The sequence below is a fragment of the Gymnodraco acuticeps genome, unplaced genomic scaffold (genome assembly GCF_902827175.1).
Source record: "Gymnodraco acuticeps unplaced genomic scaffold, fGymAcu1.1, whole genome shotgun sequence".
In the NCBI taxonomy this organism is placed as follows: domain Eukaryota; kingdom Metazoa; phylum Chordata; class Actinopteri; order Perciformes; family Bathydraconidae; genus Gymnodraco; species Gymnodraco acuticeps.
Window position 1 is genome coordinate 462 of NW_022991678.1, and position 56,206 is coordinate 56,667.

At 44.4% G+C, this 56,206-nt stretch overlaps 1 protein-coding gene and 1 long non-coding RNA gene across 2 annotated transcripts; one reads left to right on the forward strand and one right to left on the reverse strand.

Annotated features, from left to right (window-relative positions):
- Positions 1 to 1,532: 1,532 nt before the first annotated feature.
- On the reverse strand, positions 1,533 to 9,677 carry LOC117534518. The gene is made up of 2 exons (XR_004567244.1): positions 9,166 to 9,677; positions 1,533 to 2,407 (listed from the first exon to the last, which is right to left on the reverse strand). It is a non-coding gene; the product is annotated as an uncharacterized LOC117534518 (long non-coding RNA).
- LOC117534517 (collagen alpha-1(I) chain-like) lies at positions 4,987 to 26,098 on the forward strand. Its single transcript, XM_034198728.1, has 49 exons — positions 4,987 to 5,240; positions 7,359 to 7,550; positions 8,048 to 8,070; positions 8,371 to 8,406; positions 9,682 to 9,774; positions 11,991 to 12,059; positions 12,168 to 12,212; positions 13,037 to 13,090; positions 13,177 to 13,230; positions 13,437 to 13,490; positions 13,592 to 13,645; positions 13,731 to 13,784; positions 14,444 to 14,488; positions 14,598 to 14,651; positions 14,773 to 14,817; positions 14,951 to 15,004; positions 15,709 to 15,807; positions 15,907 to 15,951; positions 16,045 to 16,143; positions 16,239 to 16,292; positions 16,380 to 16,487; positions 16,791 to 16,844; positions 16,938 to 17,036; positions 17,122 to 17,175; positions 17,263 to 17,361; positions 17,465 to 17,518; positions 17,610 to 17,663; positions 18,127 to 18,234; positions 18,326 to 18,370; positions 18,720 to 18,818; positions 18,909 to 19,016; positions 19,151 to 19,312; positions 19,834 to 19,887; positions 19,975 to 20,082; positions 20,172 to 20,225; positions 20,556 to 20,609; positions 20,694 to 20,855; positions 21,379 to 21,486; positions 21,894 to 22,001; positions 22,089 to 22,142; positions 22,684 to 22,791; positions 22,877 to 22,930; positions 23,019 to 23,126; positions 23,218 to 23,271; positions 23,364 to 23,471; positions 23,558 to 23,837; positions 23,933 to 24,123; positions 24,251 to 24,493; positions 24,691 to 26,098. Exons 1-49 carry the CDS (start codon positions 5,159 to 5,161, stop codon positions 24,835 to 24,837), a joined length of 4,344 nt encoding a protein of 1,447 aa, XP_034054619.1. The 5' UTR covers positions 4,987 to 5,158; the 3' UTR covers positions 24,838 to 26,098.
- The last annotated feature ends 30,108 nt before the right edge of the window (positions 26,099 to 56,206 follow it).

Here is a 56,206-nt window from a genome sequence, read left to right on the forward strand (position 1 = left end):
GGGACGCTACGCTAGGAAATATTCCTCGACTCAATGAATGTAATCTGCAGAAAGGCTGCATGATGTCTGACGCCGGGGTCAGAGGTCAGGCTTCACACTACCATGACCTGAATTATGATTGAAGTGTTAAGATAACACTCTTTAATGTGTGCAAACAACTCTTAGCAGAAGCTGAAGTACATACAATAATCCTGTTTCTATTGATAGCTTTTAATCTGGAATACGTCGTAGTCCTAAAAAAGTGTTTACCAATCAGAAATGGGCCTCAATTGAACTTGTTTGTGCTAGACTAGGATTACCTGAAGCATATCAAAGGTTTCTGTGTGTGCGTGTGTGTGTGTGTGTGTGTGTGTGTGTGTGTGTGTGTGTGTGTGGTTACACTGAAGTTGGTAAGCAACAATATCAGATTCTTACACAAAATATTTTGATGTCTCATTTATTTAAATACATGCATTTATTATCCCTATCTTGACAGGGACCATCTGTCCTGCCTCTGTTCCTCTCTCAGCAGTGCCACACTTCACACGTTGTCTTATGTCATTCACTAAATGTGTTTTCAGAATCAGGATCGGATCAGAATATCTTTATTAGTCCCACAGAAAGAAAATAAACCTCTGATCTCTTCTTTCCTGCAGGAATGTCACTCAGACTGTATCGCTGTACGGCTTTTCCAACGGGCTCGAGATCATTCTGAAATGTATGCAGACGGGGTCAAACACACGGCAGCCTGTAGGAACTGATCTGAACCGAAACCATGCCAACGACAAACCTTCACTTTCCAAACCGACTGAATCCACTTACAGCTAACTCTCGACAGCTCCGGGGATGTTCCCCCTTTGAAACACTCCCTCAGCCGAGCACCCCCTGTCCGACCCCCAACATTTTTGATCGAAAAAGCCAATATAAATAATTACAATATCGTGCCGTTCCCTCAGTGTGTGATTTATGAACTCCTTCATGCACGAATTACAAACTAAGGATATTTTCAGTTTTTCAACTGAAGTAATATCTGTTTAATAAACTAATGAACAAAATGATATATTGTGAAAAACTATAAAATACAATACACACATTTCCCCTTGGTGGTTCTAGGATATTTTATACAACATTGTGTTTTCTATTTAACTTATTGTACTAAGATTATTTTTGTAATCATGCATGGGTTTTTATGAACCTTTTGTTTAAATCTCACGTACCCCCTGCAGTACCCCAACGTACCCCTAGGGGTCCGCGCACCCCCATTTGAGAACCACTGATCTACGCTAAGAAAAGGATCAACATGTGTTGTCCAGAATAAACACAAGGAATGTTTTTGTTGCGTGCAAAATCTATTTGAACGCATTTTGTGTTGGCCCAAAAAAAGCATTTCAGTCAAACATACTTTATCATATTCTTAGAAAGCTTGTTTTGAACATGCAATAAACAGATTTATAATATATAATCCCCATTTAAAGTGATATATTCAGACAGTTCACCCACAAGGAAACACATGGGCCCATAGGACCGTTTCAAACAGCATGATGGAATCTGAGCTGACAGAAAATGGTTTAATACACAGTTAAGCTCACACACACTTTTATATGAACATATAGATTCACCTGCTGAATTAAAAACTGTTCTAAGACATTTTTTAAGACATTTAGATGTTTGATAGAAAGTGAGAATTATGAAAGGAGTTAGGAATGTACATGTTTGGGGGGAAATAAGTCTGAATTGTTTGGAGCAAATCAGGATTATGAAAAAAAAATTGCGAATTTTTGAAAAACATAAATAAATCTGATTCTGAGAACTTTCTAAAGAAAATGATCATAAATAAAATAAACATTCACAAAGCAGATTCAGGCGTTTAGATCCTCACTTAAAGTATGAGCCCACAGAGCAGACACGTTTACAGAGAAGAGATAACATCTGATCCTTTACAGCAATATGCTCTTCTTAGGTTTCTCCTAACACCGGAATCCTTTATCCACCATTCTGAGACATTGAACAGTAATCTGATTACATGATGTCACTGTGAGGAAGTTACTGCTGTCCGTTGGAGAGAGGACCGTGTGCTGAGAGGGAATCCTGATGAGTTTGTTAGGGAGTGGTCGTAAACAGCAAAATGCATGAAAGAGGAAAAGTGTTGAAACAACGGGAACAAAAAACTATTGGTGTCTATTTTTGTTCCGTAGCTTTGGGTCCGTAAGTGTACGTCTTTGCATTGTCTCGTCTTATACAAGAATATTGAACAAGAAAATCTAAATGTGTGTATCCGTGTGTGTGTGTGTGTGTGTGTGTGTGTGTGTGTGTGTGTGACGTCTCTGGAGGTCGACCCGGGGAATGATGAGGTGGCGCTTTCCTCCCTTTCTTCTTCCACTCTGCCTCGCTTTCTTCTGAAAGACAGATTTGCATTCCATCCTGTTCCCTGTAAAAAAAAGGAACAGGCAGACACATGGATAATGGGAAGGTGTGTGCGCGCGTGTGTGTGTGTGTGTGTGTGCGCGCGTGTGTGTGTGTGTGTGTGTGAGTGAGAGAGAGAGGGAGGGAGGAGGAGGAGCAGTGAATTAGAGGCTTGCTTGGCAGTCCTCAGACTGTGCAACGTGTCTGCTGCGCTGCTTCAGGATCAGATGTTAGCGCTGCAGCTCCTCTCTATAATGTCTGCTTTCTGTTTAATTACAGCTCACCTGCAGCCGGGCCGGCGCTGCACAGCTTCTGCAGCGAGGGGGGGGGGGGGGGGGCGGTAGAATCGCCCGTATGAACCTTTATTTGGGGGGAAATGCAGCCGCTTTAAAAAGGGCTTTTATTATTTAGAGCCAATAACAATCATAATGTCTGCGAACCCCGCAATTGTGCAGGTATTTCAAAACAGAGGCGGGCTCAACAGCTCGTTTAAAAAAGAGCAAACATCTGGTTCATGTGTACGAATTAGTGAAGCCTTTTTTACAATCAGCTGCTTCACCCTTTCATCCATCTATCTGTGGGTAATTTCAGTTTGTGGAAGAATAGAGTAAGCATTAAAGATTAAACTCAAGTTGTCCAAGTACATATCCTTGTGGAACGCCATATCTACCTACCTACCTATACCTACCTACCTACCTATCTATCTATCCATCTATCTATCTATCCATCCATCTATCTATCTATCCATCCATCTATCTATCTATCTATCTATCTATCCATCTATCAATCTATCTATCTATCTGTCTATCTATCCATCTATCTATCCATCCATCCATCTATCCATCTATCTATCCATCTATCTATCTATATATCCAAGGCCAAACATTCAGCTTCTGATCTCCAGGATAATCTTATAAACAGGCATCAGTCTTTTAAAAGGCAACACAATTGAGCTTTTAAGACTACAATGAGATGTAAACTGAAACCTGCCCAATAAAAAAAAAAAAGGTTGTATTTATTTGAGATGAGATGTTCGATGCTACATTAGCTACTACTAGAATAACACAACCAGATCTCTCACCCGTGTTGCATTGTGGGTGATGTAGGACAGTGATTTAAGGGTTCTGCTGATCATTAGTTTGAGCTGTTATGAGGGCTGCAGCCCCCCCTCTGCTGTGGATGTGAAAGCTGATACAGGAGAACTCAACAAACATGAAATGAGATAACAGTTTTCAGCATTCTCAAAAAGTAAGGTTTGCAGTTCATGTATGAATAGAGCAGTCCTGCCCAGTCGAGGCCTCCTTCTTCCCGTCTCCATGCAGCAATTTCATGTTAACAATTGTCTCAATATGCCGTCAATGTAAAGTCGTAAAGGAGACGTAATATATCCCAAACTGAAAATGCACAAACATCTTGTTGCCTCTCTAGTTTTAGCTTTTTGCTCAAAGACAATCCTACATAGAAAATGAATGTAAAATCACGAGAGCCGTGCAAACAAATAACTATTCCTGTTGTTGATTGTTCAGTTACTCAAATGTGTATTCTCTTTATCCTGTGAACTCTTACCTGTCCTATCCGTGCTTCCCTTTCCCCACAGGGGTTAATAAAGGTTTATGTTATCTTATGACCACAAGTGAATTAGTTCCAGAAACAACAGCTAAGTTAACCCTACAACGAAACCAAACACCTCTGACCCTGCAGACACGCTCATGTTCACCGTCTGAAAACAATAAGAACACATACATCCTGAAGACTGATTTAACACCAACTGCCACACACTAGCCTGAGCTGCTGTGACCTTAAACTGGAGCCATTCTCCTCCAAGAAGTCTACTGAAACTCAACAACAATCAACATCCTGAAACCAGAACCAGAAATGAAAGTCAGGATTCGACCCATTTCTGCAGGATGAGCTGAAGTACTGCAATACCTGCATGAACTACATTTAAAAATAAAATAAATGGATCGAACCGTCCTGTTCTGAGACGCTTATCCATTCTCCCTGAAGAAGTCTACTAAAATCCAACTTAAATAAAATCAGAAAGTGGACCAGAACCAGAAAGACGAGTGGAATACCTTTCACCTGCAACCTGATGTAAAACAAACTACAAGACCCAGAGTCAGGAAGAAGACCCAGAGTCAGGAAGAAGACCCAGAGTCAGGAAGAAGACCCAGAGTCAGGAAGAAGACCCAGAGTCAGGAAGAAGACCAGAAATCACAGTCAGGATTAAACAGGTGTCTGCTGGAAGAGCACATTATGTGAAGCACTTGGACCTAAAAACCCCCAAAACTGGACTAAAACTTTATTTGAAAACTAAAGAAGTCTCCAAGTCGTCTGAATCAAAGGTAATCAGGAAGCAGAGCAGCAGCAGAAATCAGAGTCAGGATTGAAGCAGTGTGCAGGAGCAGATCCTCGGTGCTCTTCAGGGTCAGGTTTCTGCAGCTCAGCCCCCCTCCGGTCGGCTCTGGAGTTATGGAAGGAGGGCCATTCTGTGTTTTCTGTTTTTTCTGCTTTGAAGGAGGGGTCCGCTCTTCCCTGTTGGGGTGATGAGGGTGCAGTTCCCGGCACCTCCCCTCCTGAAGCCTCCCATATAAAAGCCCTGGTGGAAAGTGAGTGTAGGCAGTAGGGAGTTTTCTGTTGGGGTCGAGGGACAGTGAACAGACGACGGACCCTGCCCAAACACCAGTGTATGAGTGGAGTGTAGCAGGACAAAAAAACATCCCCAACTTTTTTTCCTCTTTCCTCGAAGAGTCTACATGTCTGGTGGCATCTAGACATGTTCAGCTTTGTGGATATGCGGCTGGCGCTGCTTCTGAGCGCCACGGTGCTCCTGGTGCGAGCACAGGGCGAGGACGACCGTAAGTCAGCACTCTAACGGAGAAACCTTTGCCTTTTCCTGCTGCTTTTTAAACTTTTTGTTTTGTTTTTTGGATGGTTGTGGATTTTCTCTTCGTGGGTGGACGGCTGCTGAGATCTTAGACAGAGGAGAGAGTTTGAAGAGGAGATAAGAAACTTTGATGGGATCTACTCCTAGATAGATAAATAGATAGATAGATAGATGGATAGATAGATAGATAGATAGATAGAGAGAGAGATAGATGGATAGAGAGATAGATAGATGGATAGAGAGATGGATGGATAGATAGATAGATAGATAGATAGAGAGAGAGATAGATGGATAGAGAGATAGATAGATGGATAGAGAGATGGATGGATAGATAGAGAGATAGAGAGATATAAAGATAGAAAGATAGAGAGATAGATAGATAGAAAGATAGAAAGATAGAAAGATGGATAGATAGATAGAAAGAAAGATGGATGGAGGAGTCTCTGCAGGACTTTAAACAGAACAGGGTGTACGTAATGCATTGGGCATCTTGAGAAGGCCCCTCTCTCTCTCCCTGTGTTTGTCTCAGCCTCTCTAACCCCCCCCCCCCTCTGATGCACGCATGCAGAGCGAGTTACTGCAGGTTTTCCAGTCGTTCCTCCAGGCGAAGCTTTTCTGACTGAGAACAGCAGAAATGCATGTCTTATCCAAATTGAACCCCAAAGAACAGCAGGTTTAGTTTGACTTCTTGTACGTGGCATTTTGTTAATTCAACCCCCCCTTAATGATGATGTCCCCCCACAACAAGACTCCCAAAGGAGGGTAAGAGAAAGAAAAGGTGGGATGGTTTGGGATGGTTTAGATAATATAGGGTTAGGGTTAGAGTTAGGGAGCAGCCCAGCTTCCAGGACTGGAGGACATAGGGAGAGATGTCCTCAGACCTGATTGATGTGGATTCACCGCCTGGAGCCAAGTGATGAGTTGGCCAGGTGAGAGGGGGAGGAGTCAGAGAGGGAGGGGTAGTCTCGTCTGCCGGAAACATTTGACCTCCACAACCTGAGCAATCTTCCCCCTTTGTGCCACAGTGTAGAGTCAGAGCGAATACAGCTTCTCCAGGACAAAGAAACGGTGGAGAGCTCAGAGTCACTTTTTCCAGATGTTGTCTGGAAAGATCTCAGCTGTTGAGAAGCAGATGTGGTGTCAGAGCGCCACCCAGAGGCAGCTAAAGGTCCTGCAGAAACATCTGGCCGCCACGTCCCCCACCCCTCCTCCTCTTCCTCCTCCTCTTCTTCTTCTTTCCACTCTTTTTTTTTTGTTTCCTCTAATTGCAAACACATGCAGTGTTTCCAGCAGCTGGTGCCAAGCCGCCGCTCTGAGCTCAGCACTGAGGCATGCTGGGAGGTTTCTAACCCCAGAGAGGAGGCCCAGTTTCAGTTCAGCTGAGAAACGCTCAGTGATGCAACGCAGTGACTCTGAGTCAGAGCAGAGGGGCTGAGGGTTTGAGGGTTGAAAGGGAAATGAAGTCACGTTTGCTCCGTGCTGACGTGACCTCTCCGTCACCTGTCCTCTTTCTGCTGAGTTCATCAGATCGGCTTCATGTGCTCACGACACTGCCGTCACCTTTCTCCTCTCTTCATCACGCCCGTGTCAATATATTGCATCACATGTTTAATAGCTTTTATTCAGAGCAAAATGGGGTTGAGTATTAAGTAATAGGACTCTTCCACATGTTGACTGTAGGGATGGGATTGCACCAGCTCTGATTGGTCGATGCAGATTGAACCCTGATGCCACGTAGATGATCTCATTATCACCCTTTTAATGCTAAGAGTGATCGAACGAAAACTACGCATTTCATTTGTAATATCATTCTACATTTTAGGTGGAGTGTTATTGGTTGAAAGTATGTGAAATCTGGAAAGCCACGGACTGGGATGTTACATCCGTTCAAATGCTTCTAGAGATATTTTATAAATATATTCAGATTTGAGTTAAAGACACTTTCTAGATTCTTATAGTCTTTTGTTTGGATGCCACTTTCAATCACTGCTTCCTTTTAAGACTCACTTCCACCTCGACCCTTGCTTTGCATTTCTGTCCACACATGCATGAATTTCACCTGTCCCTCTACCTGCCACCCCCCCCATAGGTACAGGTGGCAGCTGCACCTTGGACGGCCAGGTGTTTGCGGACCGAGATGTGTGGAAGCCTGAACCCTGTCAGATCTGTGTGTGCGACAGCGGCACGGTGATGTGCGACGAAGTTATCTGCGAGGACACGACCGACTGCCCCAACCCCACCATCCCCCACGACGAGTGCTGCCCCATCTGCCTCGACGACGGTACTGCACCCTCATATATACAGCCAAATACATGCATCAAACTACACCCGTCTACATCACTGCACCTCTTCTACACCTGTGCTAGTGTAGAATATCATAGAACTGCTCTATGTCAGCAGGTCCAGCTAAATTAAAATAGCAACCCTGACGGTGCATTTCCAACAAGATGTAAACAAATATAGATTGCTGTATTGATGTTGCTGTTATTGATGTGTGTGCTATGTCCATGATGTTGTTTAATGTCCCCTTCATTCACTTCTTATTCATTTTACATTTCTTATTAACAAAAAAGAAAATCCCAAAAATGTCCCGTCTTTTTTAAATCTTTCACATTTGGCTGTAACGTGCTGAAATGCATTCTTTGCTCACCTTTCACTCCAAACCTTTTCTGATCAATTCAGGACGTACTTAAGGACTCTTGTTTTCACCTCTACATCTATTGTTTTGTAAGATGTCGCTTTTCATTTCTAACCCTGTTATCCTCCGCCTCTCTGCAGGCTTCCAGGAGCCACAGGTTGAGGTAAATATTCATTTGATTCATTATATAATCCATAATAATGATGATTGACCATATCTGTTCCATGTAGCTATTGATAGTAATATTGATCATTGAGAGTTAGAACATATGATTATCAATTGAAAATGATATTTATTTAATTGAATGTAAAGATATTGTTAATTGATCTATATCAGATACAGTTATTTAATAGACTTTTATGTCTAACTAGTACCTTTTTTTGATCTGATCCCATACTCTATGAACCATGTTGATCATTGTTCTCATTATGTATACTTTTGTTTTTGTTTTGTTCTCTTATAGGGACCCAGAGGAGAGCATGGAGCCAAGGGAGACAGGGTACGTCCAACACTCCTTTAACATTCACTTTTTAATCTGTGGTGGTGCGTTCACTGTCTGAGTGGATTCCTGAGTGTTTGTGATGGGGTTAGGGCAGCTGTGCAGAGAAACGTGTAGAAACAGGATCTTCCTGAAGAAGTAGGAAAGTAACAGCACTCAGATTACTCATGTCAACAGAAGCTAGTCCAGGTAGCATCAGATCTCACTAGCATCGTTTTTATAATGGCTTTTGCAAAGCGTGCATAAACACAGGTTCGAATACAACATTAAATGGCACATATAGATCCTGAAATGTGTGTAAATCAGGGCAGGACATGTGCTTTAGTGAGAGCAGTGAGCAGGGAGGGGAGCATGCAGAGGGCAGGTTGAGACGTGCACACTGAGGAAGACGCAGGACAGTTTCACACAGAAAAGTCCAATGACCTGTAATCATCATAATGCTCCAAACATTACGGCAGGCTTTTGCAGTGGTGATGCCAATCTATTTATTTAATAATGTTTGCTATGAAAACATACTTTTAAAATATTTGTTATGTATTTATAACAGATTTGTATTTGGTCATTTATTTACATTCTGACATAAAGGGGTTTTATTGAGACCGCAAAGACATTTTATAATCTTCTAATAATAACTGAATATCATATTTATTATGAATATTTTCATATTATTTACTTTGTCAAATTAATTATGAACATTTATTTGCAGTTGTTGATCAAATATAGAAGGTTTCCTATAAAAAAGTAAATGGTGGTTCTTACCTAATTCCTGTCTGCTGAGGTCACATGCCCACTAGTCCATTCCTGATTGGTCAGTCTCACAGGGGTTTGAACTGCCCCTCCTCCAGGTGTAATGCTGCTTCCATCACTATAGACACACCTGAGATATAAAAGATTACACACAATGATGAATGAAGACTAAAAGCAGTCACATGATCGGTTTGAACCAATCAAACAGTTTAGAATTTTAGATTTGATTTGATTTATTTTGAACGTGTAAAACAATAATACAAAACAGACAGACAGACAGACAGACAGACAGACAGACAGACAGACAGACAGACAGACAGACACACACACACACAGACAGGCAGACAGACAGACACAAAGCAAGGGTCGAGAAGGAAGGGAATCTTAAAAGGAAGCAAACATTTAAAGTTACAACCAAACCAAACAAATAATAAGAATCTAAAGAAAGTGGATTTTCAGTGGATTTAAAGAAGGTGATTTATTAGGATCCTGACCCCTTCCTCTTCTCCCCCCCCCCCCCCCCTGCAGGGTTCCACTGGTGCCTCTGGTAGAGATGGTATGGATGGCCAGCCCGGCCGCCCCGGCCCCCCCGGCCCCCCAGGACCCCCCGGCCTCGGAGGAGTAAGTTGCACATCTTATATTGGCAGTTCTGTATGTGACTCGTTGGGCTCCAGAAGAGCTCCGTGGGGACTCATGTGAGAAGCTTCTGGGAGTTGTGGCGTCTGAAGAACTTCTTCCTCTGTGGTGGTCAGACAAACAGATGAAGAAAACAAAGCCATAGAAGTATTGGTTAGTTTTCTCTCCACTACACATAATCCCTATTTGGGGCATTCACACCTCAGGGCTTTGGTTTGACTTTCTTTGCTCATCCAAATGGACCAGTACCAACCCGTAAGAGGCTGTCAACACAGCTTCAGAGAGGACAGGAAGTGCCGAGAAACTGGATCCCACTTCAACAAGCGTTTCATTGATCTCTAAAAACCCATCTTTAGCTTCAGATAACTGTCTGCGTTTGGCTTTCAGACTGAGGTCAGACTGAGGTCAGACTGAGGTCAGACTGAGGTCAGACTGAGGTCAGACCTTCATTAGGGGGAAACAGAGTTGGTCTCGAATGATGCTCAAACTCTTACCACATCTATGCTAACATTCCCAAAGCTTCACAATGTAAGTTAGCATGCTAAGATCTGGTTAGCCAGCAACTGTTATACTAAACTAACATTCCCATTGACCCTCATCATAATTCAACTTACTAAACTAATATCCCCACTAATTGTGATTTGTAGCTTAGCATACTGAGCTAACATTTGCAGGCTAATGTTGGTTTATTATGTAGAATTGATCATTGGCTCATATACTAATTCACTATGCTAAGCTAACAGGGCATACAGTATTATCCCAGTGTTATTAAGCATGCTAACAGAGAGACATTAACTAGCATGCTAACACATATTGCTAATAGTATCACAGTCTAATCCAGCAAGCTTCATTACAATAAGTTTATTGTTGATGTCTATCCTATTTCTGGTTGTGTATGTAACATGCTAATATGACATACCATGCCAGTCAGATGTAGCATGCTTGTATCGAGCTAACCAATGACTCAAAGGCTTATTCACCACCCAAGACTACAGTTTCACAATTTAATTAAGCATGCTCTGATTCATTTTGTTTCTGACTTCCATCCTAACCTACCACAAAATATAAACAACAGACTTCCATTGAACACGCTAAGCTAACAGAGTCGCTAACGCCATCAGCTGCAATGTCTCATATTAAGCTCTTCAGCATCTAAGATCGAGTTTAAGATAGATGGATTTATTCTTTATTCATTGTTTGGGATTCATTAGCAAGAGATCATCTCAAAGGGTTTGGGATTCATTAGAAGGAGATAATCTCAAAGGGTTTGGGATTCATTAGAAGGAGATAATCTCAAAGGGTTTGGGATTCATTAGAAGGAGATAATCTCAAAGGGTTTGGGATTCATTAGAAGGAGATAATCTCAAAGGGTTTGGGATTCATTAGAAGGAGATAATCTCAAAGGGTTTGGGATTCATTAGAAAGAGATAATCTCAAAGGGGTTGGGATTCATTAGAAAGAGATCATCTCAAAGGGTTTGGGATTCATTAGAAGGAGATAATCTCAAAGGGTTTGGGATTCATTAGAAAGAGATCATCTCAAAGGGTTTGGGATTCATTAGAAAGAGATAATCTCAAAGGGTTTGGGATTCATTAGAAGGAGATAATCTCAAAGGGTTTGGGATTCATTAGAAAGAGATCATCTCAAAGGGTTTGGGATTCATTAGAAAGAGATAATCTCAAAGGGTTTGGGATTCATTAGAAAGAGATAATCTTAAAGGGTTTGGGATTCATTAGAAAGAGATCATCTCAAAGGGTTTGGGATTCATTAGAAAGAGATAATCTCAAAGGGTTTGGGATTCATTAGAAAGAGATAATCTTAAAGGGTTTGGGATTCATTAGAAAGAGATAATCTTAAAGGGTTTGGGATTCATTAGAAAGAGATAATCTCAAAGGGTTTGGGATGGTCCTGGCTGAACTGAAATGATGGGATATCTCAGAACACAGATGGAAACAGGAAGCTGGTTTATATGTTCAGAAAGCAGCTTTCCCTTTCAGGATATCATTCAGACTTCATCTGGGAGATTTCGGCTGGGATGCCCCAAAGTTAATTTAAAAAGAAATATTATACCCAGAGTGCATCCTTCATCATATAAAGGTCATGAACATGAATGTCTTCATGTCATTATAACCTAAGTATCATCCTGTGTGTCCCCTGAGAGCTGGATTGTAATATTTAAACCTCTTTTCCCTTTTTTCCAGAACTTCTCTCCTCAGATGTCTGGAGGCTATGACGATAAATCACCTGGCATGTCTGTGCCCGGACCCATGGTAAGACACACACCAACACACACTCACCAACACACACTCTCACACACACATATTTAACTGTTAATCAGAGTGATGCAGTGTCTGATGTTGCCTCTGTTTGGTTGACAGGGACCCATGGGATCCCGTGGACCCCCCGGAGCTCCTGGATCGAGCGTAAGTACCCTCTTCCTCTATTCAAAACCCAACAAGCTTGATCTTTGAGGATAGAGAAGTAGAGGGCACTGACAACAACTCAAACATCACCTTCCTCTCTTTGGTGCACTCACTGTTCCAGTATGGCTTAGGTTCATTTCCTAATTGGTCTAAAGGAGTTTGAAAATGCTGCAGAAAGTGTCTTGTGTTTTCAGACCGAATGCAGTTCACAAGTGCCCCACAGTAAATGGAAAGACACCGGGGATCAGTCTGAAACGCACTGAACTGAAAGCAAAACAATACATAGGTGTTATTGTTTCAGCTTGGGCCAAAATGTGCCACCTTTCCTTCATTGTTCTCCATGTTCCTCACTAAAATACGACTTGTCAGATCCAGGAAGGATCCTTCAAACTGTGCAGCCAGTCGGCTTTGAGCTTTGAGCTTCTGGGATTTACCAAAATAAATACGATATATTACAATAAATGATCAAATCTGGACTTTGCAGCAGATTCTGGGAGTTTAGTTGGAGCCAGAATTTATTCATTTTTCTATTCAATGAGTTTTCCGGACAAAGTGAGCAGACCACATGAAACACCTTTCTGGGATGAAGGACCCTGAAACGAAACCAAGCAAACGGATCTGAACCAAGCTCAAATAAAATTCAGAAAGTCAACACTTATTTAAAGTAAATTGGAATTGAACCAGGTTGGATTTAGATTGGATCACATCAGATTAATTCTTCCCAAATCTGAAAGAAGACTACAAAATAAAATGTTCACCTTATGATACTTCACATGTACAGTATTGGTGTTGTATTAATGGTGTTTATGCCCCCCCCCCTACAGGGACCTCAGGGATTCACCGGCCCCCCTGGTGAGTCTGGAGAGGCTGGATCTTCTGTAAGTATTAGCATAATGGACATTGATATTTACCCACAATTCACCTTGAGAGTCTGTCCTCATTCTCAGTGTTTCTGTCTCCGCAGGGTGCCATGGGACCCCGAGGCCCCGCCGGACCCTCTGGCAAGAACGGAGAGGATGTAAGTCCTTCTGCTCATATTCATTGATCTCAGAGAAATAATGATGAACTCTTTTACATTCAAGCCAATACTTTCATCTTAGTTTTGTAGCTTCAGGTTTTGAATGCCAGACTTTTACTTGTACCTCAATATCTTTACAATCGAGTGTTGCTAACTTCATTTTAGTCAAAAACCAGCACCAAAGACTAACTTTCTCCATCTCTTAGGGTGAGTCTGGCAAGCCCGGTCGCAACGGTGAGCGTGGACCATCCGGCCCACAGGTGAGTTACAAAGCCAACGAGCAAACCTTATATTCTAATTGATGCAATGTTGAAGAAAGCTGTGGTAATGAATGTGTCTCCTCTTTCTTCTCTTCCCTCAGGGCGCTCGTGGATTCCCAGGAACTCCAGGTCTGCCCGGCATCAAGGGACACAGAGTGAGTCCAAGCTCCGGTTCAACGAGACACGACCATAGCATCTCCGCTAGCCGAGCGCTAACTTTAAACCTCTCTCTCTCTGCAGGGATTCAGCGGTCTGGATGGAGCCAAGGGAGACGGCGGACCCGCTGGACCCAAGGTGACTGCCTCTCTCTGAAACATGACAGTACAGTACTCTTAAACCCATGCATCTGGGTATCTGTAAAGCCTACCAACACACCAACTATGTAATCACACACCTGGTCAGTATTTATAGGCAGCCTTGGGCCAGAAAACCTGGGATTCAACAAAGCCGGCACAAGCAGGCTTATAAGAATATAATATACACATACATGTCCACTCAACATGTTGAGCACTACCTTTGCAAGCCAATGAAAGCAAATGGGGCTTTTTCAAAGGGCTCGTAGAGAAAGTCATTACATGCATTCTTATTATATATTAAGAGCATTAGGGTCTTGTGCCCCCTTGAAGAGTGACACATAGGGAGCTACAGAAGTTGAGGAAACCTTGATTTGAGTCCCTTACATGAGCTCAAACTAGCATCTATATCTCCTAATGGCTTCTTTTCTTTAGACTTGTCCGGCTTCACAAATACCCATATCTTGCAAACTCCACTCTCCCAGTTTGTTCTGCAGAGTTTCTGTAATAAATATGTGGTTTTGAAGCCAAACTCAAGAACACTTGTCCTCCGTACGACTAGGAACAACTAGCATTAGCAGGAATGGAAGCAGCTATATCAGATTGGCTTTGAGTAATGACGCTACACTCCTTCCTCAACTCACCTGTTTCTGTCTTTAGGGAGAGGCTGGATCTGCTGGTGAGAACGGTACCCCCGGAGCTATGGTGAGTAAAACAAACGCCCCCTATCTGACACATGGATGCTATCTTGGATTTCTCCTCCTTTCAGATTGACGCCATTTTAAAACTAACGGACTCTTTTTCTCTGTCTCAGGGACCCCGTGGACTGCCCGGTGAGAGAGGTCGCAACGGTGCTTCTGGAGCTGCTGTGAGTGCACACACACACACACACACACTCACACACACACACAAACACAAATACAATACTGCAATCATCATGAGTTGGTCATTGAACACATCATCCAATCATCTGTGTCTGTGTTCTGCAGGGAGCTCGTGGTAACGACGGTGCTGCTGGTGCTGCTGGACCTAATGTAAGTATACCACTGACCCTGACCCTGGTTTAAAAACCCCAGGGGGATTCTCACACATCTGGTGTTAACTCAGATTTGGATCCAGATGCACCTGCTGCAGTGACCTGAACCTGTGTGTTTTGTTTCCTCCCAGGGACCCACTGGCCCATCCGGACCTCCTGGATTCCCCGGTGGCCCTGGATCTAAGGTACAACAACAACACCCATTATGATCCAATCGTCTCGAACAACCTCCATTCCTAATGTCTCATATTCAACATCTTCCTCAATCTTCCATGGCCTGTCAATCCCAAGTAACACCACACCATGCCATTTCTCCTTCTCTTCTCAACCGAGGTAGAAGCAGTCATTAGACATCTACTGATCTGACTCTGTAGTGCTTTCAAGCATTTATTTTAAACATATATGACCCTTAGTTTGATTTTTAAACAGCGGTCGGATAGGATAGCGTTTAATAAGGTTGTCCAACTTCAGGTGCGTGAAAAGTGACAGAATATCAAACATTATGGATATTAAATATAGTTATTTGTGTGCACTGTTGATGGCCAATATTATACAATACAATTCTTAATGTTGAATATTCCTAATTAAGATATGTACCCCGTGTTTGCTGGGTTACATTTCTTGCATAGCATCCGCAAAAGTTTGATGTGAAGATGAGGATAAAGAGTGGAATCGGCACAAAGCTTTAGTTTGAGTTCATTGTCCACAGATATTGTAAAGCTTACGCTCTTTAAAACACCCTCAGCTCATCATTTTAAACTCAGTCCAACCCCAACATACACTTTGTGTCTCACCTGCATGTTCATCCCTCTGAGGGTCTTTACCCATGATGCATCCCAGCCTTCTGGCATTGGTTCTGATGATCTGACGGTTGTTTGTCTATCCTCAGGGAGATGCTGGAGCTCAGGGAACTCGTGGATCCGAGGGACCCGCTGGAGCCCGTGGTGAGGGCGGTAACCCCGGACCTGCTGGCCCCGCTGGACCTTCTGTAAGTACAAACAAAAACCTGCTTTAAAACAATGTATTCATCATTTCTTCATGATCTTCCGGTCTAAATAAAACCCCTTCCCCTTCCTTTGCCTCTCAGGGAAGCCCCGGTACTGACGGAGCTGCCGGAGCTAAGGGAAACCTTGTGAGTGTCCCTGTCTGAACATTTACTTCCTAAAGGTCTGGTTCCTTGCAGTCCAGCATGAAATTAACCAGTTGTGTGTGCTTCCCCCTGCAGGGTGCTGCTGGAGTTGCAGGAGCACCTGGTTTCCCCGGACCCCGTGGACCCCCCGGAGCCCAAGGTGCTGGTGGTGCCCCCGGAGCCAAGGGAAACTCTGTGAGTGGATACATCACATGCATATTTGAGCTACATTATTTTAGTTGATGTTGAATTCGTTTTGTAATGTTTGTGTTTCTGCTCGTCTCCCTCAGGGTGAGGCTGGAGCCCCAGGATCCAAGGGAGAGGCTGGAGCCAAGGGAGAGGCTGTAAGTTGAAGTTCACCACAGTCAGCATATTGATGTATACACACACATGTATGAATATGCATCTCTAACGCTGTGTGTGTTGTGCAGGGTGTTGTTGGAGTTCATGGAGCCCCAGGACCAGGAGGAGAGGAAGGCAAGAAAGGATCCAGAGGAGAGCTCGGTGTTGCAGGAGCCCGTGGAGGCCCAGGAGAGAGAGTATGCATCTTATCTTATCTAATGTTCACTATATCATACTGTTTACTTTAATATGACTAATTATTAAGTGTAACACCAAGAGGGGAAGTCATAGCAGCGCCCTCTGCTGGTGGGAAATGACTCTAAAGAGAAGAAAGACTTGATGAAGAATTGTACAACCAATGTTAATGCAGGAACAACTTCTAGATATTTAGAATATAAACAAAGCTTGACCGACAATGCAATATGCCTCACAGTGTTTTTGTAATGCTTATGCTATTTAGATTATTTTGCAGCTGCTAACTGAGCTTTCCCTCTCCGCAGGGTGCCCCTGGCGGTCGTGGTTTCCCCGGATCTGATGGACCTGCTGGTGCCAAAGTGAGTAAAACACAAATGTTCTCCATTCTCATATTTAATTGACAAACTTGATCTGTTTCTGATCGAACTATCCCTCCCTCCCTCCCAACGTAGGGCGCCAATGGTGAGCGCGGTGGCCCTGGAGCCATTGGAGCTAAGGGTTCCTCTGGTGAGTCTGGTCGTACTGGTGAGTCCGGTCTTCCTGGAGCTAAGGTGAGTTTCCTTTACACTCTATTGTCAGAAACATCAATAAAGTCCTTGCCCATGCCATGTTTTGACCCCTGACCTCTTCCTGTAGGGTTTGACTGGTAGCCCCGGCAGCCCCGGACCCGATGGCAAGATTGGACCTGCTGTAAGTCCAGATTCACTATAGCAACACAATCTCATCAAAACACAGAGACTTTTTGTGCTTAAATTAAATTCATCTTTTTTATACCAGGGAACCACTGGACAAGATGGTCGCCCCGGACCCCCCGGCCCCGTTGGAGCTAGAGGTCAGCCCGGAGTCATGGGATTCCCCGGACCCAAGGGAGTCGCTGTGAGTCTCTTCACGTAGACCATATATTCCTGAATATTTTACTGCACTGAGCAACTGAGAAGTGGTCTACACACCCTGTAACATGTTCTACTTCTCTGTGCAGGGTGAGGGTGGAAAGTCTGGCGAGAGAGGAGTGATGGGACCTAGTGGCGCTCTTGTAAGTTGTCTAAACTGCACACTTTGAGTCCATTTTACTCTACTGTTTTCCTGTAATGCTGTGTCTGAAAGACTGCCATCTCTTTACCCAGGGTGCCCCAGGAAAGGACGGAGATCTTGGTGCTCTTGGACCATCTGGACCTGCCGTAAGTAAAACACTCACTACAAAATACACCAACAAATCTAGAGCACGCACCTCTATCGAGACTGGAATGGTCCCATTTACCGAGTTGGAAAGTTCTTATTCTGACTTTGGTGGGTTTGTTAGCTTTAGGTCTAAATATGGAAGCAAAATGGAAGCCACACCAATATTGTGCTGGATCCTATTGCTCCGACTTCTGACAGCACATATAATGGAGCACAAATTCCCTATTCTTATTCCGATCCATTCCAAAATGTGACTGGCTCTTCCTTAGCTCATGCAACACATTTCCACCAAGTTTCACGATAATCCAAGCTGGAGTTTTTCCGTAATCCGGGTGCAAACATACAAACCACTGTTTCTCAGAGGCAACCTCACAACCAAGAGTGAAAACAAGTCATACTTTGCCCGACTTCTGGTCACTTCCTGTTGGCACTAACAGTCCTCCCCTTGTTGCTTATGTTCAGGGACCTTCTGGAGAGAGAGGAGAGCAGGGAGCTGGTGGAGCTGCTGGATTCCAGGGTCTTCCCGGACCCCAGGGTGCCATTGGTGAGAGTGGAAAGCCCGGAGAGCAGGTACTGACCCAAATATGACTGATTCCGATACCTGATCATATTGAATACTGTCCAGTAAATTAATGCATGGATTGCCTCTCTCTCTGTTCAGGGTCTGTCCGGTGAGATTGGAGTATCTGGACCCGCTGGAAACAGAGTAAGTCACCAGTCATTTAGTAGAGGTCTGATACGGGCTACAAACGGTTCCTACGTACTGTTGCCATCATGCTAATAGTCTAAAGCTAGGTACCGGCACACATACATGTAAACATACCTCATATGTATGTGTGACTCAAGTATATATATATATTCATTTAATTCATTTCTTATTTTAAAGTTACTTAACTGTATATCATTCTAATTAGTCCATCTTATCCTATGTGATCTTATCTTAACTACATACAGGGAATATCCTCCTCCTCATAGATCGATCCAAATGATTTCTTTGACCACTCTTGGAACTTAAAGTAACCCAATGATCTCCCCCCCCCCCCCCCCCCCCTCAGGGTGACAGAGGTTTCCCCGGAGAGCGTGGGTCTCCTGGTGTTAACGGACCCGCTGGAGCCCGTGGATCCCCCGGATCTGGTGGAAACGATGGCGCTAAGGTAAACAACGTTAGGAATGACAGAACACTCTTGATGAAGTTCTGATTGAGTTCTTGTGTAACCCTTTTTCCCCTTCCTCCTCTTCCACAGGGAGATGCTGGATCACCAGGTAACTCCGGAGCTCAGGGTCCTCCAGGACTTCAGGGTATGCCCGGTGAGCGTGGTGCTGCTGGCCTTCCAGGACTGAAAGGAGGCAGAGTGAGTCTCCACAACCATATTCCTAGTAGTCATACATGTGATGGGACATATTTCCCCAACATATAACCATCCATAGTAGCAGTCCAGTATCCAATGCATGAACCTCACACCCCCCTTTTCCATCCTCACCCCAGGGAGACCAAGGAGGCAAGGGTGTTGATGGTGCTGGTGGAAAGGATGGCCCCCGTGGCTTGACTGGACCTATTGGACTTCCTGGACCCGCTGGATCCTCCGGAGATAAGGGAGACGCTGGAGCACCCGGACCCGGCGGACCTGCTGGATCTCGTGGAGGCCCTGTAAGTAACAAGTCCCATTGGCACCACTCTGTTAGAAGATAAATCTTCATCTGTGTTGTGAACATCCTGAGTGTCCTCCTCCAACATGAGAGTAGCATGTTAACAAAGGTATCAACTGCAGCTGTGAACATGACAGGATGTGTGATGACCTGGAAGAGCATCAGGACTGTTTGAGGCAGATGATAGCTCTGTGATTAACATGATGATTCAGCCTCTATGGAGAGAGACATCAAGCATGCTCATTTCTGACGTGGAGCTAATCTGAAGTAAACATTGAATACTGCTTTCTATTCCTCCATCTTGAGACTGTGTAACTCCCTCTCTTGGATATCTGCATGTGAAGGACACTGTTCAGGAACTAGTTGATGCTCTGTATGTGATGACTCCTTCCCTTCTGGAGAGGATCACAGACACATGGATCCTGAGGCTGAAGCTCAAGCCGGGGACCAGGGAGAGTTTCCTAAAAATCTAGCTGCTTGAATCAGTGACTGACTCTTCTTCTTCTTCTTCTTCTTCTTCAGGGTGAGCGTGGAGAGTCTGGACCCCCCGGACCCGCTGGATTCGCTGGACCTCCTGTAAGTCATCTCTTCAAGAATATCTTCACACCAACTGTTGTCCTTTAGTTTGAAGTTTCATCATTGCTGATTGTTCTCCATCCACAGGGTGCTGACGGTCAGCCTGGTGCTAAGGGAGAGTCTGGAGATAACGGTGGTAAGGGAGATGCTGGTCCCCCCGGTGTTTCTGGACCCACTGGTGGCGCCGGACCTCAGGTTAGTAAACTCATCCCGTGACTCAGTGAACATAAGAAGTTGAGGCTAAATCCTGACATGTTTACTGACAAAACGTTGTGTCCTTTCAGGGTCCCAATGGAAACTCTGGCACTAAGGGAGCCCGCGGAACCGCTGGACCCCCTGTAAGATTCATTTGACTCTTTCTTCTACTCATGAGCAGCTAGTGTAGAAGTCATCATGGTGCTTATATCCACACAGAGCTGAGAGTAATCTGGAGATATTCCCAACATGTTTAGGCAGCTGTTTGCAAACGCATGTACTGTTTTGGATGTAAACAATATACACATTTCAGAACGAGTTTTCAAAAATGACCTTTCACTTTACTTTTACAACTTATATCGCAATTGCAAAATAATCCTGCAGCTCTTTGCATCATACTTATGTGCACAGCAGTTTTTTAATTAAAATGTGCACTGATGTGATCCAGCTAACGGCCCTCTGTTTGTCTGCAGGGTGCTACTGGATTCCCCGGTGCTGCAGGTAGAGTCGGAGCCCCCGGCCCCTCTGTAAGTCTTCCCCTTCATTGCATTATATATTATTCTCACTCTCTTAGTGTACTGTAAGTAAATGTCCCCCCTTCTCTCTCACAGGGAAACTCTGGCCCTGCTGGAGCCCCCGGAGCCAGTGGCAAGGAAGGACCCAAAGGAAACCGTGGAGAGACCGGAACTGCAGGTCGCGCTGGTGAGATGGGAGCTGCTGGACCCCCAGGATCTGCCGGAGAGAAGGGTGGTCCCGGTGGTGATGGACCCTCTGTAAGTTATATTCAAACTTTCATCCATCACTAAGCTAGTGCTGACTGTAAGCCTCTTTAGGGGGAGGCACTATCGATGAAAAAGGTAAAGAATGACATGATAGACACCCTAGCTGAATAGTCAGAGGTCGCTAAAGAGGGGATTCAGGATATCTCTTTGAATCACTCCATATATCAGAAAATACTGCCATAAAAAGCTCATTATTCTGCATGTTTTTTAGGAATAAAGTGTGTATAAATGAGTGTGTGTCAGAGAGTAGGAGAGGCCTTTAAAGGTCTGGATGTTCAAATGCACACATGTTGTACTCACTACAGGTGAACAGGGTAACAACTGTAAACCTTCCCACTTCAATCCAGACATTAAGACAGTTATTTTTTATATCACAAGTTATCTGGCAGGTTGTGTTCAATAATGCAAATCGATTAAATCTACTGACTCATTTGCATAAACTCCTGGATGTTGATGTTTTTCTTTCTGTTGCCTGATGTCTAACCACTGCCTCGCTCTCTGTCCCCCCCTGCAGGGAGCTCCTGGTACTTTTGGACCTCAAGGTATCGCTGGATCTCGTGGTATTGTTGGTCTGCCCGGACAGAGAGGAGAGAGAGGTTTCCCTGGCATGAACGGACCCTCTGTGAGTTCCTAAATGACTCTACAAACTCTACAGAACCACAGCTTGCATCTGAACCAGCGCACTAAAACATCTTCAAATCAGAAAATATGACGAATCAAATATGACTCCAAATCCACTTCTAAAGGATGCAACAATAGAAAGGAACCACTGACTATGACCACAAACTATGATTTAGTCAGAACAAACTGTACACACGTGATTTTAAGGGAGTATACATTAACTTTGTTAGTAACTTCCTGTCTTGCTGCTTTAACAAATGCAGTAGTTGAATGGATTAAAGTACATTTATTCAAGTATTAAGGTATAGTTCAAATACCTCAATATTGATGAGACTCAGAGTCCAGGTGATATATCAGGAAAGTAACTGAGATGGTTTAAACTTGACTGACTGTGGCTGTCCTCTACAGGGAGAGCTTGGAAAGCCTGGACCTTCAGGACCCGGTGGAGAGCGTGGACCCTCAGGACCCATGGGCCCTGCTGGTCTGGCTGGAGCCTCTGGTGAGACCGGACGTGAGGTAAGAAGAAACACCTGTACCTGTACACCATGTTTCAGTCTGAATATTGAACGGTTTCCTTACAAGTTGACATGCTTTGTGTTTTAGGGAAGCCCCGGTAATGAGGGATCTGCTGGCCGTGATGGACCTGCTGGACCCAAGGTGAGTTCAGAAGGCTTCAAGCCCTGAAGAGTAGACTGACCAATCTTAGATAGACTTGATTCCAGATAGTACAGTGACACATTAGAGTATCATTCAATAGGGGGTTTGGATCCAGAGGGTGGCCAGTGCAAGTACACATTCGGACAAAGTACCAGTTCATCCTCATGGTTTTAGAGCAAAGCACCAGGATGGCTTTCATGCAGAAGCTGGATTTTACTGTGTGTTTCCAGTCACTTTTCCAGCAGCAAAGTCAGCATACTGAAAAGTCCTTTAGCAAACAGTATGCTACCATGATGCTAAGCTAAGCAGAGCGGTGGAAAGTAACAAAGTACATTTGCTCAAGTACTGTATTTAAGTACTATTTTGACATACATTCCTTGAGTACTTCCACTTTATGCTACATACTTAGGGTTCACATAATTGTACATTGGGGAGGCAAATATTTTACTTTTTACTTTGCTACATTCCTTTAACACTAACTAATAACGTTTTACTTCTAAAACACATGATGGTGATGACACACATTTTCTTTGGATTGTAGGGAGAGCGTGGAGAGGGAGGACCATCCGGAGCCCCCGGTGCCCCTGGACCATCTGGTGCCCCCGGACCCGTTGGACCCGCTGGAAAGAATGGAGACCGTGGAGAGGCTGTGAGTGACCGGAGTTCAGAGAATATATTGTGTTTCAGTGCAGCCCGCTGGCCTCTACATTCAACGGTTTCTCTGTGTGTTTCAGGGATCCGCTGGCCCTGCTGGTGCTTCTGGCTCTGCTGGACCTCGTGGCCCTGCGGTAAGTAACAACCCTCACAACAATAACACATGAACTGACAGCAGACAAGAGAAGGCAACATTCATCATGCCCTTCTCCCCCCTCACAGGGACCCGCTGGACTCCGTGGAGACAAGGGAGAGTCCGGAGAGGCTGGAGAGAGAGGCCTGAAGGGACACCGTGGATTCACCGGCATGCAGGGACCCATCGGACCCTCTGTATGTCCCCTCAACTCTATATCTTCATCATCAACACAATCCATACATGGACTTTGTTTTTCTTACTTATGTTTCTGTTCTTAATGCATAGGGATCCAATGGAGAGGCTGGACCCGCTGGTACTTCTGGACCCGCTGGACCTAGAGTGAGTAAACCAGACACACAAGCTTTAAACGAGCAGTTTCAAGTGTTTTCAGGGACTTTGACACTTAAGGTTTCTCTTTATTCTGTCTGCAGGGCCCAGCTGGATCTGCTGGATCTTCTGGTAAGGATGGTATGAGTGGTCTGCCCGGACCCACCGGACCTCCTGGAGTCCGTGGTCGCTCTGGAGAGATGGGACCTTCTGTAAGTCCATCCCTCTAACCATTTTACCCAATCGTGTGAAACAAAGCTTCTACCGGCATTGAAATAACCACCTCCTTCCTCTTTAGGGTCCTCCTGGACCTCCCGGACCTGCTGGAGCACCTGGTGCCCCCGGCGGCGGATTCGACCTCGGCTTCATCTCCCAGCCCCAGGAGAAGGCCCCCGATCCCTTCCGTATGTTCCGTGCTGATGACGCTAACGTTCTCCGCGATCGCGACCTGGAGGTGGACGGCACCCTGAAGAGCCTGAGCCAGCAGATCGAGCAGCTCCGCAGCCCCGACGGTACCCGCAAGAACCCCGCCAGAACCTGCCGCGACCTCAAGATGTGCCACCCCGAATGGAAGAGCGGTCAGTATTCTAGAGAAACTGAAACAAATAGGATTGCAGAATCTGTATTGCAGGGTTTTTCTGACCCTTTTCCCTCTCAACTCCTTGCTCTGCAGGACAGTACTGGATCGACCCCGACCAGGGCTGCACTCAGGACGCCATCAAGGTCTACTGCAACATGGAGACCGGAGAGACCTGCGTATCCTCAACTCAGCCTGAGGTTGCCAAGAAGAACTGGTACACAAGCAAGAACATCAAGGAGAAGAAGCACGTCTTCTTCGGAGAGGCCATGACCGAGGGCTTCCAGGTAAACATGCTAGATCCAACCAGACCCCTTCCTTATGTCCTGCTCCAATCCCATCCCTATCTGCCTATTTGTTGGTCTTTCCTCTACTACCTCCATCTCACCTCTCCACTTCTTATCCCCCACACAGTTCGAGTACGGAAGCGAGGGCTCCATGCCACAGGACGTCAACATCCAGCTGACCTTCCTGCGTCTCATGTCCACTGAAGCATCCCAGAACATCACCTACCACTGCAAGAACAGCGTCGCCTACATGGACGCCTCCGCCGGAAACCTCAAGAAGGCCATGCTCCTCCAGGGCTCCAACGAGATCGAGATCAGAGCCGAGGGCAACAGCCGCTTCACCTACAGCGTCCTGGAAGACGGATGCACGGTGAGAAACTTTATTTCATGCTCTTGTACCAATTGCACCAGTATATCAGTGAAGTAGTGCACCAGAAGACATGCATGCTAGCAGCTGCAGCTGGTGGATGTCTTTTGGCCAAAACATCAGGCCAGATGTAGAGATCCAGTGTGCAGAAACTGAATGTTGACCCTCCTAACTCCTGTCTCTCTCTTCTTCCCCTCCAGTCACACACCGGTACATGGGGCAAGACAGTCATCGACTACAAGACAACGAAAACATCTCGCCTTCCCATCATTGATATCGCTCCTATGGACGTTGGTGCTCCAGACCAAGAGTTCGGCATTGAAGTTGGACCCGTCTGTTTCTTGTAAAAAGAGACATCTGGACTTGAAATTGTTGTTGTGTGTGTGTGTGTGTTTTATTTTTTCTAGCAGTCATCTCTCTCAACCAAAAAAACCCACCAAAACATTTCTCTATTGCCATTTTTCTGACAAATCTGACCCCTCGCTCCTGATTGGCCATTGCTCCGACGATGGTCCACTCTGCCTAAAACCTGCACTTCAACAAAGATGGCGGCGTTTGCATCGCCGCGTTTGGGACCACTACTTTTCTGACTCTTGTTTTTTTTTTGTTTTTTTTTACCATCACCAACACCACGGATCCCGTAGAGAAGACATTTTGTTTCACTGGCAACAAGAAAATAATATATGCTTCTGTAAAGTGTAAAATAAATTGACTTCCCCCTCTTCATGCATCCAAAGCCTCTCTGGAGTTTCCAGAAACACACAGACTTTTCACCGCACTGTGGCGAGAGGAAAGAAAGGACAGTCCAACAGACAGAACTCAATTGCATTGTACCACGTTTCAGGTGTTGATGAATAAACGGTGAAACTGACAGCCATGTTTGCCTCTGTTGTTCTGACACCTGCCCCACCCCCTCCTCTTCATCCTGGATTCTGTAGCTGTTGTGATTTGTGTGTTGTCCCAAAGTCACATTAAAACCACCAGCAGAGAAACATGGGTTAAACCTCTTTTATTTTGAAAGAACTCCTATGGCTACCTCAGATCTGCGATGAGCAGCAGCACAGGGCCCAGTGTTAGTGGAGCTATATTTGGTGGGGGGCCGGGGGGGGTGGTTAGCAACACTTTAGCAGAAGCAGAAGTAGATCAAACTCAAGGTGCTATGCTTCCTTTGGGGGCCCCTGGTTGTCTGGTTTGTCCGCACTATTGTGTAGTGTCAGGCCTCTCCGGCGCGGGGGCCCTCTTGGTGCTAAGTTTTTATTGCTGGTGCCCAGAGAGAGACAAACTTCTTCTATCTCCAGAAACACTCAAACTCCAGCTCTGAGTTCCCAGTGGATCCATATCTTCTCACACTTTTTTATTTTGTGAACCCCCTTCCTCTTCTTTTCTCCACCCCCCTGCATCTGTTGTTTTATTGTTTTCTTGTGCAAAAGTTGAATTTTTCTCAAAAAGAATTGGATTCAAACTGAGTGAGAGAAGGCAGACACAACCATGGGGGAAAACACCACAAGGATCTGTACCTATTTTGTATATGTATAATAAATTGAGATGTTTTTAATTATTTTGAATGCTGAAATAAAGCATGTTAAGTGGTCTTACATGTGAATCCTGCCTAATTCCCTGACTCATTTTCTGCCTTCAAAAGGACTTCAATTAAAGCAGATTTGACTTTAGTAACTCACTGAGGACACCAGATTTAAGGACTCTTAAACAACAAATCCTTGATCTAGGAGCTGGATCAGGTCTTAGTCCTGGCTTTAGTGTTTGTGTTAAAAGGCTCAGACTGGGTTAGGATAAATCTGAAGTAATGCTTTTAATCTGAAAATCTCTAAAACAACATTATCTCTAAGAGTGAACGCTCAAAAACTGACGCTCCTGACAGGTCAATATGCACACTATGCGATAGAAAGGAAGTCATAGCCGTGGCCTACCTCCATGTTGTGATCAGATCGTCCCTGAGCTGCAGATGTTTAATCCAGGAGAGTAAATCCACATTGGAAAGGTTTTAAAAATCCACGATCCATCGAGAAACTAATATTCCTTCACTCATGATATTCCCAGTGTTTCCACCTCTGCAAGGACTGAAGGACTGAAGGTGGACCGGCTCGGGGGTCCAGCCCGGCACCGGCTGCACAAAGACCCTGATTGTCCACCTGGAGAGGGAGGGAAGCAGGATTCCCTCCCCGATTATTTCTGAAAGAATCTGTCTTTATTTGAGGCCTGGCAGAGGAATGCTCTCCAGTTTCACTCACAGAGGAGCCTCTGTGTGACAGGAAGTCCTGCACTCTGAGGGTGGTGATGAGGGGGGAGTGCAGCAGGTAAACAGAGGTAGAAGAAGAGATGGAGACGGACACACAGAGGGACAGGGATTGTAGAAAAGTACTCAGAAGGTAATGCATTCAAAGTAAGGAACGGTAGGAACGTGTTAGCATGAGAATAAAGAAGAGGCGTCAGTCAGCTGAGAGAGAGAGGGAGTCAGGAAGGGTCGGGGTCGGGGTCGGGGTCGGGGTCGGGGTCGGACCAGTAGCACACGGTGGCCAGTCAGATGTGCAGGGGTGTGGACTCACTCTTACTCCCACCTCTCTGTTCAGGTTACACTCTTCAACACAAATATGCTAATCCCACTGCTAACACTGCAAGCTGCTCCTGTGCTCTGCAGCAGGTAATGCATGAACTCAAAGGTTATATAATCATATCAATCCAACGTGTCATCTCCTCTATCATAGAAGTTTAAATGTTTCAGTTTGATGTAAACTACGGCTGTCCTTCCCAGGCTTCTTCACACCTTCAACACAGACTGGCTGCCTCTTGTTCTCTAGCTTTCAACAGACAGCACGTCTTCAATACGCTGGAATGTAGAATTTCATTGGCTGTTCCCCTTCCCATCTTTTGCTCCCTTCCCTTAAAGAGTCTTTGTTTGATCGAGGTGCAGGTTATCTGGCCTTCCAGCAGGAAATACATTGATTCTGTTAAATGCTATAACTCTCTATCAAATAACACAACTTTGGTTTAAGATTGTATATTTGTTCCTTTCTTACCAGAAGGTGATTAAGTGTGGAATTTCCACCACATCCTCCAACTCCATGTTTCCCCTGCAGAGCTCTCGGCCGCTTTGAGTCCAGATGACCTGCAGCCCGGTCACAGAGCCCTGACGCTCAGTACAACGCAGTGACACACACCTGCTCGAAACAACTGACAACACTCCAGGGTGAGGCAATGCTTTTAATACCCAGTAGGGGGCAGTGTTTGTCTCTACGCATAGAGTCACATGTCTGCTATATGACCAATATATTTAATGCAAATAACGTACATTAAAACAACTGTTGTGGGGACATCAAACGTTTTCATGCAACGTTTTTTAAGACAGAACTAACTATGTGTGTCCCTGTTTCTTAAAAGTGTTCACCATGTGGGGGTTTCTCAGTGTCGAGGAAGGATGCTCCAGAGCCACTATTTCACGTCATCGAGTGCCGCCGAAGGACTGTTCCAATCTCCAGCATACTTGGAATTCTACCGAGCCCGGCGTACTTCGTTTTCCGAGGCTAGGAAGTATTCTTGCCTCGCTTCTGAAGCAAGATGCTCAGAAGACATGTGCTACCAAGCAAGCGTCCTCGAGATTGAGAAACACCCCCTGTGTGCTACGTCTGGTTTTACTTCCTGTCGATGGCCGTTTCTCAATCGCGAGGATGCTGGCTTGGTAGTCGCGCACTTCCAAGTCACTTCCTTCAGAAACGAAGCCAGTATACTTCCAAGCCACGGCTTCAGAAAACGAAGAAGAATGGAACAGGCTAACAAGTGTGCCACTCTCTCTAACGGTTTCAACATAAACTGAACCAAATAAATACCTCACGATGTCGATCTAATTATGAACTTGTTTACTTTCAGGAACACATGTTCTACGCCACCACATGCTTACATTTCAATGTGTGCTGCGTCGGTTCAGCCATTCTCCGCAAGGGTTTTTGAAATTGGTCCGTGCGCAAAGCATTGTGGGGATTTTAAGGACGCGAAGTCTACCCATGTGCAGCCTCGACATTTCCCCCAAACCAAGGACGCGGCCTCGGTGGAATTCCAAGTATGCTGGAGATTGGAACAGTCCTTCGGCGGCACTCGATGACGTAGCATCCTTGAAATATTGGCTTGGAAGCCAGTTTCCTCGAGATTGAGAAACGGCCGATGTGTTTCCCTCCTGGTTGATCACCTGTGTTCCCCTGACTTCCTCCTCCCCACCTGTGTCTTAGCCTTTTGATTTGTCCTGCATGAAGTTGTTGTCCGATTCTTAATGTTTATTTGGGTTTTCATTATTGGAGTTTCACAGGTGTTACTTCATAAGAGGTCTAACTACGGAGGCAACAGAAAGGATGCAGATATAGAAACACAAATGTTCCACATGAAGAATCATCCTCAGCAACTTGACAACACATGCAGCATTTAGAAATGTGTGGCAGTGATAAACATGTCTTTTCTTCTGCCTTCTCAGCGGATCAGACATCCTGCCTTTGACGTTAAACCTTCTTCTTCCATCACTTCCACTTCCTGCTGAGCACACAGAGGAGAGTCTTCAACATGCGCTGCGCTTATATTGTGATCATTATCCCACTCCTCTGGGTCAAAGGTGGGTTATTCATTTCTGCTTCAACACTTTGAAGTTGATCATAGATGAAATGACACTCATGATGTTTGTCTCCCGGCTGCAGGAGTGTCTCCGGATGTGTTTCAGTCTCCAGCCGTGGTTCTGACGGAGGAACACGCTGAGCTGCAGACACAGCATCAACGGCTTCGACTCCATGCTGTGGTTCCTCCGGCCTCCAGGGGAAACCTCTCTGCAGCTGATCGGCTTCACCAGATACACTAACGTGGTTGAGAAGCCTTTCCAGGGTTTCTTTAACATGAGTGGGGACGGGGAGACGGAGGCTTCCTTCATGTCCTCCGCCCGAGGCATTCCTCACACAGCGGGCATTACTTCTGTGCAGCCTCTAGTCGCACCTCGACACAAACCCACAAAGTCCCCGACAAAAACATTAGTGTGACTGAAAACCTGCAGAAACCACCTGCAGGAGGTCAGATAACAGGGGGGGGAGATAATGACAGAAAGATAGACAGACGTTTAGAGGCCCTCTTCCTCTCCTGTAGTGTATTCATAGGTGTTAGTGCATGTCTTAAAAACTCTCATACAGGATGTAGAAAGAATAGAGAACACAAGAAAATAGAAAACCCCAATTTAACAGCACACACTGATACGGCTTACGGTGCGTTGAAGCTTGCCGGTGGGCGTGTCTGGTGCGCAACCAACAACCAATCACATTAATCTCCCGCACACGGTTTGATTGGCTAGAGCTTGTACTGGCATATGATATGATTGGCTGGCGCGTCCGTTGACGCTTGATAAGTTGACCTTTTCTGAACTTTCAGTGCGAGCAACGGAGGCAAAGCGTGACGTCACCTCATTCAAAGTGAACGGGCAGAAGCGTTGAAGCTTCAACGCACGCCGCCGTGTGGACGGGCCGTTACGGCGCTTTGCAAGATGACCTAGATCAGTGATTCTCTAACTTTTTTCAATCATGTTCCCCCGTTGGAATAGAAATGCAGCCAAGTCCCTGATCAGCGCAGAAACAATGGTTAGGGACAAACAGCCTCTAAAGAGGTAGAGCGCAGCGCTGCACCATCAGAGTCTGATTTATTCAAACAACATGAGAAACACTTCAATGCTACATTTCAAATGTTTACAATCCATCACTAAATTCATGGCAAACTCATTTCAACATCAAGCAATAACTCAGAGACGACATGAGTTGCATTGAACTGATCTTTTTAATAAGTTGTACTTAATGTAGTGAAACATGGGCTTGAGCTTCACTGAGAGCTTCGTCATTCTGACAGCGAGGCTACCTGCAGCTATTACACTTCACCTTTTGAGATATGTGAAACTCTGTTCCTATAAAACCCACTCTGCTCAAACTGCCTTACTTTTCCTAACATTGGTTTATTTATCTTTTTTTTTTTTCATTACATAAAATAAATCTCAAGTACCCCCTGCAGTACTCCAACATACCCCTAGGGGTCCGCGTACCCCCATTTGAGAACCACTGACTTAGATGATGACAGGAAGACAGACAGACGTTTAGAGGCCCTCTCCCTCTCCTGCAGTCTAGGTGTTAGTGTAGACTAGGTGTTAGTGCAGTCTAGGTGTTAGTGCAGTCTAGGTGTTAGTGTAGACTAGGTGTTAGTGCAGTCTAGGTGTTAGTGCAGACTAGGTGTTAGTGCAGACTAGGTGTTAGTGCAGTCTAGGTGTTAGTGCAGTCTAGGTGTTAGTGCAGTCTAGGTGTTAGTGCAGACTAGGTGTTAGTGCTGTCTAGGTGTTAGTGCAGACTAGGTGTTAGTGCTGTCTAGGTGTTAGTGCAGTCTAGGTGTTAGTGCAGTCTAGGTGTTAGTGCAGTCTAGGTGTTAGTGCAGACTAGGTGTTAGTGCAGTCTAGGTGTTAGTGCAGACTAGGTGTTAGTGCAGTCTAGGTGTTAGTGCAGACTAGGTGTTAGTGCAGTCTAGGTGTTAGTGCAGTCTAGGTGTTAGTGCAGACTAGGTGTTAGTGCAGTCTAGGTGTTAGTGCAGTCTAGGTGTTAGTGCAGTCTAGGTGTTAGTGCAGTCTAGGTGTTAGTGCAGTCTAGGTGTTAGTGCAGACTAGGTGTTAGTGCAGTCTAGGTGTATGCTGTCTATGTGTTAGTGCAGACTAGGTGTTAGTGCAGTCTAGGTGTTAGTGCAGACTAGGTGTTAGTGCAGTCTAGGTGTTAGTGCTGTCTAGGTGTTAGTGCAGTCTAGGTGTTAGTGCTGTCTAGGTGTTAGTGCAGACTAGGTGTTAGTGCAGTCTAGGTGTTAGTGCTGTCTAGGTGTTAGTGCAGTCTAGGTGTTAGTGCAGTCTAGGTGTTAGTGCAGTCTAGGTGTTAGTGCTGTCTAGGTGTTAGTGCAGACTAGGTGTTAGTGCAGTCTAAGGTGTTAGTTCCAGTCTACTGTGTTAGTGCAGACTAGGTGTTATTAGTGCGTTAGTGCAGACTAGGTGTTAGTGCAGTCTAGGTGTTAGTGCAGTCTAGGTGTTAGTGCAGTCTAGGTGTTAGTGCAGACTAGGTGTTAGTGCAGTCTAGGTGTTTAGTGCAGTCTAGGTGTTAGTGCAGACTAGGTGTTAGTGCAGTCTAGGTGTTAGTGCCAGTCTAGGTGTTAGTGCAGTCTAGGTGTTTAGTGCAGACTAGGTGTTAGTGCACTAGGTAGTATGTGCTAGTAGTGTTAGTGCAGACTAGGTGTTAGTGCAGTCTAGCGGTTAGTTGTGCTGTCTAGGTGTTAGTGCAGACTAGGGTTAGTGCGTCTAGGTGTTAGTGCAGGACTAGGTGTTAGTGCAGTCTAGGTGTTAGTGCTGTCTAGGTGTTAGTGCAGTCTAGGTGTTAGTGCAGTCTAGGTGTGTTAGTTGCGTCTAGGTGTTAGTGCAGACTAGGTGTTAGTGCAGTCTAGGTGTTAGTGCTAGGTGTTAGTGCAGTCTAGGTGTTAGTGCAGTATAGTGTTAGTGCTGGTCTAGGTGTTAGTGCAGACTAGGTGTTAGTGCAGTCTAGGTGGTAGTGCAGTCTAGGTGTTAGTGCAGTCTAGGTGTTAGTGCAGTCTAGGGTTAGTGCAGTCTAGGTGTTTAGTGCAGTCTAGGTGTTAGTGCCGTCTAGGTGTTAGTGCAGTCTAGGTGTTAGTGCAGTCTAGGTGTTAGTGAGACTAGGGTTAGTGCAATCTAGGTGGTAGTGCTAGTCAGATAGGTGTTAGTGCAGTCTAGGTGTTAGTGCAGTCTAGGTGTTAGTGCAGTCTAGGGTGTTAGTGCTGTCTAGGTGTTAGTGCCAGTCTAGGTGTAGTGCAGTACTAGGTGTTTAGTGCTGTCTAGGTGTTAGTGCAGACTAGGTGTTAGTGCGTCTAGGGTTAGTGCTGTCTAGGTGTTAGTGCAGACTAGTGTTTAGTGCAGTCTAGGTGTTAGTGCAGTCTAGGTGTAGTGCAGTCTAGGTGTTAGTGCTAGTACTAGGTGTTAGTGCAAGTCTAGGTGTTAGTGCAGTCTAGGTGTTAGTGCAGACTAGGTGTTAGTGCAGTACTAGGTGTTAGTGCAGTCTAGGTGTTAGTGCAGTACTAGGTGTTAGTGCAATCTAGGTGTAGTGGTAGTCTAGGTTTAGTGCGACTAGGTGTTAGTGCAGAGCTAGGTGTTAGTGCAGTCTAGGTGTTAGTGCAGTCTAGGGGTTGTTAGTGCAGTCTAGGTGTTAGTGCAGCCTAGGTGTTAGTGCTTGTCTAGGTGTTAGTGCAGTCTAGGTGTTAGTGCATGTCTAGGTGTTAGTGCAGACTAGGTGTTAGTGGCAGTCTAGGTGTTAGTGCTGTCTAGGTGTTAGTGCAGACTAGGTGTTAGGTGCCAGTCTATGTGTTAGTGCAGTCTGAGGTGTTAGTGCAGTCTAGGTGTAGTTAGTGCAGTCTAGGTGTTAGTGCAACTAGGTGTTAGTGCATGTCCTAGGGGTTAGTGCAGTCTAGGTGTTAGTGCAGTCTAGGTGTTAGTGCAGTCTAGGTGTTAGTCTGTCTAGGTGTTAGTGCAGTCTAGGTGTTAGTGGCAGTCTAGGTGTTAGTGCAGTCTAGGTGTTAGTGCAGTCTAGGTGTTAGTGCAGTACTAGGTGTTAGTGCAGTCTAGGTGTCTAGTGCTAGGTGTTAGTGCAGTCTAGGTGTTAGTGCTGTCTAGGTGTTAGTGCAGTCTAGGTGTTAGTGCAGTCTAGGTGTTAGTGCAGACTAGGTGTTAGTGCAGTCTAGGTGTTAGTGCAGTCTAGGTGTTAGTGCAGTCTAGGTGTTAGTGCAGATCTAGGTGTTAGTGCAGACTAGGTGTTAGTGCAGTCTAGGTGTTAGTGCAGTCTAGGTGTTAGTGCAGTCTAGGTGTTAGTGCAGACTAGGTGTTAGTGCAGTCTAGGTGTTAGTGCAGACTAGGTGTTAGTGCAGTCTAGGTGTTAGTGCAGACTAGGTGTTAGTGCAGTCTAGGTGTTAGTGCAGTCTAGGTGTTAGTGCAGACTAGGTGTTAGTGCAGTCTAGGTGTTAGTGCAGTCTAGGTGTTAGTGCAGACTAGGTGTTAGTGCAGACTAGGTGTTAGTGCAGTCTAGGTGTTAGTGCAGTCTAGGTGTTAGTGCAGATCTAGGTGTTAGTGCAGTCTAGGTGTTAGTTGCAGTCTAGGTGTTAGTGCAGCTAGGTGTTAGTGCAGTCTAGGTGTTAGTGCTAGTCTAGGTGTTAGTGCAGACTAGGTGTTAGTGCATCTAGGTGTTAGTGCAGACTAGGTGTTAGTGCAGTCTAGGTGTTAGTGCAGTCTAGGTTGTTAGTGCAGTCTAGGTGTTAGTGCAGTCTAGGTGTTAGTGGCTAGGTGTTAGTGCAGACTAGGTGTTAGTGCAGACTAGGTGTTAGTGCATCGAGGTGTTAGTGCAGTCTAGGTGTTAGTGCAGTCTAGGTGTTAGTGCAGTCTAGGTGTTAGTGCAGTCTAGGTGTTAGTGCAGTCTAGGTGTTAGTGCAGTCTAGGTGTTGTTAGGCAGACTAGGTGTTAGTGCAGCTAGGTGTTAGTGCAGTCTAGGTGTTAGTGCAGTCTAGGTGTTAGTGCAGACTAGGTGTTAGTGCAGTCTAGGTGTTAGTGCAGTCTAGGTGTTAGTGCAGCCTAGGTGTTAGTGCAGTCTAGTGTTAGTGCAGTCTAGGTGTTAGTGCAGTCTTAGGTGTCTAGTGCGTCTAGGTGTTAGTGCAGACTAGGTGTTAGTGCAGTCTAGGTGTTAGTGCAGCTCTAGGTGTTTAGTTGCAGTCTAGGTGGTAGTGCAGTACTAGGTGTTAGTGCAGTCTATGGTGTTAGTGCAGTCTAGGTGTTAGTGCAGTCTAGGTGTTAGTGCAGTACTAGGTGTTAGTGCAGACTAGGTTTTAGTGCAGTCTAGGTGTTAGTGCAGTCTAGGTGTTAGTGCAATCTAGGTGTTAGTCAGACTAGGTGTTAGTGCTAGTCTAGGTGTTAGTGCAGTCTAGGTGTTAGGCAGTCTAGGTGTTAGTGCAGTCTAGGTGTTAGTGCAGACTAGGTGTTAGTGCAGACTAGGTGTTAGTGCAGATCTAGGTGTTAGTGCAGTTTAGGTGTTAGTGCAGTCTAGGTGTTAGTGCAGTCTAGGTGTTAGTGCAGTCTAGGTGTTAGTGCAGACTAGGTGTTAGTGCAGTCTAGGTGTTAGTGTAGTCTAGGTGTTAGTGCAGACTAGGTGTTAGTGCAGTCTAGGTGTTAGTGCAGTCTAGGTGTTAGTGCAGTCTAGGTGTTAGTGCAGACTAGGTGTTAGTGCAGTCTAGGTGTTAGTGCAGTCTAGTGTTAGTGCAGTCTAGGTGTTAGTGCAGTCTAGGTGTTAGTGCAGACTAGGTGTTAGTGCAGACTAGGTGTTAGTGCAGTCTAGGTGTTAGTGCAGACTAGGTGTTAGTGCAGTCTAGGTGTTAGTGCAGTCTAGGTGTTAGTGCAGTCTAGGTGTTAGTGCAGACTAGGTGTTAGTGCAGACTAGGTGTTAGTGCAGTCTAGGTGTTAGTGCAGACTAGGTGTTAGTGCAGTCTAGGTGTTAGTGCAGTCTAGGTGTTAGTGCAGACTAGGTGTTAGTGCAGACTAGGTGTTAGTGCAATCTAGGTGTTAGTGCAGTCTAGGTGTTAGTGCAGTCTAGGTGTTAGTGCAGTCTAGGTGTTAGTGCAGACTAGGTGTTAGTGCAGACTAGGTGTTAGTGCAGTCTAGGTGTTAGTGCAGACTAGGTGTTAGTGCAGTTAGAGTGTTAGTGCAGTCTAGGTGTTAGTGCAGTCTAGGTGTTAGTGCAGTCTAGGTGTTAGTGCAGTCTAGGTGTTAGTGCAGACTAGGTGTTAGTGCAGTCTAGGTGTTAGTGTAGTCTAGGTGTTAGTGCAGACTAGGTGTTAGTGCAGTCTAGGTGTTAGTGCAGTCTAGGTGTTAGTGCAGACTAGGTGTTAGTGCAGTCTAGGTGTTAGTGCAGTCTAGGTGTTAGTGCAGTCTAGGTGTTAGTGCAGTCTAGGTGTTAGTGCTTGCAGATGCTCTTCTCTCCGGCCCACTTAACGGGATGTATTCTGAGTTGAGAAACGCAGATCGATATGTTGGCAGTCTCTCTCTCTCTGTCTGAGGAGAAGGCGCTCTTTAGCATGATCCAATCCAACTTTATTTATATAGCACATTTAAAAACAACAAAGCTGACCAAAGTGCTGTACATCAATACGTATCTAAAAGCAACATGAACACATTTAGACAAAACCAAGACAATAAAAGCACACTCATAAAAACTCTCATATGTGAGAAACAATATAAAACACAAGACAATAGAAAACCCCAATTGAAAAGCACACACTGATACGGCTTAGCCGCAGCGCAGGTGAACAGGAAACAGGAAGTGAGGGTGGAGCCACGGAGGATCAGAGAAGATGGAGCTCCTCTCTCTGGCTCTGCTCTCTGCTTCAGAGAGAGCATCTCCCCGCTCTGTCTTTACCGCTCTCCTCCAGCAGCCTCAGGGTGCTGAGGTGCGTGACGGAGCTGAGGGGGGTCTGCAGCTGGTGCTCTGAATGCAGGCCTCACAGACCCCGAAGACCCCTTTAAGTCCTCCAGGTTCTCCAGGAGCCGGCCCACGGTGCTCAGCTCCTCTCTGAACATCCAGAGGCTGGAGGCTCAGACCTTTACCTCTGTGCTGCACACACACTCTGAGGACACACACACACTCTGAGGACACACACACACACTCTGAGGACACACACACACACTCTGAGGACACACAGCACCTACACACACACACACACACACACACACACACACACACACACACACACACACACACACACTCTGAGGACACACAGCACCTACACACATACACACACACACAGACTCTGAGGACATACACACACACTCTGAGGACACACAGCACCAACACACACACACACTCTGAGGACACACAGCACCTACACACACACACACACACACACACACACACACACACTCTGATGACACACAACACCTACACACACACTCTGAGGACACACAGCACCTACAGACACTCTGAGGACACACAGCACCTACACACACTCTGAGGACAAACAGTACCTACACACACACTCTGAGGACACACAGCACCTACACACACTCTGAGGACACACATCACCTACACACACTCTGAGGACACACAGCACCTACACACACTCTGAGGACACACAGTACCTACACACACACTCTGAGGACACACAGCACCTACACACACTCTGAGGACACACATCACCTACACACACTCTGAGGACACACAGCACCTACACACACTCTGAGGACACACAGCACCTACACACACACACACACACACACACACACACACACACTCTGATGACACACAACACCTACACACACACTCTGAGGACACACAGCACCTACAGACACTCTGAGGACACACAGCACCTACACACACTCTGAGGACAAACAGTACCTACACACACACTCTGAGGACACACAGCACCTACACACACTCTGAGGACACACATCACCTACACACACTCTGAGGACACACAGCACCTACACACACTCTGAGGACACACAGTACCTACACACACACTCTGGGGACACACAGCAACTACACCCACACTCTGAGGACACACAGCACCTACACACACACTCTGGGGACACACAGCAACTACACCCACACTCTGAGGACACTAGGCACCTACACACACACTCTGAGGACACACAGCACCTACACACACTCTGAGGACACACAGCACCTACACACACACACTCTGAGGACACACAGCACCTACACACACACACACACACACACTCTGAGGACACACTGCACCTACACACACACTCTGAGGACACACAGCACCTACACACACACTCTGAGGACACACAGCACCTACACACACTCTGAGGACACACAGCACCTACACACACACTCTGAGGACACACAGCACCTACACACACACACACACACTCTGAGGACACACAGCACCTACACACACACTCTGAGGACACACAGCACCTACACACACACACACTCTGAGGACACACCGCACCTACACACACACTCTGAGGACACACAGCACCTACACACACTCTGAGGACACACAGCACCTACACACACTCTGAGGACACACAGCACCTACACACACACACTCTGAGGACACACAGCACCTACACACACACTCTGAGGACACACAGCACCTACACATACACTCTGAGGACACACAGCACCTACACACACACTCTGAGGACACACAGCACCTACACACACACTCTGAGGACACACAGCACCTACACACACTCTGAGGACACACAGCACCTACACACACTCTGAGGACACACAGCACCTACACACACTCTGAGGACACACAGCACCTACACACACACTGTTGACATCGAACTTGACGGATCAATAATTGATATTTTTTAAAAAAAGGTTATTAACACAACAGACGTTCCTTAAGTCCTACGATCATCCAAAAACCAAAGGTCGTCTAATGATCTCCAAAATATAGCCACTCAATCTTTGGGTAGGGTGCATGACTCAGTCCAGAGTTCAACTTCCTGACCCGTCGCATTGTGGAGACAAGGCCCTGAACACATTTCAGATCAAGTTCTGTATTTTATTCAGGTGTTTCTTTCAACCCAGTCTCACGGCATTTCGTGTTCACCATCACGATTTTTAATCTATTGATTCGTGTTCACCAACACGATTTGCCCCTTTTTTTCGTGTTGCACAGCACGATTTTAAAAGCAATGTATTTCTACTGCCTGCAGCACGTCTTTTTCTCCGGTCGGGTCGAGGGAGACCGGAAGCTGTGTGGTTCATAAAAACATGTTCTTACTCAATATCAAGCCACAGTTATTGCTTTTATTTGAAATCGTATAATTTCGGACTTTTGTTTCCGTCTGTGAGGAAAATAAATGGCTCAGAGCCTCAGGATACTGAAATCTGTATTTTTTAAATATTTTTTCCTTCTAATTTGTTATTCTTTTCAAAATAGCACACTGTTATTTACTCACCAATAACACACAATTATCCTTGCTTTTATTTATTGGTTTAATTCCATAATCTCGGGCTTTTTTGGCGTCCGTCAGGAACTGAATTTCAAAATAAAAATAACCGGAAACAGACGTAGGGACATTTAAGGGACATTTCGAGCGTCATTGCGATTGTCAACATTTCTGAGTTTAGGATGGCCGAAGACACTACACTACCCATAATCCCCAGCTATCGTTTAGGACTACAGTCCCGTAAGGTTACGCAGAGCGTCAATCAGCTGTGTGAAATGGAACGAAACCACGCCAGACTATCCAAAACTGGAATCGAACGCCCCCCCCAGAACTACACATGCTGGCTATTGTGTTTCGCCAAATGTTCTATGGGACGTCTCTACTGAACGTTTTCATTTTCCGCACAATTAGAAGTTGCCAGTATTAAACACATTGACGTTATCAAATGTAATACTATTATATATTATTTATTATAATTAATAAATGGGTGAAAATCGCTTGTGTCCATAATGCGCAGCATTAATACCCACATGACAGCTCATTGTTACTTTGTAATTCTACTCCACTACAATTCAGAGGTTAACCTGGTATTTTTACTCCACTGCATTTATTTGAGTTACTTTACAGATTCTGATTAATGATGTGAAATATAAACAACCCTTAAATCAGACTTTAGTTACACCTGAGTAAAATTCAGGTAAGGTGATTGTCAAGTGCCAACAATCAGGAGAGATATTTGATAGTTGGTGCTTGAGAAGACTAAACATGTATCTGCAATTGACATGAATGGAAACGAGTAATAAAGTATATTCATTACTCGTTATTCTCTACTAATAGTTAATTAAAGACTGTATATTATGGCTATTTTGCACATCCCTTTCAAGATTTTCAAAGGTTTATTGACATATCATATACACAACTACGGTGTAGTTATGCAATGAATGAAACACTTGGGTCACAGGTTCCTCAACAGCGCATTACAAGACATCTATCAATATGTGTGAACCTCCACCATTAAACTGTCATATTCTGCACATTTCTTATTCTATCTACATAAGAGTATAATCCATATGTATAATATCAGTTAAAATAAGTGCTTCAACATAGTTAACATTGCAGGAAAGCAATATATTAGACGTTAAGTACTTTGTCAGGCTTAATATTTATCTGTAGATAGATACCCCCAAAGTTTTTTTCTTATTTGAAAGAAGACCTTAATCTGTTATTTAATGTTTAAATAAAGGTTAATTCGTTTTTCTGTTTTGCACCTCCTCCTATTCATATCTTTGTACATTCTGCACTAAACTGTTTTATTGTAGAGATCACTTATAGTATCTTCTTGATTTTTTATATTCTATATTTCTATATTTATACTTTCCCCCTATGAAAGTATGTACTCTTAATATATTTTTAATCAAACACAATAATTCAATAACGTGCTTTAACCACTAGATGCACACAAGGTACACAAATGTTTTCCGGATTTCATATCATATAAACACCAAATCCCAGCATGCATTGCGGCTAAAACATCCAATAAACGAGCTTAAAACCATAGCTGAGGATCTTGGGTAATGCCTATGTCCGGTTGTCTTTATTTTGAAATTCAGTTCCTGACGGACGCCAAAAAAGCCCGAGATTATGGAATTAAACCAATAAATAAAAGCAAGGATAATTGTGTGTTATTGGTGAGTAAATAACAGTGTGTTATTTTGAAAAGAATATCAAATTAGAAGGAAAAAAATATTTAAAAAATACAGATTTCAGTATCCTGAGGCTCTGAGCCATTTATTTTCCTCACAGACGGAAACAAAAGTCCGAAATTATACGATTTCAAATAAAAGCAATAACTGTGGCTTGATATTGAGTAAGAACATGTTTTTATGAACCACACAGCTTCCGGTCTTCCTCGACCCGACCGGAGAAAAAGACGTGCTCCAGGCAGTAGAAATACATTGCTTTTAAAATCGTGCTGTGCAACACGAAAAAAAGGGGCAAATCGTGTTGGTGAACACGAATCAATAGATTAAAAATCGTGTTGGTGAACACGAAATGCCGTGAGACTGGGTTGTTTCTTTATATGTTTACTAGAAGCAGCATAAAGTAAAGTTTAAAGGTCACCTAATGTGCAAAGTCCACTTCTTCATGTATCTTCTACATCAACATGTGTCCCCTCTTCTTCATGTATCTTCTACATCAACATGTGTCCCCTCTTCTTCATGTCTCTTCTACATCAACATGTGTCCCCTCTTCTTCATGTCTCTTCTACATCAACATGTGTCCCCTCTTCTTAATGTCTCTTCTACATCAACATGTGTCCCCTCTTCTTCATGTCTCTTCTACATCAGCATGTGTCCCCTCTTCTTCGTGTCTCTTTTAAATCAACATGTGTCCCCTCTTCTTCGTGTCTCTTCTACATCAACATGTGTCCCCTCTTCTTCGTGTCTCTTCTACATCAACATGTGGCCCCTCTTCTTCGTGTCTCTTCTACATCAACATGTGTCCCCTCTTCTTCGTGTCTCTTCTACATCAACATGTGTCCCCTCTTCCTTCGTGTCTCTTCTACATCAACATGTGTCCCCTCTTCTTCGTGTCTCTTCTACATCAACATGTGTCCCCTCTTCTTCATGTCTCTTCTACATCAACATGTGTCCCCTCTTCTTCATGTCTCTTCTACATCAACATGTGTCCCCTCTTCTTCATGTCTCTTCTACATCAACATGTGTCCCCTCTTCTTCATGTCTCTTCTTCATCAACATGTGTCCCCTCTTCTTCATGTCTCTTCTACATCAACATGTGTCCCCTCTTCTTCATGTCTCTTCCACATCAACATGTGTCCCCTCTTCTCCATGTCTCTTTACATCAACATGTGTCCCCTCTTCATCATGTCTCTTCTACATCAACACGTGTCCCCTCTTCTTCATGTCTCTTCTACATCAACACGTGTCCCTCTTCTTCATGTCTCTTCTACATCAACACGTGTCCCCTCTTCTTCATGTCTCTTCTACATCAACACGTGTCCCCTCTTCTTCATGTCTCTTCTACATCAACATGTGTCCCCTCTTCTTCATGTCTCTTCTACATCAACATGTGTCCCCTCTTCTTCATGTCTCCTCTACATCAACATGTGTCCCCTCTTCTTTATGTCTCTTCTACATCAACACGTGTCCCCTCTTCTCATGTCTCTTCTACATCAACACGTGTCCCCTCTTCTTCATGTCTCTTCTACATCAACACGTGTCCCCTCTTCTTCATGTCTCTTCTACATCAACACGTGTCCCCTCTTCTTCATGTCTCCTCTACATCAACACGTGTCCCCTCTTCTCCATGTCTCTTCTTCATCAACATGTGTCCCCTCTTCTTCATGTCTCTTCTACATCAACATGTGTCCCCTCTTCTTCATGTCTCTTCTACATCAACATGTGTCCCCTCTTCTTCATGTCTCTTCTACATCAACACGTGTCCCCTCTTCTTCATGTCTCTTCTACATCAACACGTGTCCCCTCTTCTTCGTGTCTCTTCTACATCAACACGTGTCCCCTCTTCTTCGTGTCTCTTCTACATCAACACTGTCCTCCCCTCTTCTTCGTGTCTCTTCTACATCAACATGTGTCCCCTCTTCTTCGGTCTCTTCTACATCAACATGTGTCCCCTCTTCTTCGTGTCTCTTCTACATCAACATGTGTCCCCTCTTCTTCTGTCTCTTCTACATCAACATGTGTCCCCTCTTCTTCATGTCTCTTCTACATCAACATGTGTCCCCCCTTCTTCATGTCTCTTCTACATCAACATGTGTCCCCTCTTCTTCATGTCTCTTCTCATCAACATGTGTCCCCTCTTCTTCATGTCTCTTCTACATCAACATGTGTCCCCTCTTCTTCATGTCTCTTCTACATCAACATGTGTCCCCTCTTCTTCATGTCTCTTCTACATCAACATGTGTCCCCTCTTCTTCATGTCTCTTCTACATCAACATGTGTCCCCCTCTTCTTCATGTCTCTTCTACAATCAACATGTGTCCCCTCTTCTTCATGTCTCTTCTACATCAACATGTGTCCCCTCTTCTTCATGTCTCTTCTACATCAACATGTGTCCCCTCTTCTTCATGTCTCTTCTTCATCAACATGTGACCCCCTCTTCTTCATGTCTCTTCTACATCAACACGTGTCCCCTCTTCTTCATGTCTCTTCTTACATCAACACGTGTCCCCTCTTCTTCATGTCTCTTCTACATCAACACGTGTCCCCTCTTCTTCATGTCTCTTCTACATCAACACGTGTCCCCTCTTCTTTCATGTCTCTTCTACATCAACAACGTGTCCCCTCTTCTTTATGTCTCTTTCTACATCAACACGTGTCCCCTCTTCTTCATGTCTCTTCTACATCAACATGTGTCCCCTCTTCTTCATGCTCTTTCTACTTCAACACGTATCCCTCTTCTTTCATGTCTCTTCTACATCAACATGTGTCCCCTCTTCTTCATGTCTCTTCTACATCAACATGTGTTCCCTCTTTCCTCATGTCTCTTCTACATCAACATGTGTCCCTCTTTCTTCATGTCTCTTCTACATCAACATGTGTCCCCTCTTCTTCCTGTCTCTTCTACACAACATGTGTCCCCTCTTCTTCATGTCTCTTCTTCATGTCTCTTCTACATCAACATGTGTCCCCTCTTCTTCATGTCTCCTCTACATCAACATGTGTCCCCTCTTCTTCATGTCTCTTCTACATCAACATGTGTCCCCTCTTCTTCATGTCTCTTCTTCATCAACATGTTTCCCCTCTTCTTCATGTCTCTTCTACATCAACATTTGTCCCCTCTTCTTCATGTCTCTTCTACATCAACATGTGTCCCCTCTTCTTCATGTCTCTTCTACATCAACATGTGTCCCCTCTTCTTCCTGTCTCTTCTACATCAACATGTGTCCCCCTCTTCTTCATGTCTCTTCTACATCAACATGTGTCCCCTCTTCTTCATGTCTCTTCTACATCAACATGTGTCCCCTCTTCTTCATGTCTCCTCTACATCAACATGTGTCCCCCTCTTCTTCATGTCTCTTCTACATCAACATGTGTCCCCTCTTCTTCATGTCTCTTCTACATCAACATGTGTCCCCTCTTCTTCATGTCTCTTCTACATCACATGTTGTCCCCTCTTCTCCATGTCTCTTCTACATCAACATGTGTCCCCTCTTCTTCATGTCTCTTCTTCATCAACATGTGTCCCCTCTTCTTCATGTCTCTTCTACATCAACATGTGTCCCCTCTTCTTAATGTCTCTTCTACATCAACATGTGTCCCCTCTTCTTCATGTCTCTTCTACATCAACATGTGTCCCCTCTTCTTCATGTCTCTTCTACATCAACATGTGTCCCCTCTTCTTCATGTCCTCTTCTACATCAACATGTGTCCCCTCTTCTTCATGTCTCTTCTACATCAACATGTGTCCCCTCTTCTTCATGTCTCTTCTTCATCAACATGTGTCCCCTCTTCTTCATGTCTCTTCTACATCAACACGTGTCCCCTCTTCTTCATGTCTCTTCTACATCACAACGTGTCCCCTCTTCTTCATGTCTCTTCTACATCAACACGTGTCCCCTCTTCTTCATGTCTCTTCTACATCAACACTGTGTCCCCTCTTCTTCATGTCTCTTCTACTCAACACGTGTCCCCTTCTTCTTCATGTCTCTTCTACATCAACACGTGTCCCCTCTTCTTCATGTCTCTTCTACAATCAACATGTGTCCCCTCTTCTTCATGTCTCTTCTACATCAACATGTGTCCCCTCTTCTTCATGTCTCTTCTACATCAACATGTGTCCCCTCTTCTTCATGTCCTTCTACATCAACATGTGTCCCCTCTTCTTCATGTCTCTTCTACATCAACATGTGTCCCCTCTTCTTCATGTCTCTTCTACATCAACATGTGTCCCCCTCTTCTGTCCTGTCTCTTCTACATCAACATGTGGTCCCCCTCTTCTTCATGTCTCTTCTACATCAACATGTGTCCCCTCTTCTTCATGTCTCTTCTACATCAACATGTGTCCCCTCTTCTTCATGTCTCTTCTACATCAACATGTGTCCCCATCTTCTTCATGTCTCTTCTACATCAACATGTGTCCCCTCTTCTTCATGTCCTCTCTACATCAACATGTGTCCCCTCTTCTTCATGTCTCTTCTACATCAACATGTGTCCCCTCTTCTTCATGTCTCTTCTACATCAACATGTGTCCCCTCTTCTTCATGTCTCTTCTACATCAACATGTGTCCCCTCTTCTTCATGTCTCTTCTACATCAACATGTGTCCCCTCTTCTTCATGTCTCTTCTTACATCAACATGTGTCCCCTCTTCTTCATGTCTCTTTCTACATCAACATGTGTCCCCTCTTCTTCATGTCTCTTCTACATCAACATGTGTCCCCTCTTCTTCCTGTCTCTTCTACATCAACATGTGTCCCCTCTTCTTCATGTCTCTTCTACATCAACATGTGTCCCCTCTTCTTCATGTCTCTTCTACATCAACATGTGTCCCCTCTTCTTCATGTCTCTCTACATCAACATGTGTCCCCTCTTCTTCATGTCTCTTCTACATCAACATGTGTCCCCTCTTCTTCATGTCTCTTCTACATCAACATGTGTCCCCTCTTCTTCATGTCTCTTCTACATCAACATGTGTCCCCTCTTCTCCATGTCTCTTCTACATCAACATGTGTCCCCTCTTCTTCATGTCCTCTTCTACATCAACATGTGTCCCCTCTTCTCCATGTCTCTTCTTCATCAACATGTGTCCCCTCTTCTTCATGTCTCTTCTACATCAACATGTGTCCCCTCTTCTTCATGTCTCTCTACATCAAACATGTGTCCCCTCTTCTTCGTGTCTCTTCTACATCAACACGTGTCCCCTCTTCTTCGTGTCTCTTCTACATCAACACGTGTCCCCTCTTCTTCGTGTCTCTTCTACATCAACATGTGTCCCCTCTTCTTCGTGTCTCTTCTACATCAACATGTGTCCCCTCTTCTTCGTGTCTCTTCTACATCAACATGTGTCCCCTCTTCTTCATGTCTCTTCTACATCAACATGTGTCCCTCTTCTTCATGTCTCTTCTACATCAACATGTGTCCCCTCTTCTTCATGTCTCTTCTACATCAACATGTGTCCCCTCTTCTTCATGTCTCTTCTACATCAACATGTGTCCCCTCTTCTTCATGTCTCTTCTACATCAACATGTGTCCCCTCTTCTTCATGTCTCTTCTACATCAACATGTGTCCCCTCTTCTTCATGTCTCTTCTACATCAACATGTGTCCCCTCTTCTTCATGTCTCTTCTACATCAACATGTGTCCCCTCTTCTTCATGTCTCTTCTACATCAACATGTGGTCCCCTCTTCTTCATGTCTCTTCTACATCAACATGTGTCCCCTCTTCTTCATGTCTCTTCTACATCAACATGTGTCCCCTCTTCTTCATGTCTCTTCTACATCAACATGTGTCCCCTCTTCTTCATGTCTCTTCTTACATCAACATGTGTCCCCTCTTCTTCATGTCTCTTCTACATCAACATGTGTCCCCTCTTCTTCATGTCTCTTCTACATCAACACGTGTCCCCTCTTCTTCATGTCTCTTCTACTTCAACACGTGTCCCCTCTTCTTTATGTCTCTTCTACATCAACACGTGTCCCCTCTTCTTCATGTCTCTTCTACATCAACACGTGTCCCCTCTTCTTCATGTCTCTTCTACTTCAACACGTATCCCCTCTTCTTCATGTCTCTTCTACATCAACATGTGTCCCCTCTTCTTCATGTCTCTTCTACATCAACATGTGTCCCCTCTTCTTCATGTCTCTTCTACATCAACATGTGTCCCCTCTTCTTCATGTCTCTTCTACATCAACATGTGTCCCCTCTTCTTCATGTCTCTTCTACATCAACATGTGTCCCCTCTTCTTCCTGTCTCTTCTACATCAACATGTGTCCCCTCTTCTTCATGTCTCTTCTACATCAACATGTGTCCCCTCTTCTTCATGTCTCTTCTACATCAACATGTGTCCCCTCTTCTTCATGTCTCCTCTACATCAACATGTGTCCCCTCTTCTTCATGTCTCTTCTACATCAACATGTGTCCCCTCTTCTTCATGTCTCTTCTACATCAACATGTGTCCCCTCTTCTTCATGTCTCTTCTACATCAACATGTGTCCCCTCTTCTTCATGTCTCCTTCTACATCAACATGTGTCCCCTCTTCTTCATGTCTCTTCTACATCAACATGTGTCCCCTCTTCTTCATGTCTCTTCTACATCAACATGTGTCCCCTCTTCTTCATGTCTCTTCTACATCAACATGTGTCCCCTCTTCTTCATGTCTCTTCTACATCAACATGTGTCCCCTCTTCTTCATGTCTCTTCTACATCAACATGTGTCCCCTCTTCTTCATGTCTCCTTCTACATCAACATGTGTCCCCTCTTCTTCATGTCTCTTCTACATCAACATGTGTCCCCTCTTCTTCATGTCTCTTCTACATCAACATGTTTCCCCTCTTCTTCATGTCTCTTCTACATCAACATGTGTCCCCTCTTCTTCATGTCTCTTCTACATCAACATGTGTCCCTTCTACATACAACATGTGTCCCCTCTCTTCATGTCTCTTCTACATCAACATGTGTCCCCTCTTCTTCATGTCTCTTCTACATCAACATGTGTCCCCTCTTCTTCATGTCTCTTCTACATCAACATGTGTCCCCTCTTCTTCCATGTCTCTTCTACATCAACATGTGTCCCCTCTTCTTCATGTCTCTTCTACATCAACATGTGTCCCCTCTTCTTCATGTCTCTTCTACATCAACATGTGTCCCCTCTTCTTCATGGTCTCTTCTACATCAACATGTGTCCCCTCTTCTCATGTCTCTTCTACATCAACATGTGTCCCCTCTTCTCATGTCTCTTCTACATCAACATGTGTCCCCTCTTCTTCATGTCTCTTCTACATCAACATGTGTCCCCTCTTCTTCATGTCTCTTCTACATCAACATGTGTCCCCTCTTCTTCATGTCTCTTCTACATCAACATGTGTCCCCTCTTCTTCATGTCTCTTCTACATCAACATGTGTCCCCTCTTCTTCATGTCTCTTCTACATCAACATGTGTCCCCTCTTCTTCATGTCTCTTCTACATCAACATGTGTCCCCTCTTCTTCATGTCTCTTCTACATCAACATGTGTCCCCTCTTCTTCATGTCTCTTCTACATCAACATGTGTCCCCTCTTCTTCATGTCTCTTCTACATCAACATGTGTCCCCTCTTCTTCATGTCTCTTCTACATCAACATGTGTCCCCTCTTCTTCATGTCTCTTCTACATCAACATGTGTCCCCTCTTCTTCATGTCTCTTCTACATCAACATGTGTCCCCTCTTCTTCAGTGTCTCTTCTACATCAACATGTGTCCCCTCTTCTTCGTGTCTCTTCTACATCAACATGTGTCCCCTCTTCTTCGTGTCTCTTCTACATCAACATGTGTCCCCTCTTCTTCATGTCTCTTCTACATCAACATGTGTCCCCTCTTCTTCATGTCTCTTCTACATCAACATGTGTCCCCTCTTCTTCATGTCTCTTCTACATCAACATGTGTCCCCTCTTCTCATGTCTCTTCTACATCAACATGTGTCCCCTCTTCTTCATGTCTCTTCTACATCAACATGTGTCCCCTCTTCTTCGTGTCTCTTCTACATCAACATGTGTCCCTCTTCTTCATGTCTCTTCTACATCAACATGTGTCCCCTCTTCTTTCATGTCTCTTCTACATCAACATGTGTCCCCTCTTCTTCATGTCTCTTCTTACATCAACATGTGTCCCCTCTTCTTCATGTCTCTTCTACATCAACATGTGTCCCCTCTTCTTCATGTCTCTTCTACATCAACATGTGTCCCCTCTTCTTCATGTCTCTTCTACATCAACATGTGTCCCCTCTTCATCATGTCTCTTCTACATCAACACGTGTCCCCTCTTCTTCATGTCTCTTCTACATCAACATGTGTCCCCTCTTCTTCATGTCTCTTCTACATCAACATGTGTCCCCTCTTCTTCATATCTCTTCTACATCAACATGTGTCCCCTCTTCTTCATGTCTCTTCTACATCAACATGTGTCCCCTCTTCTTCATGTCTCTTCTACATCAACATGTGTCCCCTCTTCTTCATGTCTCTTCTACATCAACATGTGTCCCCTCTTCTTCATGTCTCTTCTTCATCAACATGTGTCCCCTCTTCTTCATGTCTCTTCTACATCAACATGTGTCCCCTCTTCTTCATGTCTCTTCTACATCAACATGTGTCCCCTCTTCTTCATGTCTCTTCTACATCAACATGTGTCCCCTCTGTGGAAAGAGACTCTGAAAGTTTCAGGAACAAAGATTTTCTCTCTTTTTGATCCATTTCTATAAAAACCTGTCTGAAAATGAGCTGATCAGATTTTGGCCACTTGATGATGTCATAACGATGTGTTGTCTTGGTAACCATTAGCCAATCAGCAACCAAGGTAACCCCCCCCCCCCCTTATCACCTGAATCTCCTCCTAGAGCACCATTGAGTTATTTGTAACCAAATGTCTCTCAGAGGGGCGTGGGGAGGGGCTCCTAATTTTCATCTAAAGTAACAGACAGAGAATCAGCACTTTGGAAACAGGGCTGAAACAGAGGGGATTATGGGTAATTCTGCAATGATCTGTTTAGTGTTTCAGCCAATCAGAGACAGGCTCTGGATATATCTGAGACCTGTAATATACTGATGAGGAACAGTATGATAGGGGACCTTTAAGTGTGTTAATGGGGTCAACGGGTGTGCATGGCCCCCACACTTTGTGGGTGTGACCCCCACGTGTCCCTGTACTTTGGAGGCCCTGCAAGAGAGCTTACTATTTGAAATTGTCCAATTGTCTCCATTTTCACATCACTACATCTTCAGATGGCCTGCATAGCACAGTCTGAGTAACAGCTCCTTGTGTCGATGCATCGTTGAGATACGGTCCTGTACATTTCAGAGTGTGCCGCCCACTTCCAATGCACGGTAGTGACTTCAGAGAGGATGTCCACTTCCAATACATACCTGCAGGATCTCGGGTATTTGAAGTGGACGTCCCCCTCAAAACACACAGCAGACTTATAGTTTGTCTTATGTCTTATGCGCTTAAGACCTTCCTTTTTGATAAAGCTTATAGTTAGGTCTGATTAGATCCAGCCCCTAGTTTTGCTGATATAGGCTTAGTTTGTCGGGGGACATCTTACTTCTTCCTTCTCTCTGTCTATACCTGTGTACTCTCATGTTCCCATTAACCCAGCTTCCCCAAATGTCTTTCTTTTTTGGTGTCTATATACGCCGGGATCCGGAGTCATGGATGATCCTGCGCTCCTCTGTCCTGCATCGCGAGCCCTGGATCTTGAGTCGTGGCTGTGGTCCTGGATCATAGGTTCTGGATGGATATCCTCGTGGATTCATCTTCCTATTATACACACATGCATTTCCAAACATTTGGACTACCTATGTTGCAAATGTATTATCTTTTCAATTTACACACGGCATCTATTGCACGTCTGTCCGTCCTGGGAGAGGGATCCCTCCTCTGTTGCTCTCCCTGAGGTTTCTCCCATGTTCCCTTTAAACTGTGGGTTTTCTCCGGAAGTTTTTTCTTGTACGATGTGAGGGTCTAAGGACAGAGGGTCTAAGGTCAGAGGGTCTAAGGACAGAGGGTCTAAGGACAGAGGGTGTCGTATTGTCATACTGATATTTTGTACAAACTGTAAAGTCCACTGAGACAAATGTAACATTTGTGATATTGGGCTATAAATAAACATTGATTGATTGATTGATTATGTCCCATATATAATATGTTGCTTTTTGGAGGAGCTTGAAGATTTGCTTTGCCATCACTACACTGTAGCTGCTGTGCATCTGATAATAAAACCCTTGAATCTCGTAAACACTCATGTTGCATGGTATGGTGAATAACACGTGGTGCTGGTGGATCATGTCTGCAGCTTGATCTCCATGAAGCTGAACGAGTCAGGAAAGAGTCTCATCCCACTGAGAGAAGGTTTTCTGAAGCCTCATAGCGCCCCCTGGTGGCCATGATGTCAAGTGACCCCATGGTTCAGATCAACTCCCTGATAAACACTGAGGAAAAGTGAACGATGCTCATGGAGGATCCATTTAAATGTAATCAATCAAACTCAGGAGGAGTTCAGCTAGCTAGCAGGGATATCAATTATTAGAAGTGTATTCAATAATGACAAAACTCAATGTAGAACTTTTATTTGTATAAATATATCAGAAACAGAATTCCTTTATAGGTCCCACAGCAGGGGAACATACATATATATATATCTGAAACTGGACCTATGAAAAGGATTGTTCCACATCCAAATGAAACTCCAGTGTTTTCATGCTGAATGCTTTTCTTCTAAATAGCACACATGCATTGATGAACTATCCAGACTCTGGGGAACTCCTCCTGTGAAGAACAGCTGCAATGTAATAATGCAGGAAACTCAGGTTACACACTAATAATACAAGTAAAAGGACATCACTTCCTTAATATGTAAGAACATATGTGGACCTGTGTACAGGATCATTCCTTCATATCAGAGAAAGAATATATCAATATAAAAGTATTATTAAAGTTGATGAAACAATAGAAAGGACAGTCCACGCCTAGTTGAGCTAGCCTACAGTAATCACATAAATACAACCTGAACCTGAGAAGAGGGAGAAGAGCTTTTCTACAGATTGATTGTTTCAAGGTTTCCTGTAACAGAGGAAGTTCAGCTTCTTGCTGCAGTCCTCCGTCTCGTAGCGCTTGGTGCTGTTCTTCACCAGGACGCCACAGAACCTCTGAGTCCGGCCACATTGCATCTCCTCGTCCACATCCTGCACGGCTTCTCCATCGCCCGTCCAGAACCACTGACCCGCCAGGAAGCGCAGGCCCGTCCACACCTGACCACATTTAGCAGAGAGGTGAGATATTTATGTACACACGTCTTTATTGAACAAGGACCATGCATGTGTGGTGTGGATTTAAAATGTAGTCATTGTGTTTTAATAAAGGAGGTTTATTAGATCATGATTCCTGAATTACTGGAATGAACTCTGACAATTAACCGACACTGAGCGAAAGCATCGACAACGCTGCTGTGATCGCCCTCCGTATAATGTGTACTACACATATACCCGTATGGTAGTATTCACACTGTGATCACCCTCCGTATAATGTGTACTACACATATACTCGTATGGTAGTATTCACACTGTGATCACCCTCCGTATAATGTGTACTACACATATACTCGTATGGTAGTATTCACACTGTGATCGCCCTCCGTATAATGTGTACTACACATATACTCGTATGGTAGTATTCATACTGTGATCGCCCTCCGTATAATGTGTACTACACATATACTCGTATGGTAGTATTCACACTGTGATCCCCCTCCGTATAATGTGTACTACACATATACTCGTATGGTAGTATTCACACTGTGATCGCCCTCCGTATAATGTGTACTACACATATACTCGTATGGTAGTATTCACACTGTGATCGCCCTCCGTATAATGTGTACTACACATATACTCGTATGGTAGTATTCACACTGTGATCACCCTCTGTATAATGTGTACTACACATATACTCGTATGGTAGTATTCACACTGTGATCGCCCTCCGTATAATGTGTACTACACATATACTCGTATGGTAGTATTCACACTGTGATACCATGCTAGTTTTATAGGAGGCTGGATAACTGGATTCATTAGTGTTTCTTTTTCTACTCCTTAATGTTTCCAGATGAAGATCGAGTGTTAACGAAGACAGCCTTAGAAGAAATGTCGGTGTGCAAAATGTCAACACACAGGAGGAGTTGCTCTAAAACACAAACTCTGTGTAGAAAGCTCCGTCACCTGGTCAGTGGAAGCCTCTCCAGCCCTCGGGCGTGCGTAGGCGCGGTCGTCCTCAGTGCGCACGGAGGCCAGGTCGTAGCGGTAGTTCCAGGTGAGGTCCACTGGCTCATTTGGGTTTTCAGCCTCCAGAAGCCTGCAGTGCCTCAAAGCCTGATCCCACGTCTTCCTCTCCTTCACCAGACTCTCATCGGAACACAAGAAACTGAACTTGCTGTCACATCGCTTGTCATTCCATTTGTGATTATGCTTGAAACATCACAACACATTTATCATCATTGAGTTTTGGTTGACCTGCAAGAAGTAGAAAAAGTGTTTGACATGATTCACAAACCAGAAACATTTCTTTATTTTTCAGTTTTTTGCTTTAACTCAGAGACACTATTGATAGAAAGTGAGGAGAAGGTTGGTGAACATCAGCAGGAGAGGACTCTTTAAAGTAGAGACACTACATACTGATATACACTCTGAACATCAGCAGGAGAGGACTCTTTAAAGTAGAGACACTACATACTGATATACACCTGAACATCAGCAGGAGAGGACTCTTTAAAGTAGAGACACTACATACTGATACACACCTGAACATCAGCAGGAGAGGACTCTTTAAAGTAGAGACACTACATACTGATATACACCTGAACATCAGTAGGAGAGGACTCTTTAAGTAGAGACACTACATACTGATATACACCTGAACATCAGCAGGAGAGGACTCTTTAAAGTAGAGACACTACATACTGATATACACCTGAACATCAGCAGGAGAGGACTCTTTAAAGTAGAGACACTACATACTGATATACACCTGAACATCAGCAGGAGAGGACTCTTTAAAGTAGAGACACTACATACTGATATACACCTGAACATCAGCAAGAGAGGACTCTTTAAAGTAGAGACACTACATACTGATATACACCTGAACATCAGCAAGAGAGGACTCTTTTAAAGTAGAGACACTACATACTGATATACACCTGAACATCAGCAGGAGAGGACTCTTTAAAGTAGAGACACTACATACTGATATACACCTGAACATCAGCAGGAGAGGACTCTTTAAAAGTAGAGACACTACATACTGATATACACCTGAACATCAGCAGGAGAGGACTCTTTTAAGTAGAGACACTACATACTGATATACACCTGAACATCAGCAGGAGAGGACTCTTTAAAGTAGAGACACTACATACTGATATACACCTGAACATCAGCAGGAGAGGACTCTTTAAAGTAGAGACACTACATACTGATATACACCTGAACATCAGCAGGAGAGGACTCTTTAAAGTAGAGTCACTACATACTGATATACACCTGAACATCAGCAGGAGAGGACTCTTTAAAGTAGAGTCACTACATACTGATATACACCTGAACATCAGCAGGAGAGGACTCTTTAAAGTAGAGACACTACATACTGATATACACCTGAACATCAGCAGGAGAGGACTCTTTAAAGTAGAGACACTACATACTGATATACACCTGAACATCAGCAGGAGAGGACTCTTTAAAAGCCTAACAGCCTAAAGTTTCGTGCTAGCCAGACTTACCGAATGCCCAGTTGGTGAAGTTGGCGATCTCGTCTGTTTCCGACCATTTCCACTCGGAGTCTTTAGTGTTTTTGAACAAACCGATCCATACGTCATTATGAAACGAACCCTCCAACTCTTCTCCGGCTCTGATGGTGGCCAGATCACTGTGGTGTTCTCTGCAAAAGGTCTGTGCTTCGCTCCATGTCTTCGGTTCATTGTAATATGTAAAGCCAGGTCTCAGAGTAGACCCGCACACGGCAGCAAACAGCAGCAGCAGGACGGAGGCTTTTCTCATCATGGTTTCCACAGACCTGCAGTCACATTTATATTTATATATACTTTGTAGTCTGCAAAAATAACTTTGAACATCCCACCATTATCAGAGCTATGGTTGGGCGGCAGTAGCTCAGTGCGTGTGTGCACCTAAGTATCAGCAGGTTAAACCGTTCATTTTCATATTTCAATATTGATTTACATTTTTTATTTCTGTATGAAAAACCAAGTACTATTTGTTTCGGCTAATACTTTCTGAAGGGAATTGCATTCAATTGTCAATCATGCAAATGTTATTGATGTCAGCTTTGCTTTTATTGAAATGATTGGATTATCGTAATGAAACTGGTATACAAGATATTTTTGACTAAACTAAATCTCAAATTGCAAAATGATTATTTCTATACTACTTTATTTCTTCACATGATTCCTTTTTACTTCTGACTTTCTAGAATAAAAAAGACATCGACGCCAGCTTTTTCTTAGCTCAGTAAAACGTTATTTTGACATATTGATACGATTAAAACTATCTAAAGTTTTTCAAAAGGCATTTCATCATTTACCTTGGAGATGTAATTACAATGAAACAGTTCGTTAAAGAGTGCTTCAACCTTTGAGTACGACTCTACCACCTCTGCTCTTTATCCAACACTTAAACACCTGACTCTACTGGTAACTGAACTGTAGTGCTGCCCTTCAACCCTCTGCAGTCTGGAAGCAAGACTTCAGTTCAAAGTACAGGGAATAACAAGGAATACAATTCAAATCCAGCACTCACCTTGGATGATGACGGATTGGAAGCCAGCGCTGAGTCTCTGGGTTTTCAGGAGATGATATTTAAAATACTCGATTCACAGACTGGCTGCACCAATCACAGCTCAGATCTAGGCAAATCACAACTAGTGTGCAAAACCCAGCTGACACGCAGAGCGACCGTGACATCCATGGCTTTTTGAATATTCTTTGTCCCTCAGGAAGGTTTCTATTGGAGTTTAATGAGCCGGTAAAGTAAAATATTTAACGGGAAAAGTAAAGGCAGGACAGGAAGTTATCCTTTCAACGCACACACACACATACACACACACACACACACCACACACACACACACACACACACACACACACACACACACACACACACACACACACACACACACACACACACACACACACACACACTTTTGAATACCGCCATACTTCAGCACTACACAAAACATTTCATTTGAAAAACAAATGCACCATCCCACCATGACAAAGATATGGTGCCAGTAGAATTCTGACTTTTTCTTAGAAATCTGACTTTTTTCCAAGAATTCTGTCATTTTGAACAATTCTGACTTTTTCTAACAATTTTGATTTTCTCTTGTAATTATCGGGAGCCTTTCAGATTTCCTCTGCCACTTTCGACCAATCACATAAGTGCATTATTTAAAATCATCATAGTGTTGCATCTGTGCGTTGCTTTGATTTAATAGATGATCTTGGGTAAAAGATCCATGTTCTGTTTCGTATTTAACTATTTACAATAAATCACATTGGAACGTGTCTCTGATTGAAATGGACTTAGTTGATGTGAGCCCCTGGTTTTGACTGTGATTAAAAGTGGGTGTGCACTCTCACCACGTGATCGGTCACAGAACATAGTAGGCTTGTTTGAGACGCATTGCGGCCAAGCGGCAAACTCTAGGGAAGAGCCGGGACGCTAATACGGAAGTGTCTCAAACTGCAGTTCATCTAGTGGCCAGTAGGAGCAGGCTACAGAAGGGAGCAATTTCCATAGACCCCCATGTTAAAATGCCCAACTTTACAGCAGAAATAAACATGTTTACATCGTGGTTCAAAAAACCATATTCTCTGTATAGTTAGATTCCCCCTTCATGAATATGGATTGGGGGGGTGCATTTTTTCTCAACTCATCTGTTT

Excerpts from the sequence above, each read along its gene's own strand:
- LOC117534517 (XM_034198728.1), top strand. The coding sequence starts at position 5,159 with ATGTTCAGCTTTGTGGATATGCGGCTGGCGCTGCTTCTGAGCGCCACG. Across the intron at positions 20,856-21,378 it reads CCGGTGGTGATGGACCCTCT|GGAGCTCCTGGTACTTTTGG; the intron begins GTAAGTTATATT and ends CCCCCCCTGCAG. Across the intron at positions 23,127-23,217 it reads AGGGACCCATCGGACCCTCT|GGATCCAATGGAGAGGCTGG; the intron begins GTATGTCCCCTC and ends CTTAATGCATAG.